Raw genomic sequence first — 72,089 nt, 5'->3', positions numbered from 1 at the left:
CTATATGATCTTAATATTTTTGTATAACTAATATCTGCTTTTAAATTTGATATGAGAATATTATATATAATTAGATAAGATTTTAAGTTAGTATTTTATTAAAAGTTGATAATTAGAAAATAAAATAAGGATAAATACATTTTTTTGAATTTTATATGTTTGATTTAAGGTAAATAAATATATTAAATTAATTAATAATTATTTAAAATATTAAAATTTAATTTATAAGTATGTAATAAATAAATATTTATAATTTTATAAATTATATTATTATAAATTATAAAATTAAATAATTTAAATTATAATTTTAAATAGAAATAAGTAGATGTTAATTATAAAAGTAAGTACATATAAATAAAGAATAACTAAATATATTATTATTATTATTATTATTATTACTATTATTATTATTATTCATAATATAAAATTATTATATATTATTATTATAATACAAATATGAGATTATATATTTGAGGATAACTTAAATGAATTAATTTGTATAAGTTATACTGACAACATACATATACATTTCGGTAGCCTACTCATCAGAACTTTACAGTTAAGCGTGCTTGACCTGGAGTAGTACATGGATGGGTGACCTTCTGGGAAGTTTCCCAAAAATTGCACAAGTAATGATAAAACATGCTAAATAGTGAAATATTGTGAAATAGAACCCTTGAGAGGCCAAATATGAGGATTGTTACATTAATAAATTTATTAAAATTAAAAAAAATTATAATTTTCGACAGGTAAAAAAGGAGTCGTAATATTAATATAGAGGCAGTTGGTGCGACAGTTCATGAAAGGGTCGCAATTTTAATATAGAGGTAGTTGGTGCGACAGTTGATGAAAGGGTCGCAATTCCAAGTTTGTGACGGTTTGTGCAACGGTTCTGATAACCGTCACAAAATTTCTTGGTGACGGACAATTCTGCGACAGTTCCCAAACCGTCGCAATGTTGTCTTTGCGGCAGTTCTAACCGTCGCAATGTAGGCCATATAACCATCGCAAAATCGTCATTTTCTTGTAGTGATTCTATGACAACAACTCAACAATTAAGTTGTCTAAGAACCCAGAGTTCTTCAAGGCAAGAGCAAGCATATTGATGTACAATTTCATTTTTTAAGAGATTTTAGTAAAGATGGTGTAATTGATCTATGTATTGTAAGTCTCAAGATCGGCTCTCTAACATTATTGTAACACCCAAATTTTTATTATTATTATTTTTGTTAATGCCATTTTCGTAATTTTAATAAAGTTATAGGGATATTTTGGGTTTCGGAACGGGCCGTTCCAAAAGTGGAACGGGCCGTTCCAAATGTTGAAAATGTGAGGTTTTTGTAGTCCCAGAACGGGCCTGGAACGGGCCGTTCTGGTATGGAGAACGGGCCGTTCCGGATGGAGAACGAGTCGTTCTGCTGAGATTAAGAACGGGCCGTTCTGGTTTTAGAACGGGCCGTTCCGATTTTGGAACGGGCCGTTCCAGTTGAGAAATTTGCACAAATTCGAAGGATCCGGAACGGGCCGTTCCGAATTCAATACGGGCCGTTCCGGGTACACCAGTTTGCCTATAAATAGGGCAGGGGGGGTGAAAATTTTTATACAGAGAAGAAGTGAAATCCTAGAGAGAGAAAGAGAAGAGAGAGAGAGAGAAAGAGAGAGAAAAGGAAAAGAAAGAGGGGATCCAGAGGAGGAGGTCCTGCCCAAGTTCCAACTCCGCCTATCCAGGTAAGGGGGGGAGTGAGAACCTCGCTCAGGGGTGTGGGGATAATTGTTGGGTAGTTGTTTGTCGGATTGGCCCCCAATCCCTTGCCGTTGTTCTGTCTGATTTTCTATTTACTCTATTTTGTTCCTTGTTGAGGATGCCGTTGTTCTGTTTGATTTTCTATTTACTTTACTTTGTTGTTTGTTGAAGGTGCCGTTGTTCTGTTTGATTTTCTATTTACTCTACTCTGTTTTTGTTAAAGGTGCCGTTGTTCTGTCCGATTTTCTATTTATTATACTTTGTTCTTTGTTGAAAGTAATAAATGAGTATGAAATTAATGTTAATAATAAATGAGTTTTAATATGAACAAGAATGCTCTCTATGAATACCTATGCGGACCTTATGAGGAGTATTGATGACATGACCATGTGAAATATGGACAAATGATATGAGACCTAAGAATGGACTATTGAGACAAACTATGATTATGATACTATGACAAATAATGATATGATGTACTAAATGAAATTATGTAATAAGTTAAATGTTGAGTCCATGAGATTATGAATGTATGACATGCATCATATGCATATATTACTCCAGGTGTGCCGCTGAGGCCGCATACCCACGACTAACAAGGTGTACTTTATGGTCACCCACAATGTAACATGCTAACAAGGTGTACCTTATGGTCACCCACGACTAACAAGGTGTACCTTAGGGTCACCCACGATGTAACATGCTAACAAGGTGTACCTTAGGGTCACCAACGATGAATTGTGAATCTTCCGTATGGCGCCACATGCATGCATTTATGAGTTGAGTCCATGACATCATAAGCATGATAAATGAGTATATATATGTGATATTGACTATTTATGTATTGTTTACATGTGACTTATATATGTTGTGTGTGTGTGTGCTATCTAGCAGTTATTTCTGCACCTGAAACTGAGTGAGATGTTTCTCACTCCCTTGTTGTTTTTGTATATGTTTTAAATTGTGTTGCAGACGATCAGCATCATGAGGATGTTGGTGATGAGGCTTAAAGGCTTCAATTGGGCATGCTCTGATAGGATGTGACATTGGGGCATAGTTATTTTTAGTTTAATATGTTATTGTTTTAATAACTTTAGTTTCTCTTCTTTGTAATTTCTAACGAAGAGATAACGTAGATAAAGTTTATAATTCAAGGAAAATATATGTTAAGAATTGTAATTTGAACGTTCTTGATAAAAGACCAGAATGAATATCTTTGTTATATTTTATTACATGATTTGGAAAATATAAATTGATTCCTAACCAGGAGGCACTGCCACCTTTACTGGAGTTAATTTATATTTCCTTTATTATTATTTGTATATATATGATTTCTTGTTTTTCACTAAATTGTATTGAAAATCTTAACTTCTTTTCTTTTATAATTCTTTTACACTGTAGTTATGATTTATGAGTTACGAATGTGAATCTTCTACCTTGTGATATTTGAAATATTTGTCAACTATGAAAGATTTTATTTACCCAAAAAGAAGAAAAGAAATATTTTATTGTTACATTTGTTGTATATTAATAATGGGGTAGAGGGTGTCACAATTATGACTAAGCCATTGAAATCAAAATTGTTTAGTAGTCTTAGAAGAAGGTTGGGAATGATTGAATTGTGTAATTAATGTTGAATTGTCATTTGCAAGTTCAATCTTAAGGGAGGATTTGTTAGAATGTTAGTTTTATGTTATTGGGAAGTCTGTTACAACTAATTCTTGTAGTCTAGCATATATAAAAGAGCATCATAAATTGAGGAATAAACAAAGGATCTTTGAAATTCATTTTTTCTTAACTCTACATTCTGTTTCTCTACACATAAAACAGTGGTCATACCACTGTAACCTGTTTGGGATTGAATGCAAGATTGATTACTTTGACCTTTATTCTCATCATATAGAGCTATGATGACCTGCCAATTTTTATTAATTTTTACTTGCTATAATTTTATTTTTATATGTAATTTGTTGTCATTTTTTAACTTGTCAAGTTGGTTTGCTTGTCTTTTGTTTATCTAGATTTCTTTAGTGTTAGTTTATTAATTAGTAACAAGGAAAATAATGAGCATGCTAGTAAATCCATTATATATATATATATATATATATATATATATATATATATATATATATATATTTAGAGTACACTTATCTTTGTCCAACTCTAAAGAGAAAAATGCGTTGTGTTATCCCAAGATAATTCAAAGAAAGATAAATGAATAGTGTGCATAATATATAATTTATTTGATTAATTGATATTTGATTATTTATGATAAGAAAAGAAAAGAAAATTTTAAATAAGAATAATATAAAAATTGAAAAGTTTTACATCACTAATTCCGTTCTTTATCTAAATGATGGAATAAAATATTTATTTTATTCTATTGTAATTTGTCCAAATAATGAAATGATATTTTTAATCCATGTCACTCCAATGTTTTCTGATCCATCCCATTCTATTATGTACGAGTAATCTAAAAATACCCTATTTTTTATTTACTTAAGTTTTTTAAAGAATTTTTCTTAACTTTTTATTCTTTCGATTTTCATTTTAATTATTATTACTAAATTAAATCTTAGTATATATATATATATATAATATTATTAATTGTTAAAATTATTTATTGTAAATCTAAAATATAATTTATATATTAAAAAAATTTATTGATCACAAACTTTAATGATAATACAATTTATATATTTAAAAATATTTACTTATTATAAATTTTAATAATATAAAATGATTATTTCTTTTCCTAATTTTCTTCCATTTTTAAAAAACTTAAACCTTTTAATAACAGAGGTTCCAGCGAAAGGGCCGTGGTGGAAGAAGTTTTGAAAATAAAAGATAATTACAAGACAATAGATATCATAAGAGATAAAATGAGTCGATGAGAATTCTAGTATTATTTTCCTGAAGAAAATATAATAATTATTAAATATAATAATTATATTATATTTAATTAATTTTTATTTATCTGTAGGATGACAATAAATAAGTCATCCTACATCATACAATATCATACTTGTACAATCTATGGATCCTTCTCATTCCGGTGTATTTCACAAGTTACAATATAATATAATACTATAATTTTTATGTAAATTAAAAAATACTAGTATTTTAGTCTGTGTATCTCATAAGTTATATTTTTATTACATATAATTAAAATTTATAATAAATTATATATAAATAAATATTACTTAAATTAATAAATTATATTTAAAATTTGTATAAATATATATATTAAATTAAAATTAATAACTAATCAAAGAATAAATAACTTCTATATATAAAACACAAATGTCTTTCTTGTGCTATAGTATCTTTAGAGAATTTTTTTTATGACTAGAATTTTTTTTATATATATTTTATAACTTTTTTATCTAATTTAATTTTTTATTTATCATAATTACTTATAAATTAATTTTATTATTTTTAAAATAAATTATTAATAAAAAATAATTACACACGTTGGTAATTACCCACGAATACATCCGTGGATAATTTTATTATTTTATATTAATGGTAAATAATTTATATTATAATACAAAATTATTTTTAACTATTGATAATCTTTTTCAAAAATAAATATAAAAACAATATATTCAAAAAGATAAGAAATTAAAAGATACTGGAATAAATATGAAAATAATATTTTAAAAAGGTAAGATCTTAGTGAATATTAAAATATATATAAAAATAGCATACAAAAGGATAATATCTGAACTATTGAAGTTAAAATAAACATTTTATTTGAATATTCACACATATATGATAAATCATTTATTTAATAATATAAATATACAAAAAGCATTTTCACATTACAAAAATAAATTTTATGCTTCGATGATCAAAGAGTATTAAGATGAAAAGAATGAATGTGAAAGAAGATAGGGAGATGAACGTTTAGCAAGAAAAAATGTTCTAATTTATATACGGAGATTTAAATTATCCACTACCAGTAGAGAAGATTCACGTTGGGGCTTGGGGGGTCATCGCCCCTGATTTAAATTTTATAATTTATAATATGTATAATATTCTATTATTAAAGTAAGTATTTTATTTGGGAGTTTAATTATATATAAAATAACATTTAAGCACCATTTATTGTATTTTCTAAAACATTTTATTGCTCTTTTATAATTTTTTCAAAGATAATAATTATTTTATTCTTTTCTTTATATTCTTTATAGTGAATATAATTATACTTTTTCCTTTTTTAACAAATTTGAATATCATTTATTTTTACTTTTTCAATGTCTTTTGTTTATTACTTTTGTTATTATTATTTTAAAAACTATAAAAGATTGCATTTCTTTATATTTAATTGATTATAATTAATTTTAAAATTAAAAATTATTTAATATTTTTTTTCAATAAAGCAAACTTGCAAACACTTTACAAGAAATTTACTTTTCTTATCACTATATTTTTTATATTTTCTTTATATTTTTCCCTTATATCATATTTGTTTTTTTAAAAAACTTTGTTTGTAAAGGTTCGCTGTATTTCTACCTTAAATGCATATGTTATTTTGTAAATTATAGAATAAAATAATTAATAATACATAATATATATTATTGCTATAAAAAAACAATACAACAAATAATTAATAATCTATTTTATATTTTGGAATATAGTTAATAATTTTTTTCAATTAAAACTGTTGTTATGGATCTCATTTTTATTATAAGCTCATACATTTATCGAACGAATTTAATTTTTTATTGTTGGCTATTATTTTTTTCCTAGGACATACGACTGAACCTGAAGCCCAAATCCGTTTGGCAAACAGTTGGAGAACTGTTCATCGTTTTGAACATATACTATAAGCAACCACCCCACTACTCTAATCTCATGCCACAACCACATTTTGAAGTGTGAAAAACTCAAAACACAATTCAATCACTACGTTCGTTTCTTTCTTTGCGCGCCAATATAATTTGATTTATTATTTATGAGGACGGACAAGATCAGTTTTGAAATTTCAATTGTAATTAGGATTAATGTGATCGATCTTTCTGATATTAATTTGAGGATCAAAGTATATATGAATTAGTTTGAACAGTTAGATAAGATAAAACGCGTCTTTATCAATTATGACTATAAAAGTATATACACAAGCATTGATTCATGGCCATCAACACTAATTTCTTTATCTCAAATTTCTTGTAGCTCTGACGTACGTGATGGGTTCTTCCTCCGGTGAAAACATGTTGGTCTTGTTTGTGACGTTGTTGACAGCAATGATCGTCCGTGGCAGCACAGAAACAGAGGCATGCAAATGCAATTCATACAGTTTTCCCAACAACGTTAAGTATGCAGCATGCAAGGACTTGGCAGTGCTTGAATCTTCACTGCATTGGAACTACCACCCATCATCAGGCACCGTTGATGTTGCATTCAATAAGGCCAACGCTAAGGACTCAAGTTGGATTGCATGGGCCATCAACCCCACATCCAAAGGAATGGTGGGCTCGCAAGCATTCGTCGCTCTTTATAACTCAGATGGGAGCATCAAAGCCTATACATCACCAATAACAAGCTATGCCACTCTCTTAAAAGAGGGTCTTCTCACCTTTCCTGTTTACACTGTTTCTGCCTCCTACGCCAATGGCCACCTCATCATCTTTGCCACTTTCCAACTTCCCTCCAACACCACTTTGCTCAATCATGCATGGCAACATGGCCTCCTTTCAGATCATGCCACTCTCTTGCCACACTCTTTTTCATCACCTAACCTTCACTCTTTTGGAACCCTAGATTTTCTATCTGGCAAGGTTGCTGAAACCGGTGGAAACATGAACTCAAGAACCACATTCAGAAACGTAAGTATATATAGATGCACGTACTTTATAATTAATATTATCTCATTTTACCAATTTGTCTTCTGTACATGTATTAATTATTAGGTCGTTTAGAGTTTTAATAATATAGAATGCATGACTAACTATTATACTAACACATAGGTTGTGATTAATTTGTTCAGGTCCATGGAACTTTGAATACCATAAGCTGGGGAATAATGATGCCGATTGTGTGACACCCTCTACCCCAACATAATTACTTAATAAGCATTAACTATATTTAAAAAGTATATTAGAGTGATATAAAATAATAAATATCATAAGGTAGAAGATGCACATTCGTAATTAACATTTATACCAAACTCAAGAAGTCATAATAAAACAAAGATTATAAATTAATCCCAGTAAAGGTGGCAGTGCCTCCTAGTTAGGAATCAATTTATAATTTTTTGTATCATACAAATATATTTAAATTTCAAAAGAAAGAAAATAAAACATTATTATCCCAGAAAGAAGCCTAGCTAAGCCCGATGTCACATCCTATCAGAGCATGCCCACTTAAGCCTCTAGACTTCATTACCAACATCCTCATGATTAAGATTACCTGCAACATAAATTTAAACATATACAAGAATAACAAGAGGAGTGAGAAACTTCTCACTTAGTTGCAGGTATAGAAATAAAAGTTAAATAGCACACACACACGCAATATAATTCACATATATAATCAATCTCACATATATGCTTATGTATAATGATTTTCTTGACTTGACTCACTAATGTATGCATGTGGCGCCATACGGAAGTTTCAGAATTTATCACTGGTGACCCAAAGGTACACCTATCACTGGTGTTCATACACCTCGTTAGCATGTTACATCACTGGTGTCCCGAAGGCACACCTATCACTGGTGATCATACACCTTGTTAGCATCACTGGTATGCGGCCTCAGCGGCACACCTGGAATAATATATGCATATGATGCATGTCATACATTCATAGACTCAACATTTAGCATATTACACATATAAGATTCATATTTCATAATTATGATTTATTTTATTAATCCAACTTTAATAGTCCAATCAGTCCAACAGTCCAATAGTCCAATCAGTCCAATAGTCCAATGGTCCAATAGTTCAACAGTTCAACGGTCCATTCATGGATCGTAGGTCACAAGTCATGAGTACATATTTCATACAGTCATATCCTCATAGGTCCGCATAGGTCTCATATATACTTCATATACTCAAGTCATAATAAGATCTTCATAAGTTCGCATAGGTATTTTTATTCTAAAACTTATTCTTTTTTTAACATCAATTACATATTTATAAATTAATAGGAGGCTTAGCTTTCCATATCTTTATTAATAAACAATTTATTCATTTTTTTTTCTTTTATAAAAATAGTATAGTTATTATTTACTACGGACAAGAAATCAAGTGATGCAAAAAGCAAAGCACATTAATAACAATATTTCATACAAACAAACAACAGGCATTAGATCGGGAGCCAATCTAACAAACAACTATTTAACGATTACTCCAACACCCCCAAGCGAGGTTTCCCACTCCCCCCCTTACCTGGATAAATAGGAATTTGGGCAGAATCTCCTCTCTTTCTCCTTAAACCGGAACCGGAACTAGAGCAGAACCTTCTCTATTCTCCTCCTCTTTTCACAACCTAGGCAGAACCTTCTCTCTTATTTTCTCTTTCTATCTCTCTAGAATTCCTTCTCTCTAAACTTTTCTTCTCTCTAGTTATGAATTTTCAAAATCCTTAGGTCCCTATTTATAGAAATTTTGAAGTTACTATGCACTATGCACTATTCATTAAAATAATATTATAAGTTACTATGCACTATGCACTATTCATTAAAATAATATTATAAGTTACTATGCACTATTCATTATTATATTCAAATTTATTAAAAAATTTGAACTCGCGTCCCTCGTGCAGCCGCCCCTTCACTATGCAATTGCATAGTGAAATACTATTCATACATACGTATACATAAATAGTAAAATACGTATATGTAAATAGTAAAATACATATACATGAATAGTAAAATACGGGAATAAAATACTTTTTCACATAATAAATAACTCTTTTCATTTGAATAAAATTTTGGGATATTACATTTCTCCCCTCCTTTAAGAAATTTCGTCCCCGAAATTTTCCTGAAATAGAAAAGGATAATCTTCACGCATCTTGCTTTCTAACTCCCAAGTAGCACTTTCTTCAAAATGTCCTCCCCAAACGACCTTAACCAAAGGAATTTCCTTTCCTCTTAGTTGTTTCACCCTCGTATCATCAATTCTTAAAGGAACTGTTTCATAGGTAAGATTATCTTTCAACTGAATGTTGTCAGACTCAATGATATGGGAAGGATCATGGACATACTTTCTGAGTTGGGAAACATGAAAGACATTATGAAGATTTGAAAGAGATGGGGGTAAGGCAATTTGATAGGCTACTTCACCAATTCTTTTAAGGATTTGATAAGGACCAATAAAACGTGGAGTAAGTTTACGGGACTTCAGTGCTCTGCCCACTCCTGTCCAAGGAGTAACTTTAAGGAATACATGATCACCTTCATTAAACTCAAGGTCCCTTCTCCTCTTATCACTGTAACTCTTCTGCCTACTCTGAGCTGCTCTCATTCTCTCCTGGATCATCTTAACTTGTTCAGTAGTTTGTTGAACTATCTCAGGTCCTAAGATAGCATTCTCTCCAGGTTCTACCCAACACAAAGGTGTTCTACATCTCCTACCATATAGAGCTTCATAAGGTGCCATCCCAATACTGGAATGGTAGCTATTGTTGTAGGTAAACTCTATCAAAGGTAGGAAACTATCCCAACTACCCCCATGTTCTAAGATGCAAGCTCTCAACAAGTCTTCCAAAGATTGAATAGTTCTTTCGGTTTGGCCATCTGTTTGGGGATGGTAGGCTGAACTCAATCTAAGCTTAGTGCCTAGAGCCTCATGTAAACTGTCCCAAAATCTAGAAGTAAACCTAGGATCTCTGTCAGAAACTATACTAGTAGGAACCCCATGTAATCTCACAATTTCACTTATGTACAACTTGGTTAGTCTCTCCAAAGAGTATCTAATGTTAATGGGAATAAAATGGGCAGACTTAGTCAATCTATCTACAATGACCCATATAGCATCTAAGTTTTTCGCAGCTTTAGGTAACCCCACTACGAAATCCATAGAGATACTATCCCATTTCCACACAGGCACATCCAAAGGTTGCAGGAAACCTGAAGGTTTTTGGTGTTCTACCTTAGCTTTCTGACATACCAGGCAGGCATACACAAATTCCTCCACTTCCTTTTTCATCTTAGGCCACCAGAACATCTTCTTAAGGTCTTGGTACATCTTAGTGGCTCCTGGATGAATACTAAGGCTACTCCTATGTCCTTCTTCAAGTATTGTTTTCTTAAGTTCAGGCACACTAGGAATACACAACCTATCTCTAAACCTCAATACTCCATCTATTCCAATTTTAAATTCACTTTCCACACCTTGATTTAACTTCTCAACTTGACTCAATAAGAAAGGATCTACCTTCTGACCTTTTCTAATTTCATCTATCAAGTTATTAGTCACCTTCAAGGTTCCCAACCTAATACTCTTAGAGGTTAGTTCACACCCTAAACTCATATCCCTAAATTCCTCAATCATGTGCAATTCCCTCATCATTAAAGAAGAAATTCTCAAGGATTTCCTACTCAAAGCGTCAGCTACCACATTAGCTTTGCCTGGGTGATAGTTCAACTGAAAGTCATAATCCTTAAGAAACTCTAACCATCTTCTCTGTCTCATATTTAATTCTTTTTGGTCAAACAAGTACTTAAGACTTTTATGATCACTAAACACCTCAAATCTAGATCCAAACAAGTAGTGTCTCCACAACTTAAGCACAAATACTATTGCAGCTAACTCAAGATCATGGGTAGGATAGTTTTGCTCATGGGTTTTAAGTTGTCTAGACGCATAGGCTACTACCCTTCTCTCCTGCATAAGTACTCCACCTAAACCTGATTTGGAAGCATCACAAAATACCTCAAAAGTCTTGCTAGGGTCAGGTAATACTAACACAGGGGCACTAGTTAGTCTTCTCTTAAGTTCTTGAAAACTCTCTTCACACTTAGAGTCCCACACAAAAGGTTGGTTTTTCCTAGTCAATTTGGTCAAAGGTAAAGCTAATTTAGAAAAACCCTCTATAAATCTCCTATAATACCCAGCTAGTCCTAGAAAACTCCTAATCTCAAAAACTGACTTAGGTGTTTTCCATTCAAGAACCGCCTCTACCTTAGAAGGATCTACAGCTATCCCATCCTTGGATATCACATGCCCTAGAAAATTTACACTCTCCAACCAAAATTCACATTTTGCCAATTTAGCATACAACTGTTTCTCCTTAAGGGTTTGAAGAACGATCCTAAGGTGCTCAGCATGCTCCTCCCTATTCTTAGAATACACTAGGATATCATCTATGAAGACCACTACAAATCTATCCAAGTAAGGGTGAAAGATCCTATTCATGTAGTCCATGAAAACACTAGGTGCATTAGTCACACCAAAAGGCATCACTAAATACTCATAGTGCCCATAACGAGTCCTAAAAGCAGTCTTTGGGATATCCTCGGATTTCACTCGGATTTGATGGTAACCTGATCTCAAATCTATCTTACTAAACACACAAGCTCCAACTAGTTGATCCATAAGATCATCTATTCTAGGCAAGGGATACTTATTCTTAATGGTCACCTTATTCAATTGTCTATAATCTACACACAATCTCATACTTCCATCTTTCTTTTTGACCAATAAAACAGGCGCTCCCCAAGGTGAAACACTAGGCCTAATGAATTGTTTCTCTTGTAGTTCCTCTATTTGTTTCTTAAGCTCAACTAACTCTTTAGGAGACATCCTATAGGGTGCTATAGATATGGGTGCGGTACCTGGCACTAAGTCTATACTGAACTCAATCTCTCTCTCGGGTGGTAAACTAGACACATCCTTAGGAAATACTTCAGGAAATTCTCTCACTAAGGGAATCTCATCTAGCTTACTCTCAGTCTCAACTGTTAATGAAGATAAGATCATGTATACCCTTTCATTTTCCTTTAAACAAGTTTTAATGTTAGAAGCACTAAGAAATTCCGTACTCTTACATTCACCAAATGAAATGGATTTATCAAAGCAATTTAAAAGAACATGGTGAGAAGATAGCCAATCCATACCAAGGATTACATCTAATTGACTAAGAGGCAGACAGATTAAGTCAACTAGAAACTGTTTTTCAGAAATTGTCAAAGGGCATTTTAAACACACTAGGGATGTAGTTACAGGACCATTAGTAGGGGTTTCAACAACTAAATCAAAATTTAACAAAGACACAGGCAATTTCAGTTTTTGGACACAAGAGATGGAAATAAAGGAATGAGTTGCACCAGAATCAAATAGTACAACAAAAGGAGTCTCAGCTATGAAAAAAGTACCTTGTATCAAATTTTCTGACCGAGCAGCTTCAACACCACTAAGAGCAAATACTCTCCCTATAGTCTTTGGTCGTTCGGTTTGCGATCCTGATCCAATGACACGTGTTCTTGGTGGTTCAGGACATTGAGTACTGATGTGTCCTTTACCATTGCAGTTGAAGCAAGTAACCTCCTTGTCACGACACTCTGATTTAATATGACCGATCCGTCCACACTTTCCACATCTTCCTGAAGAAATAGACACAGACCCTCCAACACTACCAGTAGTGTTCACAGTGGACGATTTAGTTCTATTGGCAGCAGCCATATTTCCCTAAGATCTGGTAGAAGCAGAATAAGGCTTACTCTTACCAGAAGTATTTGAATTCACTGCACGAATAGGACCTCCAACTCCCTTGTAAAAGACAGAACGTGCACGATTATCACGGTCATAGATTCTACTCTTGTTGACAAGCGTTGGGTAGTGATAAATCTCTTGATAATTAATTGCGGTTTTTATCTCAGGACGAAGGCCATTCACAAATTTAATACATTTAGCCCGTTCGCCACCCTCACCATGATAATGGGTACAATAACGGACCAAGGCATCAAATTTTTCAGCATAGTGTGCCACCGTATCATTTCCTTGCTTTAACTCGAGAAATTCAGCTTCCTTCTGGCTTCTCACATCATCCGGGAAATACTTCTCAAGAAAAACTCTTTTGAAGTTTTCCCAATTTAATTGCATTCCTCCATCTATTATCCTTTGAAGTGCTCCTTCCCACCAAAAATGGGCATCAGCAGTAAACATAAAGGTAGCCAACCTCACTTTCTGAGGAAAAGGACATTCCATAGCATTGAAGATCTTTTCGATCTCCATTAGCCAATTTATTGCAACATCTGGGTCATATCCTCCTTTAAAGGTCGGCGGGTTATTCTTCTGAAATTGCTCCAACCAGTTAGGAACAACTCCAGCCATATTGTTGTTGTTCATTGCTTGGGCTAATGCTTGGAGAGCATCAGCAATCGCACGATCATTTCTACCAGCCATAATCTGGATATATAGAACTTTTAATAAACACAGACAACTATAACATAATATATTTACAATCAATAAACATAGTAGACACATAACTCACGGCCGATAGAATCGACCTGCTCTGATACCACTAAATGTGACACCCTCTACCCCAACATAATTACTTAATAAGCATTAACTATATTTAAAAAGTATATTAGAGTGATATAAAATAATAAATATCATAAGGTAGAAGATGCACATTCGTAATTAACATTTATACCAAACTCAAGAAGTCATAATAAAACAAAGATTATAAATTAATCCCAGTAAAGGTGGCAGTGCCTCCTAGTTAGGAATCAATTTATAATTTTTTGTATCATACAAATATATTTAAATTTCAAAAGAAAGAAAATAAAACATTATTATCCCAGAAAGAAGCCTAGCTAAGCCCGATGTCACATCCTATCAGAGCATGCCCACTTAAGCCTCTAGACTTCATTACCAACATCCTCATGATTAAGATTACCTGCAACATAAATTTAAACATATACAAGAATAACAAGAGGAGTGAGAAACTTCTCACTTAGTTGCAGGTATAGAAATAAAAGTTAAATAGCACACACACACGCAATATAATTCACATATATAATCAATCTCACATATATGCTTATGTATAATGATTTTCTTGACTTGACTCACTAATGTATGCATGTGGCGCCATACGGAAGTTTCAGAATTTATCACTGGTGACCCAAAGGTACACCTATCACTGGTGTTCATACACCTCGTTAGCATGTTACATCACTGGTGTCCCGAAGGCACACCTATCACTGGTGATCATACACCTTGTTAGCATCACTGGTATGCGGCCTCAGCGGCACACCTGGAATAATATATGCATATGATGCATGTCATACATTCATAGACTCAACATTTAGCATATTACACATATAAGATTCATATTTCATAATTATGATTTATTTTATTAATCCAACTTTAATAGTCCAATCAGTCCAACAGTCCAATAGTCCAATCAGTCCAATAGTCCAATGGTCCAATAGTTCAACAGTTCAACGGTCCATTCATGGATCGTAGGTCACAAGTCATGAGTACATATTTCATACAGTCATATCCTCATAGGTCCGCATAGGTCTCATATATACTTCATATACTCAAGTCATAATAAGATCTTCATAAGTTCGCATAGGTATTTTTATTCTAAAACTTATTCTTTTTTTAACATCAATTACATATTTATAAATTAATAGGAGGCTTAGCTTTCCATATCTTTATTAATAAACAATTTATTCATTTTTTTTTTCTTTTATAAAAATAGTATAGTTATTATTTACTACGGACAAGAAATCAAGTGATGCAAAAAGCAAAGCACATTAATAACAATATTTCATACAAACAAACAACAGGCATTAGATCGGGAGCCAATCTAACAAACAACTATTTAACGATTACTCCAACACCCCCAAGCGAGGTTTCCCACTCCCCCCCTTACCTGGATAAATAGGAATTTGGGCAGAATCTCCTCTCTTTCTCCTTAAACCGGAACCGGAACTAGAGCAGAACCTTCTCTATTCTCCTCCTCTTTTCACAACCTAGGCAGAACCTTCTCTCTTATTTTCTCTTTCTATCTCTCTAGAATTCCTTCTCTCTAAACTTTTCTTCTCTCTAGTTATGAATTTTCAAAATCCTTAGGTCCCTATTTATAGAAATTTTGAAGTTACTATGCACTATGCACTATTCATTAAAATAATATTATAAGTTACTATGCACTATGCACTATTCATTAAAATAATATTATAAGTTACTATGCACTATTCATTATTATATTCAAATTTATTAAAAAATTTGAACTCGCGTCCCTCGTGCAGCCGCCCCTTCACTATGCAATTGCATAGTGAAATACTATTCATACATACGTATACATAAATAGTAAAATACGTATATGTAAATAGTAAAATACATATACATGAATAGTAAAATACGGGAATAAAATACTTTTTCACATAATAAATAACTCTTTTCATTTGAATAAAATTTTGGGATATTACAGATTGGGGTAATAATGGGTCGGTACTTGAAGGTGTTTGATGGTTTGGGAGGCACTTGGTTTCAGCTGCATAGAGCATGTCAATCACTCGCATTATTGATTGGCATTGCTGGCTTTGGAAGTGGTTTGTATATGGGAAATCATTATGGCCTTCATCACACTCCTCACCGATGCGTTGGAATAACTCTAATGTGTCTTGCATATTTGCTCAAGTTTGTGTTGCTGTGTGTTTGAGGCCTAAGAAGGATCACAAGTACAGAATGGTTTGGAATGTTTTTCACTATGTAGTGGGTTATGCAACTATTGCCCTTGCCATATGGAACGTTCTCAAAGGTTTTGACATTCTCGACGCTAATAAGATTTGGAAAAAGACCTATGTGGGCATAATCTTATCCTTAGCTGCAATTGCTATAATAATGGAGATCATTACTTGGATTTGGGTCTGCAACAAAAACAGGCTCCAGAAGTCAGAGATGCAAGTTCACACTACCCAACAACAACCATAGGCCATAGGATTCTTATTTCTACGTATTGTAAATTTTCTTCTTCTTGTTATAGTTTAAAACTGTCAAAATGCTTTCATTAATTAATGAAGTTTATAGGTTAGTGAATTCACTCCTCACTCGTCTAAAGTTTGGTTATATATTATATTCGTTTTATGTTGCATTTGAAATATTCCATTTATTTTGATATTAATATAATAATTACATCATTCTTTAATTATATTCATTGTCATGATAAACTTCATTTGTAAAACATATATAAAAATCCAACACTAAATACAATTTATAAAATTTCTATGAAATTGGAATCAAATTAACCAATCTTTTATAATTTTTTTTAATTTGATTTTGGGGATTTTAAATTTTATTATTTAAAAACAAACTAAAAAATAAAATATCATTATATTTGTTTAAGAACCTTGTGTCAAAAATAAAATTAAAAGGATAGAAATACTAAAAAATTTCAACGTATTTAGTTCTGGAATTATCTTGTTATTTTATTAAAAAAAATTATTTAATATAATTTTAGTTATCATATTAAATATTTTTTTCTTACATATATCATTCGTCACTTAAAATAAAATTATTTTAAAATATGATAAATAATTCATAATTTTTCTTTCTAAAATTCATTTTAGTAAATCATAATTTTATACAATAAATTTTAAATTAAATATATTATAATATATATTTAGGGAAAAAACCTTCTAGTAATTTATAATTTAATAATTTATAATTTTGCAAAAATAAAAATCTTTTACGTTACGTATCAATTTAATTTGTATATCTACATTATGCATTTGAAAAAAAATTAATATGAGTATATTTTGATATTAGTATAATAGATAATTATATCATTCTTTAATTGTTATAAAAATAATCAAATATTCTTCAAACTAAAAACTACGATAGAAACAACTAGCTGAATTATCAGCAAATAAAAGAATTTAAATCCTAATTAGGGAAATTCAAACATATGAACCCCATCAGTAAGGTTAAAAGTATGGTTTGTCATAGAATCAACAACTTGATTTGTTTCCTGAAGATCACTTTAGCTTCCTGTTCATATCAGCAATCTCAACAATAGAGTTGATCGGTGTTATATAGCTATAAGATACATTGCATCCTTCATTTAAGATTTTAATTGCAAGGGATGAGTCAAATTCTATAATAACAAATTTGTTGCCTATTCACATAAAAAAAAAAAAAAAAATCTTGTGGAAAGCACGGGTAAATTGACTAATTTTTATAGAAAATGAGACATAATTTAGGAAATTGACGATAAATTGATTTATTTATAAATCACATTAAACTAGGAAATTGACCACTCTTAATAAATCATGTCACAAATTCTGAATATTTTTTTATTATTTTTTTATTTCAATTAATATTTTGAAATTTTATCTTAAACTAACCTGTCTTAGTCGAGAGATAAGTGAAATTTGATCAAAAGTTATTTCTGTCAAAAATCAAATTCAACAATATGAGTTTGAATTCAACACATTAATCAATGCTGTTTAATTTTTTTGGTTATTACCGATAGATTGATGATGATAATTTTGGAAATTGATGATAGATTGATTTATTAATATTTCACAATTGATTCAAGAAAGTAATATATTTTCTTTTTGTGTATTTATGAATGATTTATATAAATTAGAAAATTATATCATATCTATTACTTTTTTTTTCGTTCCTGGAGTATCCATACATTCGAACTCTTGACCTTGCTTAAGCGTGAATCAATTCCTATCACTGAACCACACGCTTAGAGTTGTATCTATTACTATATTTGCATATATTTTAGGAAATATTATTTTGACCTTTAAGATTCTTCTAATAATACCATATCACATTCTGACAGTTAACATTTGCACAATAAATTATATCAATTTTCTTCAACGTGTTTATTATTATAAACTCATGATTGACATGGGTACATGAAAAACAGCTAACCTTGCATCAGATGAATATTTATCACAAACTTTTCACACAAATTGATTAAATCACGCGTTTGTAATTTTATATTAGATAAAAGTTAAATGAAAAAATTGTAAAAAAATTTGATGAAAATCATCCATCTATTTTTTTTCTTTCAAAATTAATAGAATAACACTATAACAAAATTTATTATTATCAATAGTTATTTAACGATAACAAATTAATTGTCTCTATTTTATTATCTAATAAAAATATTAATGTCTAATATATAATAACCACAAAAAATATATTTACATCACATCAAAATTTATTATTAGTAACAATTATTTATTAAGAAAAACTTAAGTCTCACATCGAATATAGATAAAATAATTAAAAAATATGTAAGTAACAAGTAATTCTCATCTTATAAGTCTCACATCTCATAGATAAGACTATTAAAAAAACTAGACATGGACCTGCACGTTGCGTAGTTTATTGAAAATTTATATTTTTATATAATATTTTAATATATGTAAATTAAAATTTTGTAATATAATAACTATTATTTTGAAATATAAAGATATGAAATAAGTATATGATAATTGTTATATATTATTTTTTGTTGATTATATTACAAATTTGTGTTCATACTCACTATAAGAAATTTCAAAATTATAGACAACTAAAATTCGTGGGCAATCTAAAAAATTCGTAGGTAACACTTTATTTATGACAAATTACAGACAGACAATAATCTATCGGTAAATTATTCGTCTGAAATATTTACGGAAGAATTATAATCCGTGGATAACTTTTAGACAGAATTACCCACGAATAAAATCCGTGAGTATTTTTGATAATATTTTTAAAAAATCATTTCAAAATTATATTACATAACACTTATTTAGTGCAACATCCCTCATAGCTGACCTTTCACAACTCCACTCCATGACACTTCACACAACTCCTCGTTGGTCAGAACCCTTCACGGGTAACCCTTTTTGAGATATTCGTCCACTTTTAGGATCAAAGATTGACTCTACAAACCTCACAAATCAACACAAAACTTTTCAGCGTGCCTTGTCGTTGTTAAGTCTCAATTTTACTTCTTTTTGGATGAGACTTATTGAACAATTCCACTCATCCTCTGAACCATTTCAATATAATTGTTCTCCTTTTGGTTTATTTTGTGTGCAGATATAACTAACCCAAATTCATCTAACAATACCTTAATCCACCTCATTTTTTGTGCAGGTATTGAGTGAAGAGTGGAAAGTTGAAGATCCCTTGGATTGGAAATCTAAGAAGCTAAGGAGTAGAGAAGAGTGAATGCGCTGGGCGCCACATGACCTGCGCCGGGCGTGATCAAAACAGAGTCTCACCTCTGCAAAGCCACATCTGCGTCGGGCGTAAAATGAATTGCGCCGGGCGTGTCCTAAGGCAGAGAGTATTTGGAAGACCCTGCGCTAGGCTCGAAGACTTACACGCCGGTGCGAAACCCTAATCTGATCTCCCCAAGCTCGTATTTGAAGCCATTTTCGAGGGTTTCTCCCTCATTCACGCAGGGGCGCCTCCTTGGAGCTGTAGAAGGAATTCTCAGAGCTTGGGAACGTTCGTGTGTGGATCTTTCCTTCGGTTCTTCACTTCTCCTTTCATCTCTATTTTGTATTTACCCTCATTGTTGAGTGGTTCCACCCATTTTTGTGGGGTTAGATGTAACCAACGTACTCTATTGTAATCCTTACATTTTTAATGATATATATATGTATTGTTTCATTCTTTGTTGTGTACGTTTCTATGCTTAATGCTTGCTTTGGATTGATCACCCTTTGCATGATTTAAGGTTCCATTGAGTATTGGGAAATACCATTGAAACTAGTCCTGGAACATATGCCTAGTGGAGATTGTATCTAGGGATAGAGCTTGACCCATTAGTAGTCTTAAACCCTAATCGGTAATGCGGGTGTAGGTATTGGGTACTCAAGGGATTGATATTCAATATCCGCACCTAGGCTCTTTCTCTAAGGGATTAGGTTTGAGTAAACTTATGGGTTGACTAAGCAATGTATGTAACAAGAGATTAAGGATTCATTAGTGTAACGTTTGGTGAAATCTGACCCCCACAACCTCACAAAACCATTATACCATTTCTATCCTTTTCCACTCACAATCAATTATTTTTGTAGTTTAACATTCCAATAGTCATAACCTTGAATTTGCATGACAAACTATGAAATTAGAATCATTCTTTAGTCATGAATAGTCAATAAATGCTTATTTTACCTTCTAATTCCTGTGGATACGATATTTTTACTACTTGAACGTCCGGTATACTTGCCGTGTTTGAGACCGTTGATAGAATTAAACGAATTTACAAATATTAACAAAAGTGTTTCAACGGAATCTCAACAAGTTTTTGGCGCCGTTGCCGGGGATTAGCAAGGCAATTTAGTATTTATAGCTATTTGTGACTTATGCTTTTGTTGTTATTTTTATTTTTATGTTAGCAATGAATTGTTGGAGCTAACCTGTGTACTCTAGTCCTCCGTTTTCTCTTGTATGCAAGGTACTGTGAATTAGATTGACCAATCTCTCTGAGCAGTTGTTGAGCAATCCTGAGATTGAGCACAGAGCAAGGAGGAACAATAGCAACAGGAGGAGAAGGAGAATCAGAGCAATTCAAGTTGGTCACTGTCAGGCTCGGGACAGTAAACAAGCGCTTCCTAGGAGGTAACACAGAGATCTGAACTCTAGTGCATATGTTTTTCAGTTGCTTTAGTGTTTTAACTTTTATTGTGATTGTGTTATAATTGTATGCTATACTTGTTTTTGGGACTTGTTTTGTGATTGTTTATGTTTTGTGATATGTATGTTGTATTGTATTATATGTGTTTTGTGTTAGGTATTAATTGTGTGACTCTTGCTTGAGTGGGTTAATATAGATTAGAATATGTTAGGATTGTGAGGAGTGGAAAAAAATCTAGGTGGAAGCTTCACAGAGTTAACCACGCCGGGCGCAATCTAGCCACGCCCAGCGCACCTAGAGTAAATGGGCCTCTGCCAAGAGCCACGCCGGGCGCAATTTCTATTGCGCCCGGCCCAGCCTTCATTAAAGCCCCTGGAACGACCAAGCTCGGCGCATTTATTGGGGCGCCGGGCGCATTAACTACTGGAAGGTCTGAGCCTTAAATACGCCAGGCGCGTGTTTTCCCAAGCCCGGTGCATTGAATGTTTGAACGTTGAAACCCTAGTTAAGCCTGGCGCGAAACGGCAGCGCCCGGCGCCACACCAGATGAGGGCAACTCTTGGGCTCCTACTGATATGGCACCCGGCGTGGAAAATGGCACGCCTGGCGCGACCCTTTAGAGGCCTTAACCTCTCAACTTCTTCTCCCACGTTCCCACTCTCTCAACTTCCCACTCTCCCACTCTTCACTCTAACTCTCAACTCCTCTCATCTCACAAACTCTCAAACTCTCCCACTCTCTCAAGTCTCTCTCCCACTCATTCTCACGTTCTCAACCTCATTCTCCACCTCCATTTCTTCTTCTGAAGGCCAAGATTCGCGTTTTCCTCTGCTCTTCCAAGAATGCCTCCCTCAAGTAGGTTTCGTTTTTGTTTTTGTGTATTCTCTTTCCTTTTCTTTGATTTTGGCTGTTTAGAGGGGGGAACTATGGCCCACAGTGGGGGGTTTAGGGCTCAATGGCTTTAACGGAAAGCAACCCCTGGATGCAGTCACGCCAGGCGCGAGGAATCATGCCTGACACAAACATGATTTAAAATTTCTGGTTGAATCTAAGCCGGGCGCGATGAACTACGCCCGGCGTGCCTTCTACTGAAGCTTCGAAACGGCTCGTTCAAATTCCAGAACGGCCCGTTTTGGACTTTGGAACGGTCTTTTCCATGTCCAGAATGGCTCGTTTTGTTATTTGAAACGGAATGTTCCAACTCCAGAACGTCCCATTTTGAACTTAAGAATGACCCGTTCTGATCTTGGAACAGCCCGTTCTAAGCCACTTTCAGAAAACGTTTACTTGCGCTCGGCGCAATTCATTTTTACGCTCGACGCAGTTGGTTCCAGAGAGTATTCTCTACTCTCTACGCCCGGCGCAATTATGTTTTGTGCCCGACGCATTTGCTTCCAGAGAGAGCTATATGCTCTCTCTGCCCGGCGTACAAGTTTCAAGCCCGGCGCAAATACTTCTGAACCCCTTCTTTGTGTTGTGTATTACTTTCTTTTTAGGTTCCTGTTCAGTCTAAGGCTAGTTTTCATTTTGAATTCCCTAAATTGGTGATCCTGGTCTATCTTCTTGTGCTCATCTATCTGCCTGGTATTTCTTTGGTTAATTTTTGCAGATGGCCTCCTCAAGCAAGCGCCCCCGTGCTGGCAAATCGGGCCAACCTCCCCGCAAGCCCAGTCAGCCCTATTCCAATCTCTTCCTCACCAAGCGGAATGAGACTCATTTTGAGTCTATCAGCAGCAGGAAATTTATTCTGGAGAGGCGGGTGGAGTTGGAGGAAGATGAGGCCCCAGAGTTTCAGGCTGAGTTGCGCATGGGACCAGCTTGGTTCCTATCCACTCCCGGCCAATATAGCAGTGGTTAAGGAGTTCTATGCCAATGCTCTGAGACTGGAGGAGGGCATTGCGCCATTTACTAGCTATGTTAGGGGTGTGCGAGTCCCCTATGACGCCAGGATGATTAATCAGTTTCTGGGGACTGCGCTGCGGGCTGATGAAGAGAATGAGTATGGCAACTACTCCACTGCCACGATGGACCCTGCAGACGTAGAGGCTTCCATCTGCATGCCGGGACTGGGGTTCCACAGGAACCGATCTCAGCAGCCTCTACATGTGAAACGCCAAGATCTTTTGCTAGTGGTCAGGATTTGGTCAGCATTGGTGCATGCCAACATCCTCCCGTGCTCACACGTCTCCGACCTTCACTGGACCCGGTCCATACTCATGTACTGCATTATGACACACAGGACCGTGGACCTAGGCGACATCATCTGTATGGAGATCTCTGCCTACGCCAACTCTGCACCTGGCTCCGCCCTTGGACATCCCTCGCTCATCACGTAGTTATGCCAGCTTGCAGGCGTGGATGTCCACTCGCCGCCTTTTGAGGGTCCTGGCAGGGCCATTGACAGCAGATACATCTCTGCTTATTTCCAGGACCGCGCACCACCGGCAACACCAGAGCCTATTCATGCCGCTGCGCCTCAGGAGGACATACCCATGGAGGATGCTGCTGCTCCAGGCCCTCCACTCACTCTCCATCAGCGTTTTGACGCACTGGAGGGCCGCCTGGAGACTTTTATGCAGAGGCAGGAGGATCGGATGGAGTCCCTCCACCGCGGCCAGATGTTCATTCTTTGTTGTGTACGTTTCTACGCTTAATGCTTGCTTTGGATTGATCACCCTTTGCATGATTTAAGGTTCCATTGAGTATTGGGAAATACCATTGAAACTAGTTCTGGAACATATGCCTAGTGGAGATTGTATCTAGGGATAGAGCTTGACCCATTAGTAGTCTTAAACCCTAATCGGTAATGCGGGTGTAGGTATTGGGTACTCAAGGGATTGATATTCAATATCCACACCTAGGCTCTTTCTCTAAGGGATTAGGTTTGAGTAAACTTACGAGTTGACTAAGTAATGTATGTAACAAGAGATTAAGGATTCATTAGTGTAACGTTTGGTGAAATATGACCCCCACAACCTCACAAAACCATTATACCATTTCTATCCTTTTCCACTCACAATCAATTATTTTTGTAGTTTAACATTCCAATAGTCATAACCTTGAATTCGCATGACAAACTATGAAATTGGAATCATTCTTTAGTCACGAATAGTCGATAAATGCTTATTTTACCTTCTAATTCCTGTGGATACGATATTTTTACTACTTGAACGGCCGGTATACTTGCCGTGTTTGAGACCGTTGATAGAATTAAACGAATTTACAAATATTAACAAAAGTGTTTCAACGAAAATCTCAACAGTCGTCACTCGCACATTTTTCTGGAAAACTTCCTAGAAGGTCATCCATCCCTAAATAATTACTCCATGTCAAGTATGTTTAACAGTGAAGTTCTTAAGAAATAAGCTACCAAAGAGTATAGATGCATCTCATTGGTATAGATAGTACAAATTAATTTTTTTCATCAATATGGAACAAACTAAATAAAGAAATCAAATTATTTATTCATTCCCATTACCTTAAATCTAGTTTATTCTAAATTAACATGATATATATATATATATATATATATATATATATTGAAATTTATGAAAATAAAAATACTTTAATTATCAGTTTATTACTGTTCAATTTCATTAAAATATAATTATATTCTAATAGTTCAATTGATGAAAATAACATTTTATATAAAATATTAATAATGTGAGAATAGGTGTTATAATCAATTGAAATTCAAATTATGATATATGCACATTATTATTTTCTTTGTCTGAGCAGAGGCAATGTTTAACTTTGCAAAATATGAAATTGTTAAAATATCGGTTATAGAAAATAATAAATAATATTCAATTATTATTTGTTAACATTAATGACATAGTAGGTAAAAAGAGAGGGATTTGTAGATATTATGCAGAGATAATTCAAAATGACACATCAACAATTTTGTTGACATGCTGCCATGTTAGAGATATTTTATGTTGAGATGTCAACATAATACAAAGTAGCTTGGGTTTTATATTATAAATAGATAGATAAAGAAAAATTCAAGTCCCACATCATTTATAGATAAAATAATTAAAGAGTATAATAAGTAGAGAGCAACTCTCACTTTACAAGTTCCACATCTTTTAAGAGATATGAGCCTTAGAGCTCTCGGGTTGGATGTTAGGCCGGACGCAAGCTGGCTGCGTCGAGCATAAGTATGTTTAGAAATATTGGTTGAAAATGATGCTTATACATGTTTAAAGTTGAAGTTTTGATCATGTATGTATGATATATGAGGTATGGTGGTGTATGATTCATATGTATGCTTGGTAATGATATGTATGAATGTTTAAATATGATCTAACATGTGTGTACGTTTATATGAGGATGATATTGATCATGATGGTGGATTGGCCATGGATGACATATGATGCATTATTGCATGTGATGCCTTATGGCATGTGTCTGCTTAGGACTTGAGGAGAGGAAAATATTTTCAAACTTGAAGAGCTCACATAGAGTTTCTTGAGAGTGGTGCTTGGAAATGCCACTAATATAAATGAGAGTGGTGCTTAGATAGGCCTCTGGTTTTGGATGAGAGTGGTACTTAGATAGGCCACTGATTTGGGTGAGTCTCCTCTAAGTCCTTAGCTAGTGTTGGAGTGGGGTATGAGGTCGAGGATTATTCCCTTAACCAAGTACTGGGGAAGGTGCGTGGTTCCTTGCGGATAATCAGTGGGAGAACTCCAAAAGTGACTTGGTAATGCATGTCAAGGTCGTGATAAGCCTGTATCCAACTGTGTTATACCTGACGGTGGAACTGGACTTCCAAGTGTGTAAGTTACATCATCCGAGTAAACCCGAGTAAGGATTTATATCTTGTTTAGCTATGACCGAGTAGGCGCATTGGACATGAAAACGGTTGGAATGGTGATGAGTCAGTATTTTCCCCTATTTATTTATCTTTCTGTACTTATTTTAATTGTTGATTTGGGCTTAATCGCTTATTAATTGTACAGTTTCACTGTTTGGGCTTCATTGGGCCAGTAATTCAAATTTTAATTAATTCTAATTCACTTGGTCTAATTTTTGTCTATTAATTATTTTCAGGTTAATTATGAAGCATTTTTGGGCTTGGATATTATTTTTGGACTTCAAGAGATAAATGCCACGTCAGCACCACATCAGCCCTACATCAGCATTTTGTTTTATTTTATTTTTCCTTTATTTTATCTATTTTTGGGTCAAACCTGACTTCGGGGCCCATTTTAACTCTTCTAGGGTTTTTAGGGTCCTATGGTAGGCACCATGCAAACCCCATTTGATGTGACCACGTTGGGGATACCTTCCTTCTCTTTGTTTTTACGTTTTTCTCTTTTTAGCTCTTTGTTCTTGTATCTACAGTTTACGTTTTGCTCTCCTCTCCTTTTATCTGTATTTTACGTTTTGTATCTGAACCCTTGCATTGAAGAATACAGATTATCCATTTTTGTTTTGCTCTCCTCTCCTTGCATTTTCGTTTCTGTATCTGCTTTTGTTTTAATAAAAGGCTAAAATCCATGGGGTTGGCTTCTTGTTATGGATTGTAATCTCTGTTTGAGGTTGGGTATGTTTGTATATCTCTGTTCTACTTGGTCATTTTTCATTTAACCTTTGTATCAATGTGTCCATGCTTAATGGGTTGTCCTCAATGCCACAGTTGCTTAATCTGTGAAGAGGTTGATGTTGTATACATTTGCTTAATTCGTGTAGGGAAATCTTAAGTTAATCTTCGCTTAGTTGGTTAACTTGGATGGAACAAGGATTAAGTGGTTGACAGAGTAATCTCATTGTGAACCAAGGATAAGAGAGTTTGATAGCAAAACTAGGAGAAGTGAAGGTAGTTCTTCTCCACGGATTTGCTTAGGCTGGATCTTCTTCAAAGGAGGATGAATTCTTCAACTCAAGAACACTTGCAAGCTATGAACTCACGGATGAACTCAACCTAGAACTAGGAGGGAAGCATCCAAGCTCAAGCATCAATGGAGAGCACACTTCAAAGAGGAGGATTCTAGGTGAATTCCTAAGGCTTTTGAAGATGAACTCAAGGAGACTTTGAGAGGAAACTCGGCACTATGGCTCACAAATTTCATTAAGGTTCAAAGTGAGTACAAAATATGAGAGGAGGGAAACATATAGCATCCGAATTGGAGGAGCACACTTGGCGCCACATGATTGGTCACATGTTGGCGCCAAGATTTGAATTCAAATTCAAATTTGAATTCAAACCTTGTGTCACATGCTCATGACCGGTCATGTAGTGCTAAATGATAGATTAGGTTGAATTTAGAGTGAATTTAGGGTTGCATTTCGGTGTCACACTTGTGCAACCAAGGTGGTGCCAAAAGTGTGACCTAAATGCAACTTAAATTCATCCTAAATTTGACCTAATTTGTCCTAATTCAAATGAACTATTAAACCTCCTTAAACCCTAAACTAATGACCAAAATACAATGGTCTAATGAATACAATCAATAGGAAATATTACAAGGAAAATAATGAGCCCAATATTGGGTACCAAAAGCCCAAAGGCCCATGAAGCCCAAAACTAGGCCCAACTAGCCTAAACCCTAATCTATGGTCAAAATACAAGACCAACATGAAAATAGATTCCTAAACTAAGAAAGTACAATTAAACATGGTGTATATTCAATTAAGCCCAAGTAAGAAGCACCCTAGGCCCACCAAGCCCATTGGGCCCACTAAGCTCTGAAGCAGTCAAATCTTCAAGTAACCTCCTGGCCATAGCTCTAGTGGTTGGGCCTTTAGCCCATGCTCTTCCATCATTCCCTCCCTCTTGAGAAGGATTCGTCCTCGAATCTGAAGACTCTTCCTCATCATCACTAGCACCTACAAAAGGTTTAAGATCACTGACATTAAAAGTGGTGCTGACTCCATATTCAGAGGGTAAATCAAGTCTATAGGCGTTATCATTGATACGCTGTAAGACCTGAAAGGGACCATCTCCTCTAGGACTGAGTTTAGACTTCCTTTGATTTGGAAAACGTTCTTTTCTTAAATGAAGCCAAACCCAATCACCTTCCTCGAAGATCATAGACTTCTTGCCTTTACTTCCTTGTTTTGCATATTTCTCATTTTGATTTTGAATATGAAATTTAATCCTTTCATGAAGTTTCTTAACAAAATCAGCCCTTGAAGCCCCTTCTTTATGAATGAAATGTTCAACATTAGGAAGAGGTATCAAGTCCAAAGGAGTTAAAGGATTAAACCCATAAACAACCTCAAAAGGAGAAATATTGGTAGTTTTATGAACTACCCTATTGTAGGCAAATTCAATATGAGGTAAAAACTCATCCCAAGATTTGTGATTACCCTTTAGGACTGCCCTAAGCATAGTAGACAGAGATCTATTCACTACCTCAGTTTGGCCATCTGTTTGAGGATGACAAGTAGTTGAAAAGAGGAGTTTAGTTCCTAGTCTTGACCATAAGACACGCCAAAAATGGCTTAGAAACTTTGTATCTCTATCTGAAACTATAGTTTTAGGAAGCCCATGAAGTTTAACCACATCTCTAAAGAAGAGTTTTGCAATGTTGCTTGCATCATCTACTTTGTGGCATGGAATAAAATGAGCCATTTTACTAAAACGGTCCACTACCACAAAAATAGAATCCATTCCCCTTTGGGTTCTAGGTAAACCTAGCACAAAATCCATGCTAATATCCACCCAAGGAGAAGAAGCAACAGGCAAAGGTGTGTATGTTCCATGAGGCATTACTTTAGACTTAGCTTGTAAACAAGCTAAACATCTAAAACAATGCCTTTGGACATCTTTTCGCATATGGGCCCAATAAAATTTTTCTTTTAGCAAACTAAGGGTTTTATCAACACCAAAGTGCCCCATAAGCCCACCTTCATGACTCTCTTTAATTAATAGTTTCCTAATGGATCCTTGGGGTATACACAATCTTCCTTCTTTGTATAAATACCCCTCAGCCATATAGAAACCATCAAAAGCTTTTTGTTGACATTTTTTATAATTAACACCAAATTCAAGATCTTCTTCATACAATTCCCTAATATTATCAAATCCAAGAATTTGAGTTCCTAGGGACACAAGCAAGGTATGTCTCCTAGATAAAGCATCAGCTACAACATTGGATTTTCCTTTCTTGAATTTAATAATATATGGAAATTGTTCAAGAAACTCTAACCATTTGGCATGTCTCTTATTTAATTTACCTTGACCTCTTAAATATTTAAGTGACTCATGGTCACTATGGATGACAAACTCTTTGGACACAAGATAGTGCTCCCAAGTTTGTAAAGCTCTAACCAAGGCATACAACTCCTTATCATAGGTAGGGTAATTGAGGGAGGCACCTTTTAGTTTTTCACTAAAATATGCAATGGGGTGTCCTCCTTGCAATAACACAGCTCCTATGTCAACTCCTGATGCATCACATTCTAGCTCAAAAGTCTTTTCAAAATTAGGTAGAGCTAAAATGGGTGCATTAGTAAGTTGATCTTTAAGTAATTGAAATGCTTGATCATGCTTGGAAGTCCATTCAAATAAAATATCTTTTTTGACAAGCTCATTCAAGGGTGAAGCAATGCTAGAGAAGTTAGGTACAAATCTTCTGTAAAAACTTGCTAAACCATGAAAACTCCTAACTTCACTAACATTTTTAGGCTTTGGCCACTCTTGAATGGCTTTAATTTTCTCGGGATCCACTTGAACCCCATTTTTGCTTACAATGAACCCTAGGAAAACCACATGATCCACACAAAAAGTACATTTTTCAAGATTTGCAAATAATTGGTTTTCCCTAAGGATCATCATAACTTCTCTAAGATGTCCTAAATGATCATCTTGAGACCTACTATAGATTAATATATCATCAAAATAAACAACCACAAATTTTCCTATACATTCTCTCAAGACATGATTCATAAGCCTCATGAATGTACTTGGTGCATTAGTTAAACCAAAAGGCATAACTAACCACTCATATAATCCAAATTTGGTTTTAAAAGCAGTTTTCCACTCATCACCCTTTTTAATTCTTATTTGGTGATAACCACTTTTAAGATCAATTTTAGAAAATATGGAAGCACCATGTAACTCATCAAGCATATCATCAAGTCTAGGGATTGGGTGCCTGTACTTGATTGTGATATTGTTAATGGCCCTACAATCACAACACATTCTCCATTTTCCATCTTTCTTGGGCACTAACAATACAGGCACAGCACAGGGACTCAAACTCTTTTGTACCCAACCCTTATTCAATAATTCATGGACTTGATTCTCGATCTCCTTAGTTTCTTGAGGATTTGTCCTATAGGCTGGTCTATTGGGTAGACTAACCCCAGGCACAAAATCAATTTGATGTTCTATACCCCTAAAAGGAGGAAGGCCTTGTGGACCTTCACTAGGGAATATATCATCAAATTCTTTTAATAAATGAGAAACTTGAGGAGATAAAGAACTAAGTTCAATACTTAAATTATGACACTGAAGCATACCTTTACAAAGAAGAATGTAAGAAGGTTTTTCAACAATCAAAGTTTTTTTTTTTAAAGGTTCTTGTTGAATTCCTTCTTTTGGAAAAGATTTTTCTTCATCCTTCTTTGAAAACTTATGCTTCTTTTCCTTCTTTTTTTTCTTATTCAAGTTTTTTTTTTCTTCTTCTCTTTTCTTTTTCATTTGTACTTGATCCTCTATCACTTGTGAAGGAGACAAAGGATGAAGTACAAATTTCTTTTCTTTATGAGTGAAAGTAATTTCATTGGTAAGGCCATTATGCATGGTTTTCTTGTCAAATTGCCATGGCCTTCCCAACAAAATATGACAAGCTTCCATTGGAACTATGTCACAAACCACTTGGTCTTCATAGTTACCAATAGAGAACTTGACTTTCACTTGTTGATTAACATTAATATCCCCATCTTCATTAATCCAATGAAGTTGATATGGTTTCGGATGAGGAATAATAGTAAGACCAAGCTTCTCCACCAACCTTGTGCTACAACAGTTGCAACAAGACCCACTATCTACAATGAGAGAACAAGCATTGTCTAAAACTTTACACCTTGTGTGAAAAATGTTCTCCCTTTGTGAAAGATGGGACTCATTAGGTTGGCTTCCTAGAAGCCTTCTAATCATGAGAAGTTGACCATCACAAGGATATGCACTTTCAATGGAATGGTCTTCCTCACTTGATTCACTATCACTTGAAGTAGTGGAACTAGATTCATCAACACTACTATAAATGTCTTGCCCCTTCAAAATCATCACCTTTTTAGTTGGGCATTGAGAGGCTATGTGTCCTCTCCCAAGACACTTAAAGCATTTGATATCACTAGTTTTGCTACTAGAAGTGACAATATTTTTATTTTTATCACTTTCTTTTTCTTTTTCTTTTTCTTTGCCAAATTTCTTAGAGGAATCAAAGTGACCCTCCCTCTTGTAGTCTTTCTTAACATAAGAGCTAGATTGAGTTTTACCTTTAAAAGAGGATTTTCTCAAATTTTGTTGTTCCACCCTTGTACAAAGTTGGACCAAATCATCAAGGTCCCTATAAGGGAGTAACTCAACTCTATCTCTTATGTCAAAATTAAGACCACTTAGAAATCTAGCAATGGTCAATCTTTCTTCTTCCCTTATCCCAGCCCTCATGAGATATAACTCCATCTTTTGCCTATACTCCTCAACACTCATACCCTTTTGTTGGAGTCTTTGGAGCTTATCCATAAGCTCCCTACTATAATAGGAAGGTATATGCCTTCTTCTCATAGCACTCCTTAACTCATTCCAATAAGTGATGGGAGGATCATTATGAAGTCTTCTCTCTCTTTCCAAGGATGTCCACCAATACATGGCTTGTCCTTGAAAAGCTAGGGTGGCTAAAGGAACTTTTCTTTCCTCACCTACTTTATGACAAGTGAAAATTTGTTCCACTTTCATCTCCCAATCTAAGTAGGTGTCCACATTATCTTTTCCATGAAAGTAAGGGAGATCAACCCTTGATTCCCTCACTTTGTGTTCTTTAATGACTCTCCTAGGTGTTGGTTGATAGTAAGCATCCATATGCATACTACCATCATTATCTTGGCTTTGAGAATCATTGGAGCTCTTGGTTGAGCTCCTAGAAGAACCTTTTGGACTTTTATTTTTATTTAAACTTTTTAAAAGTTTTTCTTCTCTTTGCTTAATCTTTTGGATTTCTTGTTCCAAAGCCATGATTTGTACTTCTTTTTCAAGTTTCTCTTTTTGTTTTTGAAGCATCTCATCATTTTTCCAAAGTTTTAGTGCTTCAACCTCCTTGACAATTCTTTCAAAACTTTTAGGAGTATCAAAGTCACTACTACCTTGAGAATGATGACTCATGGTTAAGCAAAAAGATTTTGTATGCTATGCAAAAAGTTATAAAATGTTTTTGGTCTTTTCTAGGAATGAAAATAGCACTTGGAAGTCTAAGTGTACAAGTTGCACTATCAAGGGAGGTGAGCTACAAAGAGCCACTTAATAACCAAGCCTTTTCAAGTGGAAATCACTAAACTCCTTTGTGGTATTTCCAATTCCTCAAAACTTTTCACAACAATTTTTGTATGCTTTTTCACAATTTGTTTGTTTTTGACACTTAACTAAACGTGAGCAAATAAAACTACACAATTCTAGACGTTTATAGGCAACAAAGTAAAGCAATTAAGTACAAGAAAACTTAAAAGAAGCAAGTTAAGCAACTAGTCGGATATCCTAAGTGGAAGCTTGAAACATATGAAATTTCCAAGCCACTTCCACTAGTACTACACGTGAGAGTCTATCAAGGATGTAGATATACCTGACCAGCTTCTTAATACTCCCTCCAAGCTTTACAAATTGGTTTAAAAATACAAGAGAATTGACAAAAATTAAACTAGTCTAAAAAGCAATAAAGTGGCGGCTTTGGTGACCAATTAGTGGCGGTTTTGTGTTCAACTTTTCTAACACTTAACCAAGTGTTTAATCCGCCACTAATCCTTCAATATGCTGCTCCTGGACCTGCAAAAGAAACACAACAAAGAGGTTAAGGTGGCTGCCTCACAAGGTGAAGGAATTGGTCACTCAAGTGAAGGAGATTTAGGAGGATTTTGGTCACTAAATTAGGTCAAATTTGGTGATTATAGTGTCCAAAATTTTTCCTACTCTTTGTTGAGCAATGCTTGATCCTTGAGCAAGGATTTAAGGCCACTTCCAGCACAGGAAATTATTGAAAGAAAACTAGACAAGCAATAAAGCACAATTTGGAAAGCTTATACCAAAAGTTAAGAGTAATATGTGTATATGACAAGACTCAAAGAAGTTCAACAAGTAAAACTGAAAATTAAAACTCCAAATAAAAGCTAGCACTCAGAGAGAAGAGTTCCTAGATAGGTACTAGAATAGATGAACAAAACAAAAAAAATTTGAAGACAATTGGACAAGTATAGCAAAAGTAGTAGCCAAAACAATAACAAGGAATCAAGTAGGTTTTTCAACTTGTATACCTCTCGGCTTTTTCCTTTTAATTTTCTTTCTCTATTTTTTTTTTAATTCTTTCTTTTTCCAGTATCAAATTAAGAGTCCAGAGAGTATATTTGCCTTTTGTTTCAAAATTTTTAAAGATTCCAAGCTATAGAAACCGAGAATACAAATCAGCCAAAAATTAGGTCAAATTTCAAGTAACTTGAATAACTAGTGCACTAGTCTTTAGGTTTTTTTTGGTTTGGATTCCTTTGAACTCTTTTCTTTTTGATCTTTTGAACACTTTAGGCTCTGTTTTATCTCTGTTTTCAGCCTCTAATTTTTTAAAAATTTGAATCCACAAGAAGAGTGCACTAGAAGTAGGTTTACACTTGAAAAAAATTTTTTTGAGTCACAAAATTTTTTATAAGTTTTTCAATGGAATGTGATTTGAAAACTTAAGAACATAATAGAAACCTAACTCTAAAGAAACTTACTAGAACTAATAGCAAGTTATGAACACAATAAGGCAAAAGAAAAAGCACATATAGGAGGCAAGAACAATAGGTAAACCGAAAGCAATATATGGACACAAAACTCAAAATAAAACTAGGTTAAACATGCTATTCAAGGAATTTGCAACAAGTAAGGACTAATCACAAACTTCTAAGACAAAACAAAGATTTAAAAACAAAATCTAAATGCAATTCATGAGGTCCAATCACGGACACATACAAGGAATGGAGAGACTCAAAATAAACTCAAAATTAGCACAAAGCAAATAGTTCCTAAACAAGTTGATTGAGGAAGAAATTCAAAGACAATCAACCAATGGATCTATGGAACAAAAAGTGAGACAAAGCATATAGATCCGAATTGAAACTCTAACAAAACAATAAGAACAGCAAGAACAACACAAAAACACAAGAAGAAGACGGACACAAGAAGAAGAACTTATCTCCTTGAAGACCTTGCTCTTGATACCAAAAAATGATAGCAAAACTAGGAGAAGTGAAGGTAGTTCTTCTCCACGGATTTGCTTAGGCCGGATCTTCTTCAAAGGAGGATGAATTCTTCAACTCAAGAACACTTGCAAGCTATGAACTCACGGATGAACTCAACCTAGAACTAGGAGGGAAGCATCCAAGCTCAAGCATCAATGGAGAGCACACTTCAAAGAGGAGGATTCTAGGTGAATTCCTAAGGCTTTTGAAGATGAACTCAAGGAGACTTTGAGAGGAAACTCGGCACTATGGCTCACAAATTTCATTAAGGTTCAAAGTGAGTACAAAATATGAGAGGAGGGAAACATATAGCATCCGAATTGGAGGAGCACACTTGGCGCCACATGATTGGTCACATGTTGGCGCCAAGATTTGAATTCAAATTCAAATTTGAATTCAAACCTTGTGTCACATGCTCATGACCGGTCATGTAGTGCTAAATGATAGATTAGGTTGAATTTAGAGTGAATTTAGGGTTGCATTTCGGTGTCACACTTGTGCAACCAAGGTGGTGCCAAAAGTGTGACCTAAATGCAACTTAAATTCATCCTAAATTTGACCTAATTTGTCCTAATTCAAATGAACTATTAAACCTCCTTAAACCCTAAACTAATGACCAAAATACAATGGTCTAATGAATACAATCAATAGGAAATATTACAAGGAAAATAATGAGCCCAATATTGGGTACCAAAAGCCCAAAGGCCCATGAAGCCCAAAACTAGGCCCAACTAGCCTAAACCCTAATCTATGGTCAAAATACAAGACCAACATGAAAATAGATTCCTAAACTAAGAAAGTACAATTAAACATGGTGTATATTCAATTAAGCCCAAGTAAGAAGCACCCTAGGCCCACCAAGCCCATTGGGCCCACTAAGCTCTGAAGCAGTCAAATCTTCAAGTAACCTCCTGGCCATAGCTCTAGTGGTTGGGCCTTTAGCCCATGCTCTTCCATCAGAGTTACAATCCGAACAAGGAGCCAATCTATTTTACTTGTTGTGTTATCTGCGTTTTATTGTGTTATCTGCGTTTTATTGTGTTATAAACTAAAAAATCTGAACCAAACCCTCTCACTTCGTGTTTAAGCCTTTGACAGAGAAAAATGGTTCTTGGGAGACGACCTAGGACAACTTCCTAGTACTGCATTTAATTATTTTATTTAACCAGATACGGCTTCGATCAGGTGGTTTCGGTAGGATTGAGATGTCACTTATACTGCTCTGCTGTTAGGGAGATCTCCTAGGTGAATGCATGACGACGCATTAGATGATTGATATGCATAGATATCTGTCATGAGTTGCATTTTATTGTATGATTGCTATTATGATGAAGTGTATGGTGTTTGACTTCATGATTGATAGTTGGATGATTGAGTACTATAGATTATTTTTCTAGACTTGTATGGTTGTTTATTGAACTTTAGCTTACCCTTTTGTTTCCATGTGGATGGATTGCAATGATCATACATTGTATGGGAGCAGATTAGGGCTAGCTTGGAGCTAAGGTGACCGCTGCGAGACGTGGAGTTTTATCCTCGTATTAAAGTTACCATTTTAGGTGACTGTTTTGTCTATGCTTGACCGACACTATGGTGATATTATTTTTGGGATGACTGTACATATATGAGGTTATGTTTTGTTCATAGAAACTTAGTTATTATATATATATATATATATATATATATATATATATATATACCTGTATGTATAAGTTATCCAGTTTTAATATCTTTTCTTAGTTCATTAATTTATTAGTGTAATTTCACTAAGTGTAGAAACCACGACGGGTCATTACAAATATCGCTGCATATAATGGCTAATATGAAAATGTAGGTAAAAGATTTTGTAGCAATTTTTATTGTCATTAAAAATCATATTAAATATTACTAGAAGTTCATTTTATTGTATTTACACTCTCAATAAAGTAAATATTTTATTAAATAAATCGTCAATGATATATTTAAACTGCCGGTAGAAGTGCACCTAATTGGTCCGATTTATATCATTTATACACCATATTATAATTTTTGTGTGTTCAATTTATACCACAGATTATGAAGTATTTTCACAAAAAGTATTTAACAGAATGTATCGCTAACAAAATTTAAAACTTTATGTCATGAGAGAAAGAAACATTAATAACACATTCATATAAAATTTCAAATTTGATTAAGGATGAGAAATTAGGTTGAATTGAATTTGTGTATTTTTTTAATCCAATTTATCTTAACTCAATCATGAACAAGTTAGATTGGGATAAGTCAATCAAATCAATATAACTAAATTTATTTATTTATTAATAAAAATTTAAATATTTTATAATAGATACAAATCATTTGATATTTTATTACAAATATAATATCATCAATCAATAAATAAACTAAATTTTAAAATAAATTTATTAATTTGTTATATTGTTATATTGTTATCAACTCAAATAATTAACATTAATACAAAATAAAATTTGTTACATTGAAATCAACTCAAACAACCAACATTAATACAAAATAAAATTTGTTACACTGTTATCAATTTAAACAATCAATATTAATACAAAATAAAATTTAAAATAAATATATCGTATTATTAAATTGCTACTAATCCTAAAATATGATACCCATTACTAAACCAGAGTGACAAAGAATATTATTCAAAATAAAAACAATTTTGTTAATTTTCAGAATAAAAATTTAATTTAATATTATAAAAATACTATATTAATTAAATATGAATTTATTCATAATAAAAAAAATAAAATATAATAAAATGTATTTACTTTTCCAACATAACTACAAAGTTTAATATTTTAACAGTCATTCATTAATAAAAATGAAAAATAGTTTTACATTCTCAATTAATTAAATATTACTGTTGATAAATCAATCATAGATATACAAGTTACATCAATCGTGAGATAAATCAATCACTAACTTCCTAAATTATATTTAAATATTTTTTGGAAATTTATTAAGAGCGAAGAATTCATGTATATTTTTCTATAAAATGCACTACTCATTAGCATTAGCAGTGTATCATAATGTCTCCTTTTATCTCTTATTTCACCCACATGTCTTCCACCAAGAGAAAATCTTGCATTGAAGCACCCACTAGTGAAAGGAAGAGGTCTCGCATGGTGAAAAAGAAGAAAGAAGAAGAGAGACATTGGGGCTACTCAACAAATTTGATGATTTATGATGACCCATGGAAGATTAAAAAGGAGCTCACAAAGAGTGATCTTGGAAACTTAAGCAGACTCTTGCTCTCCAAAGAGTTGATTGAAGAATTGGTGTTGCCTGTGTTGACCCTTGAATCCCAAAGAGAGGCTATGAATGAAAAAGGAACCAAAATAAGCATCTGGGATGTGGACACCCAATCCATGCATTATCTTGTCTTCAAGTTTTGGTCCTCTTCAAGAAGCTATGTTTTCATTGACAATTGGACTAAGGATTTTGTGCTGGGAAGGGGTTTGAAGATAGGAGATGAAATTGGATTTCATTGGGATCCCTACAAGAATAGGTTTGATTTTTCTATTCTTGTTCGTGCTTAGTTGAATTATAGTATTTGGATTTTGTTGAAATCCATGCAAGAAACGGTCTGATTCTTTTATTATATATTGTTCGTGATGTATTATAAATTTGTAATATGTTTTAATAAAATTGTCTTTCTTCACGTATTTTTATTTTTTTCTTGTATGAATTTATTCAATTGTCTCCCATAAACAATACTGCATGGTTTATAAAAAAGAAAATGTATGATCTATGCATATATAACAGTTTTGTTGGAATCCTTTTAACGTGTGTCGAAAACACCCGAGTGTATATCGTGTATGTTTTGAGACCTAAAACTTCTTCGTACTGTAATTTTTAATTTTTAATTTTTAATTTAACGAGCCTCAATCATATACGTTTAAAAGTTTTTGTTGACGTCTCGATCATATTCTTGATCACGACATTTGCTTTGATACTGAAGGTAAGATTTTATGTATTCATGGTCATATTGTTAAGATATATTATAAGAAGTTATAAACTAACGTGACTGGTTATAATTATGGTTGCGAATTAAGGTGTAGTTATAAACAATTAATAACAATAATTTTATTTTATCAAAAGAAATTCAATGTATGAATTATTATACGTTGTTGAATTCATTTAATGGTTAAATTCTTAAAATTTTATATAAGTAGATCTAGGAATGATGCTTTTTAGTAGTTGTGATAAGATAAGTTAGAGATGACAAACAAATATTTTTTTGTAAAATTTTTTATGGAAAACAAATTTTGATTACGTGATAGTCTGGACGGTTAATCTAATTCACTTACATCCTATAACGACCTGCTATGATCGTTATACCGTAAAACAATACAATACACTACTGGAATATATACTAAAATAGTATAATAAGAATATTTATAATACAAGTTGCTAAGCAAGCAACCCAAAATAAAAAATTCAATTATGTATATAACAGAATATGTTACTATAAGGTAGCCTACAAAAGGAACATTCACTCCAAGGATCTCCTGTGGTTTCTAGTAGTTATCTCTCAACCTATCCTTGTTCTGGTCTCATACATCGTATGATCATCGCAGTCCAAACCACATAGAAACATGCAAGGATAAGCTATAGAGAAAAATAAACAACTCATAATAATTAAATATATATGCAACACAACAATTATATAATCATCTTCACATTCAACACAATTAACAAACAATACATATATATTATACATCTTAACATCATTTCAACTTAATTCAACACATTAACATTGATCAACACAGTATCAACACCTCAACACAAACTACTATACACCTCATCATAATAGTTACCATATTCAACACAACCACAAACAACATATGTATTACACACTGCTCAACTTAACACATTTAAAAGCAACTTACAACACAGGTAATCTAGCAACACTATTATCATCATTAACTTGTTCAGCATACAATGTACAACATTATCGAAAGAAATTCAATGTATGAATTATTATACGTTGTTGAATTCATTTAGTGGTTAAATTCTTAAAATTCTATATAAGCAGATCTAGGGATGATGCTTTGTAGTAGTTATGTTAATAGGTTAGAGATGACAAATAAATATTTTTTTCTAAAAATATTTTTATGGAAAATGAATTTTGATTACGTGATAGTCTAGACTATTTATCTAATCTACTTACATCCCATCAATTTAATCCATTGAGAACTCACTTAATCGTTTATTTATTTATTTATTATTATTATTATTATTATTTTAATAAGATATTATTTTTTAAAATAAAAATAAAGTTGATATTAAATAATAAAAATTATTATATATCTATCTATTTAAATTTCCAATCAAATTTAATATTGATGGATAATTTGAAAGATTTTTTTATTATTATTTAAAGGTGTACATTATTTAAAGATGTTATCCTTGGTTGCAATTGCTATAATAATTGAGATTATTACTTGGATTTAGATCTGCAACAAAAACAGGCTCCAGAAGAGAAGGAAGTCCACACTACCCAACAACAGCCATAGGCCATGTGGATTCTTGATTACTATAGTCTATAGGCCATACTATTTTTTTATTGGTTAATTATCATCAATTATAAAGTTTATATGCCTTTTGCCTGGTCTCCATTGAAAAAAATTATCTTACTGTAAATACTTTTCTATACAATTTGTATAATATCCTTCTTTCCCCATCTATATTATTAACATTGTTATTACAAACATTTTTTTCTTGTCATTCAATCATTGGTTATTAAGGTTGATAAAATTGATAATGTTGATAATAATCGTTTTAAAAATATATTTAAAGTAATATTTAATTAGTTAATAGCAAAATATAAAATAAAAAATTGTTTACCAAATAAACTAAGATGAGATATACGATTTATTACCTTGATTTAAATGAGAAGTTGTATTTTTGAGAATAAAATACATTTTGCAATTGTTGACTTAAAAAAAATCAAAAGGTGATAATGGTGATAAAATCAAACAGATAAATAATAGGCTAAACTTAATTTCATTCTAAAAAGTTGATTATCGAATTGATAATTATTATATTTTCTTAGAAAATCAACTAATTAAAAGTATAGAAAGATTCAACATATAAATCATCTTCCTTAGATAAAATAAAATTAACTTATTTTTATGATGTGGTTATATATATATATATATATATATATATATATATATATATATATATATATATATATGTTTCTGTTTTAGGATACACACTTTGCTTGTCTTGGTTATTGTGGGCCTGATTCTAGGTCTAGGTCTTCTCGTTCCTTTCCGGGTAGTCTGAAGTGAGAGGGGGGTGCCTGCAAAGACACTCCAACGCTCAAGTCAGTGCTCGGCGTAATAAATGCGGTAGTTCAAAGTTAGTTACGTACCTCACTAGGGTCCTATTTATAGTGATTCTTGTTGGGCCGTGATTAGGGACTGGGCCCCAGAAAATTAGGGGACTAAACTGGCACATTACGTAAATTAACCTCTCCTTAATTGTCCTGGCATAAGTTCGTGACTTGGTTGAGCACACCGACATGTTCGGCTCAGGTACGAGGTGGTCGGCGTCCTCGACAGAGTCGTTTTGGGTCGGCCAGGTCGGGTATTCGGGTATTCGGCCTAGTCGGCTACTATCCGGTATACAACCCCCGTAGTGTCAAGGATCGGAAGGACGAAGACGGTGAGAATTGTGTAGGGCTTCAGTTATGGGAGTGTTTTGTAGTAACTTCTGCTCTTTGGCAAGTGCAAGGCGAGAACAGGGAAAGTAAATAATACGCGTGATAGGGAAATGTACGTACTATGTAGCTCTATGCATGTATGATCGTCGGCAACCATGCCTTGCCGACTACTCGAGTCGATAATAAGGTCAGTGTTGAGCTCGGGGTGAATAGCTTGGCCGACCCCTCCAGACAAGATTTGGGGTCGATATAAGACTTGGTTACCATGGCCGATCCCTCGAGACAAGTATGGGGATCGGTGTTGCGCAAAACTTGGTTGGCCTGGCCGACCCGTCGAGAAGAGATTGGCTGGGGTTAGGCAAGGCATAGTTAACCTGGCCAACCCCTCGAACTAGATTAGGGTCGGCACTACGTAAAGCTTGGTTAGCCTGGCCAACCTCTCGAGATGATATTGGGGGTTGGTGTTACGCACGGCCTGAATGACCTTGCCGACCCCTTAGGCTAGACCGGGGTCGACAATTCAAATGGTGGTTGAATTCAACTACCTTGCCGACCCCTTAGGCTGGGCTGAGGTCGGCATTTCGAATAATGGTTAAGTTCAACAGTCTTGAGATCTGGGTCGTCCAAATGTTTAGATCTGACGGCTAGGAATGCAAGACGTCTTTTCACCTCCCCTGTTTTACCCTGCCTATAAATAGGAGGGGAGGTGCGTGAATTTTACACGCTGTAAAACCTCCGAGAACCTTCAACCTTCAAGATTTGTCCGAGATAACCGAGAAAGGTAAAAATTTGTATTGTTTAGTTTCTAATATTAAATGGAGAGAGGTTACTCCTCGGCTAGGAGCTAGACATCGTCCTAGGCGTCGGGTGCTTCGTCAGGGAAAAAGGGGTCAGAATCAAGCGAAGTGTCCAGGTTGCCTTCTTTGCAATGTGAGGTTGTGTTCCCCTCGGATTTTGTCGAGCAAGAAGACAGTGGGGACAAAGTGGTGGAGGTGTCGCCGCCCGTGACGTTAGTCGTGGCTTCGACACGTGTCAACGAGATGACCCCCCAAGCCGAAACTAGTGGTGCTGGCACGGATCGGCTTGGTGATGCTCAAGGCGAGCCAGTAGGTCGTACGAGTGCTCAGGTGAAAATTGATTATGGGTCGGTTGAAATAGCCAGGTATGAGTGGGTGGACGGGGAGGTCGGCATCTACTTCTCGTCATTCTTCGACCAAGGGCTGCTAGATAAGTTTATGACATTGGAAAAATGTTTCGGGAGTGGGGAAGAGGAGTTACCCTTGGTCGCCGAGGCATGCAACGAAGACAAGCCAGATATTGACTTTGTCTTCTTGGAGCCGGGGTCGGAAGAGGACGACTAATTCTACGCCTACATGTGCTGGTTCCAAGATCTCGGCATAAAGCTGCCCTTCGACGATTTCCAAATGGGGGTGCTCCAAGTCCTGAAAATGGCACCGACCCAACTGTATCTGAATGCTTGGGCCGCCATGTAGGCTTTCCGGAACCTATTTCTTTGCTTAGGCCTTACTCCCCAACCACTCGCCTTCTTCTATTATTATATTTTCCGTCCGAGCAAGCCGGTGAAATGGGTTTCCTTAGCTCGGGTGCCGAAGCGTGGATTCCTAAGGACGTTCACGTCATCGTATAAGGGTTTTAAGAGTGGCTTTTTTAAGGTCCGTTGGGGGTCGGACATGAACAACTACTTCTATGATCGAGAGGGGTCTAAGTTATTCCCCTTCTACTGGACGAAGCATCTGATGCGTTTCGAGGCGATGGCCGAGTCTAAGCTCTCCCTGCCAAGGACCGTGAAATCGTGGACCTTCTTAACCAATTGCCGAAGGGGTTGCCTGTACGAGGCCTCCTTAACATATTCGAAACTCCAAATTTTGAGTTAACTCTATTAGGTATGTTTCTTAGCTTCGGTAATGTAGCAGTGTTTTAAATTGATGTTAAGATTTGTTTTGTTGTAGGATTAATGGCCGGCCACGATTTGGATGTGACTGCTATGCTCGCGAACCGAGCAAAAGTTGCGAGGGCAAGTGGGAAGGTGGCGCCGGCGAGGTAGGCCCTGAAGCTTCAATGGGAGAAGCCTCTGAATTTTCTTGTCCCTTTGGTCGATCCTAAGAAGAAAATCAGCTCTGCTCAGGTGCATCCGGCCGAGCAGAACATAGAATTGGACCACCCAGGCTTGTCAACAAAGCACCAGAAGCAACCGACCTTGGAGCAGTCGGGGTGTGGAGCTTTCACTGTTCCGGCGGTCATGGTCGGGTCTAACTTCCTCGTGCCAAACACCCAGACCGAGAACTTGGTCGATCTGGACCTAACCTCCAGTGGCAGACTTCAGTACTTGAAGGGGATGTCTTTAGAGGCCGAGTACAAGCTATTCTGTGAGCTTGATGCTCGGACCTCCCTAGTGGCCAAACATATTATGGTGAGGTCGACCATAGGGGAGGAGCGGCTTCAAGGTCGGCTCAAGGAGGCTGAGAAGAACTTGCAAGAGGCGTTGAATGCGAACGCCAAGGCCACTGAGTCGGCAGATGAGCTAAAGAGAGCCGCCGACGCCCATAGGAGGGAGGCCGATGACTTGAAGTTGACGGTCCAAAAACTTAAGGCCGAGGCCGCTGCTGCGGTCGGCGAGATTGCGCGGCTAAACGAGGCCTCCGCCAAGTTCAAGGCCGACGCCACCGAGAAGATTCTCGACCAGCATGATGTCGGCTTCCAACATGCTGTCCGACAGGCCTTCTATTTTTGTGAGGTTCCCTCCGACTTCTCGTTCGATGTCAGTCGGGACTTCTACGGTGGGAAATTTATAAGTTATGCCGAGTTCCCCCGTGGAGCTCAGCCTGACGAAGAGGCTCCCCCCCGAGGGATCTCGACCAATACGGAGGTGCTGGTTGCCCGGGAAGAAGAACCCGAGATTGATGTGGTCGGCGACGGGGAGGCGGGTGGCTCGGCTGCTGCGTAAGGATCAGCATAGAATAGGGGTAGGTTAGGGTTTAAGCTTTGTAACCGGGCCATTAGTGCCTTTTGTAATTTGGTCATTGGCGCCGGTAAGACTTTATTGATTTTTTTATGTAATTAGCCGTTCATGGTCGGCCAAACTTTAATGACATTTGATTTTGCCTAACTTTATCTTGTAATGTTTATTAACGCCTAGCTGTATGGACACGTAACCGAATCATATGCACAACCAAGGGATTAGTTTTCATGATAATATATTTGCCGCAATTTAATGCTCGGTGTGTGGTGTCGGGATGAGGGTGCTCGGCCCAGAGGTGATTCAGGTAGGGACTCGGGGTGTCTCTTCCTAGGAGTGTTCGTCTATGAGTGCCCGGTATTTGTATTTATTGGTATACTAGGAGCTGCATTTCGTTTGTATTTTTGTTTGTGCGTGTTTTGGCCGAAGTAAGGTGTCACGGTGTTCGGCCCAGGTGTGTCTGCCTAAGAATGTGTTCGGAAGGGTTTGGGTGGGATTGTTCGGCCTAGGTACATCCTTATCCGAGGAGGGTACTCAAGAGGGAGACCTGTGGGGCTCAGGTACACGTTTGAGTGGTCGGCCGAGGACTCTGCTCGGTATTGGTGTGAGTTCCAAGATTGGGCGTCATAGTGCTCGGCCTAGGTACATCCTTAGCCAAGGAGAGGACTCGGGAGGGAACATAACGGGCTCGAGTGCGCATTTGACGGAGTGTTTGATGGAGTGTTCGACCGAGGATTCTGCTCGGCATCGGTGTGCAAGTTTGCGTTAGAGTGCTCGGCCTAGGTGCATCCTTAGCCGAGGAGGGTACTCGGGAAGGAAACCTGTCGGGCTCAAGTGCCCGTTTGACGGAGTGTTCGACCGAGGATTCTGCTCTGCATCAGTGTGCAAGTTTAAGATTATGCGTTAGAGTGATCGGCCTAGGTACATCCTTAGCCGAGGAGGGTACTCGGGAGGGAAACCTAAAGGCTCGAGTGCACGTTTTGACGGATTGTTCGGCCAAGGATTCTACTCGGCATCGGCGTGCTTGGCCTAGGTACATCCTTAGCCGAGGAGGGTGCTCGGGAGGGAAACCTGTCGGGCTCGAGTGCACGTTTTTGATTAAATGCTCGATCTAGTTCGTGCTTAGACCGGAGGTGGACCTGTGAGCGCGATTAACATATTCGTGTATGAAAATGTTAGCAATATCATCATAGATATAAATTGAAATCGGATTTATATATTCGTTTGGTGTCTCGTTAAAAACCTTGCCGAACCAAAACCCTCCTTAGGGAAAAAAAAGTCGATCAAGGAAAAGAGTGCACGGTTGTACATCAGCCATAATACATCTTTAAATGAGTAGAGTTCCAAGTCCTAGGAATTGGTTCCTGACAAGTATTCAAGCTTGTATGCTCCGTTGTTCAAGTTGTGTCTTATGTGAAAGGGTCTGTCCCAGTTTGGGGCGAGTTTTCCATGCCTCGGGTCCTTTCTTGCTTCGCCTGTGACTCTCCAAATGAGGTCGCCTTCCCTGAATTCTCTTGGTCGTACCTTGGTTTCAAATTTCCTCTTGTAGCGTTGCCTGCATGCTTCAGCTACCACTAGTGCTCGGTCTCGGATCTCTTCTACCATGTCCAGGTTTGCTCGGAGCTCCTTTTCATTGCTCGGTTCATCGAAGTTAGCTCGGTGGAAGGACGGCTCCCCAATTTCCACTGGGAGCATCGCATCGAATCCATACACTAAGCAGAAAGGGGTTTCTTGCGTGGTTGATTGGGGCGTACATCTGTAAGCCCACAGCACCTCGGGTAACTGCTCGGCCCATGCCCTCTTTGCTTCTCCTAACCGCTTCTTCAACTCCGTAAGGATGACTTTGTTAGCTGACTCGACTTGACCGTTAGTTTGTGGGTGCTCGACCGAGGTGACCTTGTGTTGTATTCCTAGGCCGCTAGGAACTCGTTCAGCTTTCGATCCGTGAATTGAAGGCCGTTGTCGGTGACCAGGGTTGACGGGATGCCGAACCGTGTGATGACATTCTTCCACAGAAATTTTTAAACTTGATGGGCCGAAATTCTTGCCAGGGGCTCGGCTTCGATCCATTTTGTGAACAAGTCCACGACTACGATGAGGAATTTACACTGTCTTTTGGCCACCGGAAAAGGTCCAAGTATGTCGGCCCCCTATGTGGCGAACGACCATGCCGGAGGAATACAATGTAATTGCTCAGGAGGTTGGTGAGTCAAGTTGTCGTATCTTTGACATGGTTGACACTTCTTCACAAAGTTTGAACAATCGATGTTCATGGTCGGCCAATAGTACCTGGCATGTAAGAGTTTTGGCGACGGTCGTTCGTGCTCCGGAATGCATTCCACAAATGCCCTCATGCACTTCGCGCATCACATAATCCGCTTCTGTGGGGTCTAGGCACTTGAGTAGCGGGGTGGAGAAGTTGCGTCTGTACAACTAGTCAGCAATGATGACGTATCTACTGGCCTGCTTTCTTAGTTGTTTGGCCTCTGTCGGGTCGTTCAGCGTGACCCCATTGGTGATGAATGCTTTGATTTTACCTCGCTAGTCTTGGGAGTCATTGGGGTCGGTATGATCGGAGCCGATACTTCCTACCATCTCTGCTTCAACACTAGGGTGGTTAATTTCTTGCTGAATGATAGTTCTCAATTGGCCCGGTTCTTGGTCGCGGCCACCTTGCCAACTGATCGGCTTGGGTGTTATCCTCGCGTGGAATGTGCTCGACCAATACCTCCTGAAAATCCACCTTCATCTTTTGGTAGGCGTGGTAGTACTTCATCATGTTGTGGTCTTTCACTTGGAAATTACCACCCACCTGTTCGGCTACCACCTTGGAGTCGGTCAGGCATTTAATTCTCGATGCACCCATGTCCTCGGCTAGCCTTAATCCGGCCAACAGGGCTTCATATTCAGCTTGGTTGTTCGAAGCCTTGGACCGGAACTGCAAGGATTGTTCTAAGTTTATCCCCTTGGGTCCCTCTAGAATTACTCCTGCCCCGCTCCCCTGGTGTTGAGAGTTCCGTTGAAACACTTTTGTTAATATTTGTAAATTCGTTTAATTCTATCAACGGTCTCAAACACGGCAAGTATACCGGCCGTTCAAGTAGTAAAAATATCGTATCCACAGGGATTAGAAGGTAATATAAGCATTTATTGACTATTCGTGACTAAAGAATAATTCCAATTTCATAGTTTGTGCAGTGAATTCAAAGTTGTGACTATTGGAATGAAAGCTGTAAATAAATATTGTTTTGTGAGTGGAAAAGGTAAGGAATGGTATTGTGGTATTGTGAGGTTGTGGGGGTCAGATTTCACCAAACGTAACACTAATGTATCCTTAATCTCTTGTTGAATTCATTGCTTAGTCAACCCATAAGTTTACTCAAACCTAATCCCTTAGAGAAAGAGCCTAGATGCGGATATTGAATATCAATCTCTTGAGTACCCAATATCTACACCCGCATTACGGGCTAGGGTTTAAGACTACTAATGGGTCAAGCTCTATCCCTAGATACAATCACCACTAGGCATATGTTTCAGAACTAGTTTCAAAGGTTATTTTCCAATACCCATGGAACCTTAAATCATGCAAAGGGTGATCAATCCAAAGCAAGCATTAAGAATAGAAACAAACACAACAACGAATAAAACAACATGTATATATATCATTAAAACCGTAAAGATTACAATAGAGTACGTTGGTTACATCTAACCCCACAAAATGGGTGAAACCACTCAACAAAGAGGGCAAATACAAAATAGAGATGGAAGAGGAAGTGAAGAACCGAAGGAAAGATCCGCACACGGACGATCCCAAGCCCTGGGAATCCCTTCCGCAGCTCCTGGAGGCGCCCAATGTGAGAATGGGGGGAAAGAACCCCGAAAATGGCTTCAAATACGAGCCTGGGAGATCAGATTAGGGTTCCGCGCCCGGCGCACAATTCTTCGCGCCCGGCGCAAGTTCTTCCAGAGAAGTCAAGCACTCTCTGTCTCAACACAAGCCCGGCGCAATTCCTTTTGCGCCCGGCTTAATTCCTTTTGCGCCCGGCTTAATTCCTTTTGCGCCCGGCTTAATTCCTGGCAGAGATGAAATACTCTGTTTTTGTCACGCCCAGCGCAGGTTATATTGAGCCCGGCGCAGAGCCTCTTCTCTGCTCCTTAGCTTCTTAGGTTTCCAATCCTAAGAGTCTTCAACTTTCCACTCTTCCTCAATACCTGCACAAAAAAATGAGGTGGATTAAGGTATTGTTAGATGAATTTGGGTTAGTTATATCTGCACACAAAATGAACCAAAAAGAGAACAATTATATTGCAATGGTTCAAAGGATGAGTGGAATTTGTTCAATAAGTCTCATCCAAAAAGAGGTAAAATTGAGACTTAACACCTGGCAGTTTGAGGAGCCGTCCACGTGGAGGATCCACCAATGCTCTTCGAACTGGCCGTGTGGGTGAAGTTCATTCACAAAGTCAGCTAGGCATTGGGCTTTGATCGGTCCCCTCGCCTTGAAGACGATGTCAAATTGAGACAACTCAACTAACCAAGCCATCATTCTTCTGGCTAGTTCAGGCTTGCCCAAGACCTTAGAAATTGGGCAATCAGTGTGTACAATCACTTGGTGACTCTAAAAATAATGCCTTAGGCGTCGAGAAGTATGTACTAAGCCAAGCGCCACCTTTTCTATCAACTGGTATCGGGTCTCAGTGTCCTGTAGTAGTCAGCTGACAAAGTATATAGGGGTCTGGGTGCCTTCTTTTTCTTGTACCAAAATCGAGCTGATCGCCTCCTCGGATACAGCCAAGTATAACTGAAGTGGGCTTAAAGGTTCGGGCCTCGTGAGGATCAGCGGCGTCACCAAAGTTGTCTTCAACGCTGCAAAAGCTTCTTCACAGGCCTCGTTCCACAAGAAAGCCGAACTCTTTCGCAAGAGCTTCGTCATCGAGTTGATTTTGTCAACCAGACGAGGAAAGAATCTGGATAAGGCGACCAACCTCCCAGATAGTCGTTGCAATTCCTTGAGGTTGCTCGGGCTTTGCATATCTAAGACAGCCTGACACTTGTCTCGATTCGCCTCTATTCCTCTAGCTGATAACATGAATCCCAGAAATTTGCCTCCCTTGACCCCGAAGGTGCACTTCTCGGGGTTGAGCCTCATGTTATGCTTGTATAGTTCACCGAAGATTTTTCCTAGGTCTGTTATGTGGTCGGCCAAAGAATTGGACTTGACCACCATGTCGTCCACATAAATTTCGATGTTCCTCCTGATCTACCCTTGAAACACCTTATCCATTAACCTCTGGTAGGTCACTCTGACATTCTTTAGTCCGAAAGGCATGGCTTTGTAACAAAAGTTGGGGCTCTCGGTGATGAACGTCGTCTTCTCCTCATCGGTCGGGTGCATCTTTATTTGGTTGTAACCAGAATACGCGTCTAGGAAACTAAAGATGGCGTGCCCGGACGCACTGTCAATGAGCCAGTCGATGCAAGGGAGTGGATAAGCATCCTTGGGGCAGGCTTTGTTGAGGTTGGTGTAGTCGGTGCACATTCTCCACTTTCCATTCGCCTTTTTGACCAACACCACATTAGCCAACCAGGTGGTGTAGGTGACCTCTCTTATGAACTTAGCTTGCAACAGTTTTTGCACCTCGGTGTTTGCAGCCTTTCTCTTCTCGTCTCCCATTTTTCTCTTCTTTTCTGCGACCGGTCGTGCGTCCCGGCATACGGCCAGTCGGTGACACAGGAACTTGGGATCTATTCCTGACATGTCTGACACCATCCATGCGAACAGGTCTTTGTTATCTCAGACCGCGCGTTTCACCCGGTTTGAGTCGACTTCGCTTAGTTGGGATCCCATGTGTGTGACCTACTCGAGTGATCGATCGAGTTGAAAAGGAATAAGGTCCTCGGCTGGCTCAATTCGCTCTTCCTCGCCTAACCGAGGGTCGAGGTCAATGCCCTCCGTCATCTCCTGCCTTACCACATTCACACCTTTCATCGTCGAGGGGTCGGCAATGGGCCACACCTTCAGGCTAGAAAGGTAACACTCCCTTGTTGTCTTCTGGTCAGCGTGCACGATTATCACTTGCCCATCTCTCGACGGAAACTTCATGCATAGGTGGGGGGTTGAGACAATGGCCCCAGTGCATTAATAGAAGGTCGGCCTAGTAGGATGTTGTACGACGTGTTAGCATGCACCACAATGTAACGGATTTTGATCTCTCGGAAAGACTTTTGATCGAAGCCAAAACGAGTGATAGGTCAATGCACCCTCTCATCATCACTTTTTCGCCTGAGAACCCTACCAGCGGCTCGTGGTACAGTTCTAGACTCTCTTCCGGGATTCCCAGCTGCACGAAGGTGTTCCAATATAAGATGTCGGCCGAGATCCCTTGGTCGACCAGAGTTTTCTTCACAATGCAGTTGTGCATCTCAACCGAAATCACCATGGGGTCGTCTTGAACGGGATCGAAGCCACGGAAATCTCGATGAGAGAAAGTTATTGGTGGCATCCTCGGCGTCTTCGGCTGATTCACACTGTTCACTGATCGCACAGCCCGGAGGTGTCTCTTCCGTGCCAAAGAGGTGGAACCTCCCCCGGCGAAGCCTCCAGCTATGGTGTTTATCACCTTCCTTGGTCGGCCATTGTCTTCCCTGGAATGTCGAGAATGGTCCCTCCTCTCGGCTGAACGGGATCGGTGGCATCGGTCTCTCGGCTGTGGGACTTCGCGAGAATGATGGTCTCTCCCTCTTGCCTGGTGGTCTTGGAGGGTGACGAAGCTCTTGAGGTGACCTTGCTTGATAAGGTCCTCGAGCTTGTCTTTCAGTGTTAAGCATTCTTCAGTCGAGTGTCCCCTGTTTCGGTGGAATCGGCATGTCTTGGCCTTGTCTGCTCCAGGGGGAGTGTTCGCCCTCTTCGGCATCACAAGGATCTTCGAAGCGAGGGCCTGCTCCATTACCTTGGCCCTACTTGCGTTGAGGGGAGTATACACTGTGTAGCGTGGTCCTCTCGGGGGGCGAGCATTTGAGGGCTCGACGTTCGTCTTTCTCATCGGCTCTTGACCGGACTCTTTTCGACTGTACCCCTCTTCGGCCCTAGCTTGATTTCTGGTCTCCACCAACTCCTTCATTTGTATGTACTTCTCAGCTCGGCGTCGGGGATCGTTCATATCACCAGGCGGTTTCTTACACAAGCTATTTACAAACGGCCCCGGCCTCAGGGCGGTGCTCAGCCGGTCCATCGCCACGGCCGGGTTGAGATCGCTGATTTCCATGGCGATCTTGTTGAATCGGTCCATGAAGCTTCTCAAACTTTCTTTCTTCTCTTGACGAACCCCCACCAATGCTAGCGAGGTCATCTTGTACGGTTTGCTCGTGGAAAACTGAAGAGTGAATTGGGACGACAACTCACTAAACGAATCGATGGAAGAGCTCGGCAATTGCGTGAACCAGCTCAAAGCCCTTCCTTTCAACGACGTGGGGAATATCTGGCACAAGGCGGAATCGTCTTGAGTAGAGAGGGTTGATTGTGTCAGGAAAACGTTCAAGTGTTCCTTGGGGTCAGTAGACCCATCATACTTCTTGATCGGCATGCTCTTCCAATGGTCCAACAAGGTTGCCTCCATTATCCTTCGGGAGAAAGGGTGTCTTAAGAGTGGGTGGTAGTGTCGGCCTTGCCACCAATCAAAGAGGTAACTGGTGTTCGGGTAGCCTGGTCGGTTGGGGCGTGATAGGCTGACTCCTCTAGGAGCGTGGGAGTGGACGACACGTAGGTTTGGTTCAGACTTCAAAGCTATCGGCATTTTTCTGACGTAGTTCGGCCAACTCCCTAGCATCGGCTTCTCTCTGTTTACGTATGGCTGCCATTTCCTCGCGTAATGCGCGCAAGTCATCGTGGAGGTCGGGCTGGGCTCCGTCGACGTTCGATCGGACCTATTGTATTACAGGCTCCGGTTGTGTTTGAGGTATTCCGTACAGGTATCGTTCTTGGCCGGTCATGACGGGATTGATCTCGGGGTTAGGGATCGGTTGAGTCGATGTTGATGGTCCTTTGCGTGTAACTACCATGTCTCAGTCTCAGTCAGATAGAGTTCAAAGGGGCTGAAAACGTCTCTTCGGCCCAACGGTAAGCGCCAAATGTTCCTATATTAGGATACACACTTTGCTTGTCTTGGTTATTGCGGGTCTGATCCTGGGTCTAGGTCTTCTCGTTCCTTTCCGGGTAGTCTGAAGTGAGAGAGGGGGGTGCCTACAAAGACACTCCAACGCTCGAGTCAGTGCTCGGCGTAATAAATGCGGTAGTTCAAAGTTAGTTACATACCTCACTAGGGTCCTATTTATAGTGATTCTTGTTGGGCCGTGATTAAGGACTGAGGCCCGAAAAATTAGGAGATTAAACCGACACATTACGTAAATTAACCTCTTCTTAGTTGTCCTGGCATAAGTCCGTGACTTGGCTGAGCACACCGACATGTACGACTTAGGTTCGAGGTGGTCGGCATCCTCGACAGAATCGTCTTGGGTCGACCAGGTCAGGTGTTCGAGTATTCAGCCTAGTCAGCTACTATCCGGTATAATATATATTACCGACATGCCATATGCATTGAAGTATGAACAAAAAAGATAAGTATGAACAGAGAAGATGGATAAGAACAATAAGAATATGAGAAAAACATAAGAGTAAAATTCACATTTAATATTATTAAATAAAATTAATTTAAAAATTTAAAAGATAGGTATCAATTATTTATATATCAAACAATACTTTTTTCTTCTCCACTAATAAATCATATAAAAATTACACTTTATTTTATTAGTTCTCATAAGCTAAATACTACCCGTCACCATCTTAGATTTTGCCTCAACTTTTTTTTTTTTCTTTTCTCGTATAAAATTGTTTTTATTTTTATATCTCGATCATTCATCAATAGAATTGAATAAATTATACGTCATTTTATGCATGTCATTCATTATCTCGTATTTGAGGCCCTGTTCCCGAGAAGGGACCATGAAGCACACACATTACACGATTATGTATGAAGCTTCAACATGTATCTTAGGTTAAAGTTAAAAAAAAAAAAAGTAAAAATAAAAAAGAAGTCCACACATTACACGTTGTATGAAGCTTCAACATGTATCTTAGGTTAAAGTTTAAAAAATAAAATAAAAAAGAAGTCCACACATTACACGTTGTATGAAGCTTCAACATGTATCTTAGGCTAAAGTTAAAAAATAAAAAATGTGCAATATGTATATTAGGCTAAAGTTAAAAAGTAAAAAATTAAAAAGCACCCAAGAAACAACCACTTTCATTCGCTTGCTCGGGAAGTAAGAAGAGATTACATAAAAAGGAAAATGCAAAATAAATGGTCCCATCCCGTTCGAATTCATTATATTTTATTTTATCATAAATTAGTATTTTAATTTTTTTAATTCATCAAAATTATAATAACAACAAAAATTTTGTGTATATTATTTCAAATCTTTCATTATTAGACTGACACTAGTAGTTGAATTAATATTTTAGTCTTTTGATTACATACATGATAGATATTTTTATATAATTAAAATTTTAATAAATAATTTTTTAACTATTTAATTATATTATGATTAAAATTTATAATAAATGAGTATATTTAGTTAAAATATAAAAATGACATTTATAGTGATTTATAATGAGATATATTTTTAGTTACTTATAATTTAAAAATATTAAAATTCAATTTAACGATATAGATAAATAATAATAAATTGAAAAATAAATGATTAAGAATATCAACTATATAAATAAAGATAAAAAGATAATCGTTTGAAATGAATGAGAAAAAAGTTTCTGGAGAGTAGTGAAAAATACAATTTCTTTCAAAGGAAAGAAAAAAGACAAAATTTAGAATATCTAATAAGAAGATTAATCACTCTCTAAATCAGGGTATTCTAATATATAAGATATATATAGTAGTAAATTATATTCATATAAATTATTTTAATAATTAATGGAGAAAAGAGAATGAGTAAAAGAGTAAAATATAAAATAAGATTATTAGTATAATAAAAAAGAGAAATAATAATATTATATAAAACAGTTTAACTTTATTATATAACTAGTGTAATGACTTCAAACTATATATCAATGAAATAAAAATAGTCTTGAATGTATTATATTTAAGGTAACCAATATTTGATCATATTAAATATGAATTTTAATACAATAAATTTGATTTTGATATATTATCAATATATAAATATTATTGTTAATTGAAATTAACCTTTCAAATAATCGAGTTTCAAAATAATTATTTTAAATATTAAAAATTGTTTTAAATAAATGTTGAAGAGTTTGATTTTTCTAAAATACAACCTCAAGTTAAATTTTAAATATATTTTTTTAAAAATTAATTCCTAATCGACTTCGAATATACGTGGTATTTAAAAACCTAAACATATATACACATAATCTCGCTTTAAATAATTTTTTGTCCTTCTAAAATTTTAAACTTCTAATTTTTTTATAGTTTTTTCAACTCCTTATTTTTTTTTTCGTTTATACCTATATATAAAGGGATTTTTCTGTTTTCATATATACTTTATTTTAAACAATTTTAACATTTTAAATAAAAATAAAAAATTATTAAATAAAGACTATGAAAGATTACAATTTTTTTTAATTGTATAATAACTACACACTATTTTATTAACACGAATAATTAAATAAAAACATAAAATACCTTTTTTTCTTCTCACTAGTTAATATTAAATAATGTAAGTTTAAATTTTTGTTCTTTTGTTACTTATTTTTAGTTTTCCCATAAAACTTGCATTGATAAATAAAAAATAAAAAAAACAAATACTAAAATAAAAATTTTGACAATTTAAAGGGATGAAATACTTATTTAATCCCATAAGATTTCTTATATGCCACTTCCATGTATCCATTTTTTATAATATTTTTTCTTTCATTTCCAACCACTTTATCATGTGTCATATATTTATTAATTTTTACCGAGTTGGTTTGAGCTACATTAACTTCAAATTTTTAAATAAAATCTTAAATTTAAATCTTATATTGAAAAATTGATTAACTAAAAAAATCACACTAAAAATAATCAAAATTTCAATAAAAAAATTAATACTTACAGAATTCCATAAATATTCTACATCAATAATATCATCACTTAAAATATTTATCAATTTCTCATACACACAAAATATCATTACTGCTTTAAAAAAGCGAAGCATGTTTCTTTATGGATCATTCTCTTCTTTATCACTTTTTTCCATATACCTTCCAATTCACTGAAATACACAAACAAGCATCTGATTTAGAGGTTTGGTATATAAAAGGGGACACCCAATTGGGTTGGGAACATATAAGCAAATTATCACTTACCATCTCACGCACCGATCAAATATCAGTTTCAACCTTGCATGCACAACCAGTAACATGAAAAATTTCGAAGAGAAACAATATGATGAAGACCAAATGTCCACGATAGAAGGTAATGTGAATAGTAATCCTGAGCTTTATTTCCTTCATATTTATGCAGTGCACTATCAAAACCGAAAAAGTAGAACAACTAGCTTGCAAAATTATTATACGCACCAACATATTACATGGATGATCAATATATGTTACATGTATATTCTGTCTGTTGTGTATATATTTCCTCTTGCTGTGAAGGTGATTGTCTTCTCAAAATGAGAGATCAGTACAAAGGCATTGTGCGATCCAAATTAGTATATATATATATATATATATATATATATATATATATATATATATATATATATATATATATATATATATATATATATATATATATATATATATATATATATATATATATATATATATATATATATATATATATATATATATATATATATATATATATATATATATATATATATATATATATATATATATATAGAGGAGGGTTCAAACGACACCGGTGTAACTTTAACTAAGTGTTACACCGCTCAATAACTTTATATTAAATGTGAATTTTGTAAATCCAACTGTTAGATTGAAAGTTCATATCTCTTAGATCATATATATAAAATTTTATATTAATCTAAGATGATTTAATACTTCATTCTCATAAAACAAAATTGACGTAATATATACATTTCAAAATATACTAAAATATGAACACTTTGATTACCTTCAAGTTGTTATTCAATTTTAACAAAATTTGACATATATGATCTAAGAGATATGAACTTTCTATCTAACGGTTGGATTTACAAAATTCACATTTAATATAAAGTTATTGAGCGGTGTAACACTCAGTAAAAGTTACACCGGTGTCATTTGAACCCTCCTTATATATATATATATATATATATATATATATATATAATTACTAAGGAAGAAACTTCTTTTAAGTGTCAAATTAATACCATGGATAGGTGTCAAATCTCTAAATAAGTGATTTATATTGACTGTATTTATCTATCATATTTGATCATGAAGAATTTTTTTTTCGAAATCTAGTATGACGTAACATGTTTGGACCATTGAATTACTACTTATGAGTCTCTTTTTGATATTTTTTCTAAAAATATTTTGTTTTATTCTATAATTTTATTAATTTTATCATGTAATTACTAAAGTTAAAATTTATAAAACTATGTGGATATGTCATGTTACATTTGTATTTAAACTTTTTATTTCTTTTCTTATTCTTTTTGTGTTATATATATAAAGGAAGATTTATTTATTTTAAGAGTAAATCAATTTAAATTTATTTTGTCTACTAATATTGCTGAATTAAAAAAATTTAATGTATAAATTAAGTTTATAAATTTTTAAAAAATTAAAAATTATTTAATATTTTATTTTATTAATTTAAATTAATGGATAATAATATTTTATTATTTTATTATTTAAGAAGAAGAAGAAAAAAAGGAGGAAGAAGAAGTAGAACCGATTGTAGGGGACAAGTTTAGCGAGTTAACAATGAAAGGAAACTGGGATGTAGTGATTGGCATGTTGGAAGAAAACAAGGCATTGTGCAGGATGAATATCAACGAAAGCAGAGGCACCGTACTCCACGTGGCAGTGAACGAGGGGAAGGAAGAAGTGGTGAAGAGTGTGGTGAAAGCAATCACAGAGCACGACATGAGCAAGGCCTTTGAATCGAGGAACGAGAGAGGGGACACTCCTCTTCATCTTGCAGCAACGAGGGGGTTCCAGAATATCTGCGAGTTGATCATAGGAGAGAAAAAAGAGAGGAAGCATTTGGTTAAGATTCACAACAAAGAGGGAGAGACACCACTGTTCCATGCTGCATTGTCGTGGCAGAAAGCAACGTTTGTGTATCTTTGTTCCTTGATGCCCCAAGGTGATAACTATTGCAAACATCTCGTACGGAACAATGGGGATAATATTCTTCACTGTGCCATTCGGAGAGAATTCTTTGGTAACCTTTTCACTTTGCATATTGCATGCTTTGCTTCTCCCTCACTCATTTAAAACAATATTTCTTGCATGCAAAGCAACATACATGTTTTTCACACTTCTTTCCATAAAATAACACTTTTTACATTCTCAAATAAGTCGAAATTCTTCACTGTACCTCACGTTTCTCTTTGTTTAATGTGCTCATGATTTTCGGTGCTGTTTTCGCATGATGCAACAGATTTGGCACTTATAATAATGCACAAGTATCCCGAACTTAACGACGTTCAGAATAGAGAGGGATTCAGTCCTCTCAAACTTCTTGCCACTAGGCCCTCAGCCTTCAAAAGTGGAAGCAATCTGCGATGGTGGAAGACTATCCTGTACCATTGTAAGTCCCAGAAGTTCTTACACTACAGTACACATGGTTATCTACCACTCTAACATTAACATTTTTAGTTTGTTTAAGCATTTCAATCCTTCATCAATTTGAAACGATTTAAGTTTTATAAATGAAGAAAATTTAGGTACAACACTATTATTCACATCAATATTATACATAAATGTATATTAACGATATTTGTCTTAATTATTGCAAATATATGTTATCAAAGAAAAATTTTAATTCTAATTGGAGAAAGTATCAATAATATTATTATAGTAAGTTATCTTCTTTATAAAATCAATCCTCTCATGCATGTTGAATTTAAACATGACAAAGTCATGATTAAGTTTTGTGGTTATACTATATATAATTAATTTCTTCCCTAATATCAATCAAAATATATGCTACATATTACCATTTTTTGAATTCATTGTATTTCTCGTTAGCGTTGTTTTGAATGTATTTTGATTTATATTATTTTCTTCCTGAAGGTATACATGCAGAAACTCTAAACGTGCAAAAAGCAGAGAAAATATACGAAAAAGAGGATGAACCTGATCAAAACAATCAATTTCCAGGGAACTACGACACATGTTATCAACTCTGTTATCTATTTCTACAGTTGATTAAATTTGTTATTCTTCAACTGCGAAATCTTGCTGAAGTAATGAATTCTCTTTTAAATAAACTTGGTATGTGATTTGCATCCCATGTTATCTTTCTTATTGGTATAGATTTTTCTCCTTATTTGCTTCTTATTATTTGCTTAGATAAGAAAAACATATAGGTGGACTGGGAAACTCTTATTTTTTTTATAAGCCAAATGAAATTGGAGAAATTCTATGTTAATTTTATAATTTAAGGGCTTTAATGATATTGTTATTGACAAAATTCTCTCATTTGGTGTGTTCAAACCATGCACCTATTTACCAAGTATCATTCTAAGGGTAACACAACAACTCATGAAATTATTATAAGATGAATAAAGCTAATGATATATATGTATATAAGATATGATAAGGGTTGACTAAAATGGTTTAACCTTAAATATAAAATTTGTTTAGATACAAGTTTAGAAGAACTTTTAAGAGTTTCTTTTATTTTGATATGCTTAAAAGTCTTACATTATTTAAGAATTGAAATTAAGAATAATTTATATATAAATATCTTCTCTTTTCAAATTTTTCAAAACGTCTTTTCAAGAATAAAATTATAATGATTTAATAAATGTCAAAACAGATAATATCTAAGATACAATAATCCTAACGAGTTGATCTTAAAGATATCAATAGACTTACGATTGAAAAATCTCTATTCTGATAGAGAAATTCTCATAATCACTTCTAACTTAAATCAAAATATACTTTAATCAAAATTTATAAATGTGTAAGAATTTTAATGTTTGGGATATAGTTTATCATTCCATATTCATTGTTTTATGCACCATATATAGATTTTAATTTGATGCTTAATACTATATAAGAAATCTATTTGAGATACCGCTGTTTGTTTCTTACCAATGAAAGCAAACTGCCTTTGAGACCTCTAATTACTACATCAGGAAACAAGAAAGTGGAACGAGAAGGTCAACAGAAACATCAACAATGTCAAATACCGATGCCAGAAGATTCAGTTCTTGAGGTTGTTCCACCAAATTGTGTTACTTGTCTTCAGTTTGTGAGACTTGCATACATTTCTACTCTTGGCCTTTCGGGAGTAGGTATTCACGTCTGTCTCTCCTCTAAGTTGATTTCTTGATCTGTTAATTCTACTGCAAAATAATATTACATCTTAACAGAAAAAAATTTAGTCATGAAAATTAATTAAGTTTTCACAATGAGTATAAATAATTGGGTTTGATAGAAATTAAATTGTTAATATTAGACATTGTTTGTATATATCATCGATATATTTTATAATTTATATTATAATGTATCAAAAGATATATATATATATATATATATATATATATATTAGACAATTATATTTATATATAAGATATTATCACCACCGTGTTAGTGCAATGTATTATTATATTATTAGTGTTTTTTTGAATCCACATGAATCAAATTTGATAGAGTATTTGATTAAAGAGTCTACAACTATTCACATATTAACTGAATTAAACCCTCTTGGTAAACACATGTTTATGCTCACAGTTTAGTTTTTGCTTAACAAAATGTATAACATTTTATTATTAGAATATAACAATTTTCCTTTTGCAATATCTTAAAATAGTATATTTGAGCCTATTGGGCTTAGATTTTTTTTAATACACCCCTGATGTTCAACACTATTAGGTTTGGTACGTGGATAAATGATAGGTGGTCCTATTAAATGATTTATGATAAATGACCCTTTTTAAGGATGTAGGATAGATATGCTACCATCTTAGAATAGTGGGTTTGAGTTCAACTCAATCCTACAAAATCGACTTTTAAGGTGAGGATTATACTCTACTTATATATTATTTAATTGTCTTATCTTTAATCAATGTGAGATTTAAATTTTTTTCAATACAATGTTGGCTTGCCTTTGTTACATGATTCAAACTTTGTAATAGTTTTCTTTTTCATATTATTTTTGTTTGTTTGTTAAGGGGTTGAAGACATTAAGAACATGAAGCAAAAGCACATATGGAGTAATCAACTTCTAAAAGAATTTATGAAAAACCCTTATGAGATGTATATGGGAAGTGGAGGTCCACCACCATCGGACGTGAGTACTTTTGAACCAGATTTCATTTCTTTGTTGAAAGGTACGTATTCAGTTATTGATTTTGTTTGGATAATCTTTTTATTAAATACTTAAAGAAAAAGAAAAAAATTACATGCAAAATGAATTAATAGCCTATTTGCTTTTTTGATCATCAAATATATTGTATGTCTACATTATTGATATATTTTATAACTTATATTAATGTATCAAATATATATATATATATATATATAGAGGATGATTATAATAACACTGATGTAACTTTTACTGAGTATTATACCGCTTAATAACTTTATATTAAATGTGAATTTTGTAAATCCAACTGTTAGATTGAAAGTTCATATCTCTTAGATCATATATACAAAATTTTATATTAATCTAAGATGATTTGATACTTCATTTTTATAAAATAAAATTAGCGTAATATATTTATTTCAAAATATACTAAAATATGAACATTTTAATTACTTTCAAGTTATTGTCTAATTTTAAAAAAATTTGATATACACACATAAAGTGATATGAACTTTCAATAACAGTTGGATTTACAAAATTCACAATTAATATAAAGTTATTAAGCAGTGTAATACTTAGTAAAAGTTACACTGGTATTATTATAATCATCCTCATATATATATATATATATATATATATATATATATATATATATATATATATGACAATTATGTTTGTATAGGATATTTAAAATGATTTTTACCAACATTTTCACATTAGTCATTATATGCAGTGTCGCTAAAACATTTAAGACTTTTGTAATGGTCAAGAAAAGTATATAACTCAAGTTTAACACTATTGAGTTAGGTAATGATGAATAATCTGATATCAACTTAAAATAGTAAATTATAGGTCTAATTCAACCCTACAAAACAAATTTAAAAGGTGAGAGTTATCATCTACTTATATACTCTTTTATTATTTTATATATCTTTAGTTAATGTGAGATTTTTGAAATAGATTTCATTTCTTTCAACAAAGGTACGTATTCAATTATTGATTTTATTTGTATAATCTTTTTATGAAATACTTAAAAAAGAAGAAGAAAAATTACAGGCAAAATGAATTAATAGCCTATGCCTTTTTGATCATCATATATGATTGACGCAAATTCTACTGAAGCAAATTATAGTGTTATAATAGATTTCGCCTCAATTTTGTGAATTGGACATAAATATATGCATGAAGATAAGTTAGTATCATACGGGTATCTTATGCTTAAGCAATAATATATATATATATATATATATATATATATATAGGGGAATGCTAATGTACTCCCACCTATTTTTTAGTGGGAGGATCACTATTAGAATTTCTCTTATTACATGCGATTTTTTCTACGAATTTTTCATAAAAATTTGCAGGAAACGTTGTTCCTACAAATTTTTCTGTGAAATTTTATTTGCATGTAATACCTTCGTGGATAATATATTTTTGCGAATTTTAAAATTCGCAGGAAAAATTCCTGCGAAATTTCTTGCGAAAAAAATTCGTAGGAAAGTTTCTTGCAAAAAAAAATTTGCAGGAAATTTTCCTTGAAAAAAAATCCGTAGGAAAATTCGCAGGAAAGTTTATTGCAAAAAAAAAATTTCCTGCAAAAAAAATTCGCAGGAAACTTTCCTGCGAATTCTTTTGCAAGAAATTCTGCAGGAATATTTTTTACGAAAAAATTAAAAAAAATACTATAAATTATATATTTTAAGAATTCATAATCTTTTATTTTCATGCCTCATACATTTTAAATTCTAAGATTGTAGATTATAAGTCTAACACTCAACCATACAATTCAACTTGTAAGGTAAGTGTTGCCCCAACTTATATACTCTTTAATTGTTTTATTTTCAATCGATGTGGGACTAGAGATTTTTTAAAATATTAAACTTATGAATTTAAATATTTTTTTTTATTTTTCCTGCAAATTTTCCGCAAGAAAAATTACCTGCAAAATTTTTCTACCATTTAGTAAACATTACTTGCGAATTTATTTTTGCAAGAAAATCTGCAAGAAACAAAATAAAATTCTTACAATATTTTCTGCAAATTTTTACCATGAAATTTTTTTTCCCATGATTATTAAAATTGTAGCAAAATTTGTAAGAAATATCTGTAAATTATTTTTTGCAGGAAAATTGGCAAAAAATTTCTGTGAATATTTTTTTGTAGGAAAATTCGTAAAAAATTTCTGCGAATATTTTTTTGCAGGAAATTTTGCAAAAACTTTCTACGAATATTTTTTTGCAGGAAAATTTACAAAAAAAATGACACTTTTCTAATAGTGTATGTTAGCAACCTACACCAATTTTTTAGAACAAAAAAACCACTCATTTATTTTGATTTGATTAATTCGTACAAAGAATATTATAGTAATTTGATTTAATTTTAAAGGATATTATAACTGCTGAAATCTTCTTATAAGTGCTAGTTAGTTTAATTATTTCGTCTTGCGTTTTCGATTTACTATTTTTCTCTTTCAGGAATTTATTTTGAAAAAAAAAATTCAAACAAACTCTTGGTCTCAATATTTATAGTTGAATAATGACCTTATAATTTCCTTACAACATAATTTGTTGGAAAATCTAAAAATGCAACTTGCAGAAGATACTGATCTCAAAGACAGGATAGTGACTTCGAATATTGACACAAAGGAGACAGCGATTTTGGTGGCAGCGAAAAATGGCATAACTGAAATGGTGAATGAGCTTATAGATAAATTACCAAGTACCATACATGAAACTAACTCAAATAAGAAAAATGTGTTGCATGTAGCAGTGGAGAACAGGCAAACCCATGTTGTTGAGGCATTAAGAAAAAAGTTTGGAGAGAAGAAAACAAAGTTATGGGATAACCTAATTATTGGTGTGGATGACCAAGAAAACACTGTGTTACACATGGCAGCGTCCCCAACCGATAAGGATTGGATGATATCTGGTGCTGCCTGCTTGCAAATGATTTGCCATATCAAATGGTTTCAGGTACTTATATTTATGATAACAGTAACTCCAACTTTACCTTATGCGACTTAGTATGTAATGCAAGAAGAATATATGCTAACAACACCCTGGTTGAGATTTTTCTTGAGAGCTTAATTTCTATGTATTTTCACCATAGAAATTTTTACGTTGTGAACTTATCTAAATTTATGATATATCTAATTATTATAAAAAGTTAACAAACTTATTATATATAAAAATTGTGATTGAATGATGGTGTAAAAACCTTTTACATTATTAGTGTACATATTATATTGAGATTGATTGGATAAATTTTTTCAGACTTACTTCTATAAATTAAATAGGGATCAAAATCAAAATAAATTTTTCTATAAATTAAAATTAATTTATATATATAAGTAAAAAATAAAAAGGATTTTCTTCTAAAGCTATTAGGAGAAATCTTGTACGAATTAGCTTATACATAAACTAATTTTAATTTATATGAAAGCTCATTTTAATTTTTCTTCTTATTTATCTCTCTTGTAATAAGTATAGTTAAAATTTACTGAAAAGATTCTTACTCTTTTGCAAAATTTCATTATATTATAAATTATCATATATGATAAATTTATTAACTTTGATAATAATCGTCCTAAAAGTCACACTAAAATTAATTTTTAACTGTTAGTTGTGTATAAGAATTTTATTAAATGAGGGGAGTCTTTATCTTCAAATGCTATTGTCTGTTCTAAAGATTTCAGACAGATTATTGTTGGTGCGATTTGCTCGTCTCTTTTTGCCATTCACTCGTCTGTTTTCCTTATCATAGGCACACACTATCCAGTAATTGATTAGTTAACTAATCTGATATGGTTTTCAACAACATAAACATATGTTCACCCTTTGATTATGACATGAAGCAGTACATAAAAGTGCTAGCGCCGAAGCATTTCACAATTAGAACCAACAAAAAGGGAAAAACCGCAGATGAAATCTTCAAAGAATCACATAAAGTACTCGTGAAAGATGCTAGTAAGTGGCTCAACGACGCATCACAATCTTGCTCAGTTGTGGCAGCAGTCCTTGCTGGAGTTTCCTTTGATATATCCAGTACTGTCCCTGGTGGTGTCAACACTGACACAGGTGAACCTGCATTACAAGGAAAGCCTGCATTCAAGGCATTTGCACTGTTCTCATTGATGAGGCTATGCTTCTCCGTCACTGCCCTCATAATATTCCTGTCTATACTCACTTCTAGAAAAGAAATCAAAGACTTCAGAACAAATTTGCCATTTAAAGTGCTTCTCGGCTTAAGTTCACTTTTCTTATCCATTGCCGCATTGTTTGCAACTTTCTGCTCGGGCCATTTCTTTGTGATTAATGACAATTACAAAGAGATTTTATTCCTCATTTATGCAGTCACTTGCATCCGAGCACAGTTTCCACTTTATATTGATTTTGTGAGAGCCACTACAACGAAAGTGCCACTTCTGGAAGGCGATAAGATTGCTGATGATTTATAGAAATGGTTCGTTTGTTCTATTATTATGAGTATAGAAAATTGAGAGTGTGACTAATTCAAGTTTATATTATAACAAATTTTGTCAATTGTTAGAACAGATTATTTGTGCATGTTTAACCTTCATATTATAATTTTTCTTTGGTTCCTCCTGTTTAATTGACAACTAGCCACCATAAAAATGTAAAAGAATTTTTGTAAAAAATATTGACATATATGTACACAACAAAGATCACGATCATCTAAAAAAAAAGATACCAATATAGTGAGATATGAGGACTAGAACTAATGGGAAAAGCCTATGTGTGCAACTATTGGCCTAGCCATATGGAATGTTGTCAAAGGTTTTGACATTCTCGACGCTAATAAGATATGGAAAGAGACCTTTATGGCATAATCTTATCGTTGGCTGCAACTTCTATAATAATGGAGATCATTACTTGGATTTGGGTATGCAACAAAAACAGGATTCAGAAATCAGAGAAGCAAGTTCACACTACCCTACAACAGTCATAGGCCATATGGATTCTCAATTTCTATGTATTGTAAATTTTCTTCTTGTTATAGTTTAAAACATTGTCAAAATGCTTTTATTAATTAATGAAGTTTATACGTTATTGAATTCAGACCTCACTCGTCTAAGTTTGGTTATACATTATATTCCTTTTATGTTACATTTGAAATATTCCATTTATTTTGATATTAATATAATTATTACATCATTCTTTAATTATATTCATTGTCATGATCTTCATTTGCAAAAACTTATATAGAAACACAACACTAAATATAATTCAATTTAAAGTTTCATGAAATTGGAATCAAACCGATCTTTTAGTTTTGTTTGATTTTGTGGATTTTAAAATTTATTATTTAAAAATAAACTAAAAATTAAAATATCATAATATTTGTTTAAGAGCTGTGAGTCAAAAATAAAATTAAAAGTACAGAAATACTAAAACATTTCAACACAATGTATTTAGTTTTGGAATTATCTTATTATTTTATTAAAAATATTTATTTAATATAATTTTAGTTATCATATTAAATATTTTTTCTTACATATATCATTTGTCACTTAAAATAAAATTATTTTGAAATATTATAAATAATTCATAATTTTTTTATTATAAAATTCATTTTAGTAAATTATAATTTTATACAATACATTTCAAATCAAATATATTAACATATATTTAGGGAAAAAATCTTCTAGTAATTTATAATTTAATAACTTACAATTTTATAAAATAAAAAAAAAAACTTTTACATTACGTATCAATTTAATTTGTATACCTACATTATGCATTTGGAAAAAAAAATTAATATGAATATATTTTGATAGTAGTATAATAGATAATTATATCATTCTTTAATTGTTATAAAAATAATCAAATATTCTTTTTTATAGAAAGATGGGACTAATTAAGAGCTCAAACTAAAAAGTACTATAGAAACAACTAGCTGAATTATCAGCAAATAAAAGAATGTAAATCCTAGTTAGGGACATTCAAACATGTGAACCCCATCAGGAAGGTTAAAAGTATGATTTGTCATAGAATCAACAATTTGATTTGTTTATCTGAAGATCACTTTAGCTCCTGTTCATATCAGCAATCTCAACAATAGAGTTGACTAGTGTTATATAGCTATAAGATACATTGCATCCTTCATTTAGGAATTTAACTTCAAGGGATGAGTCAGATTCTATAATAACAAATTTGTTCCAAACTCGTGGAAAGCTCGGGTAAATTGACTAATTTTATAGAAAATGAGACATAATTTAGGAAATCGATGATAAATTGATTTATTTATAAATCACATTAAGCTAGAAATTAACCACTCTTAATAAATTGTGTAACAAATTCTGAATTTTTTTTAATATTTTTTTTTATTTTACATCAATATTTTGAAGTTTTACCTTAAACTAATCAACCTTAGTTCAGAGATAAGTGAAATTTGATAAAAGTTATTTATGTCAAAAATCAAATTTAACTATGAGTTTGAATTTAGTACATTAATCAATAGTGTTTAATTGTTTGGTTATACCACATATTATGAAGTATTTTTACAAAAAGTATTTAACCAAGTGTATCGCTAACAAAATTTAAAACTTTATTTCAAAGAGAAAAAGAAATGATAACACATTCATATAAAATTTTAAATTTGATTAAGGATGAGAAATTACCCCTATTTTATATAGGGGTGAAGTGGGTATTAAGTAGGTTGAATTTGAATGAGTTTGTAATTATTATCTGACTTGATAAAAACTTAATAGATTAGGTTGAATCGAGTTTGTGTATTTTTTTTTAATTCAACTTATCTTAACTCGTTCATGAATGAGTTTGATTGGATCGGTTCAATTAGATTAATATAACTAAATTTATTTATTTTTATAAAATTTTAAATATTTTATAATAGATGCAAATCATTTAATATCTTATTACAAATATAAGGTCATCAATCAATAAAAGAAATAATAATATAAACAATTTAAAATAATTTTCTTGATTTGTTATATTGTTATCAACTCAAACAACTAACATTAATACAAAATAAAATTTTTTACATTGTAATTAATTCAAACAACAAACATTAGTACAAAATAAAATTTGTTATATTGTTATCAATTCAAACAATCAAGATTAATAAAAAAAATAAAATTTAAAATAAATATGTTGTATTATTAAATTGCTAATAACCCCAAAATATGATACCCATTAACTAAACAAGAGTGACAGAGAATATTATTCTGAACAAAATAAATTTGTAAATTTTTAGAATAAAAATTTAATTTACTATTATAAATGTAACATAGTAATTTAATTGTTTAGAGTTTAGTTAATGCTAGAGAGAAGTATATTCCTTGAAAATGGAGTCTCATAAACTCATTCTCAAAGAAATTTTAGAGAGAAGGGCTCTAGGTCCATGAGTTCCTTTCTCTCCCAAATCTTTCTATTTGATTCTTCTTATTCTCTAGATCACTAATCTCTTCTATCTCTTTTTTGAATTCATGCTAGAAAGCTTGATTTTGGTGGATTGAAGTCTGTGGGTCAACTGTTCAAAAAAATTTCTTTTTCTTCCTCTTCTTGGTTGTTCTGAGCCAACTTTCAGGTAAGGGAAGCTAGGATTGTGATAGATTGGTTGCATGTGAGTTTAAAAACTCAATTGATGCATGAATTGGAGATTGATTTGTTGATTTGAGGGGGTTTACCCATTTTCGAGATTTTTAGGCTAAAACAGGGTTTTGGTTGATTTTGATGCATTAAATGAGTGCATGTTGTTTCTAGGACTTGGATTGAACTATTTTTGGTGTATGAATGTTATCTCTTCCATTGCATGTGGAAATTTTCTAAGTTTCAAGTGTGGAGGTCCAAAAACGATAAAGAACATGATGCTCTCTGTTATCAAATGGCTGAGCCGTTTTAAAAGGTTGATTCCTTTAGGGGTCATGTGATAGAGGGGGATTTATGGAACCAAAAGGTTGAGCCGTTTTAAAGGGCTAAGCCCTTTAAGGGCTGCATGACAGGGGAAAATCCTTGGAAGAAAAGCGCTGAGCGCTTTGGGAGGCGCTGAGCGGTTTGATGCTTTCCGTCTTAGACTTTGATGTCTTCATAAAAGTTGTAGCCTTGGATGTTATCTTTTCAATAGTGTTGGAATCACCTAAAAATGAGGTCTAGAACTCCAGTTATGGTTGTTTTAGTGAACAAGGGTTAAGCTATCAGCATTGATTATATCTGTTGTGGTTTTTGACATTTTTAGCTATGTAGATGATTTGTTTAGAATTTCATGTATTCATAAGAGTTGTAAATTACCCTCTTATATTTCTTTTGAGATAGGTTTATCCTTATTTGGATGATTATAACTCTCTATGTATTGTTTTCTTTAACAATTGTTGAAGGTAGATGCATGTTGTTTTGATATTCTATGGTGTTATCATGTGGATTAAAAAGTTGTATGATACTATGTTGTATAGTTGGTTCATATATGTATGATATACGATGTAAATTGGTTCTTGATTCATATGTATGGTTGGTAATGTTTAAACATGATATGATATGTATGTATGTTTATATGAGAATGATATTGATCATAATGGTGGATTGACCATGTATGATGTATGATGTATTATTTGCATGTGATGTCTTGTGGCATGTAACTAGCCTAGGACTTGAGGAGAGGGAAAATTGTTTTTGAACTAGAAGAGCTCGCATAAAGTCTCTTGAGAGTGGTGCTTGGATAGTCCCCTAGGTTGGATAAGAGTGGTGCTTGGATAGGTCACTGATTTTGGGTGAAAGTGGTACTTGGATAGGCCATTGGTTTGGGTGAGTTTCTTCTAAGTTCTTAGCTAGTGTTGGAGCAAGGTATGAGGTCGAGGGTTATTCCCTTAATCAAGTACTAGGGATGTTTGCGTGGTTCCTAATGGATAGGTGGTGAGTGAAATCCATAAGTGACTTGGTAATGCACATCAAGGTCGTGATAAGCCTATACCCAGCTATACTGTTTCAAACGGTGGAATCGGACTTTCAAGTGTGTAAGTGACATCATCCGAGTAAACCTGAGTGTGAATTAATATCTCGGTTTGTTGTGACCGAGTGGGCGCATTAGACGTGAAAACGGTTGGGGTGATTTCGGTAGGATGAGATGTCCCTTATACTGCTCTGTTGTTAAGAAGATCTCCTAGGTGGATACGTCATGACGCATTAGATGATAGATATGCATTGATATCTTTCATGTATTGCTTAATTGCATGATTGTTGTTATGATGAAGCATATGGTGTCTGACTTCATGATTTGGTGACTCAATGATTGAGTAGCATGGATGTTTATTTTTATGCATGTATTATTGTTTATTGAACTCTAGCTAGCTTACCTTTCTGTTTCTATGTAGATGGACTACGATGATCATATTATGTATGAGAGTAGGTCACGGTTAGGTTGGAATTGATGCATCCTTTGTTGAGATGTTGTATGTTTTATCCTAGTGTCGGAGTTACTGTTGTAGTAACTAGCTAATTAGGTGTGCTTGATCGGCACTAGGGTAGTATTACTTTGAATGAATGTATATACATAGTACTACAATTTGTATATAAACATTTAATTTCTTTGTTTTTATCATTTCCTATATATATATATATATATATATATATATATATATATATATATATATATATATATATATATATATATATTCTATTATCCAACTTAATATTTTATCTTAGATGACTAGTGTAGTTAACATGATTTCTTTGAGTATAGGGATTATGGTGGGTCGTTACAATAAAAAATACTATAATAATTAAATATGAATTTATTCATAATATATATATATATATATAATTAAATGTATTTACTTTTTTAAAGTATCTATTTAAAGTTCAAGATTTGAAGGGTAACAATCAATATATATATATAATTAAATGTATTTACTTTTCTCTTGTTGCTAATGTTTTCAAATTTTCATATTTTTGATAATCTAATTCTATAATAAATATAAGAAATATTGGGTAACAAATTAACAATCAATATAAAAAATGGCGTATTATAAGAAACTTTCCCTTAATCTTTCCTTAATATACATAAAAGGGGTTTATCACGTGCATTGATATTAGTAACTATTTCTTTTGTCAATATTGCTATTCTTAAAATATTAATAACTTAGGATATATAAATTAATTGTGAATTTATCATGTCAAACCTATGTCACATAATTTGAAGACTAATTATATATAATATGTCATACAATTAGAAGAAAAATTAATTAAAAAAAATGTACCAATGTTAGCATGTAATATGGTATTACCGGAGGAAACTAAATGTCAAAAAAATTTCTAAAATATATACGAATATACTAATAGATACGATATAATTTCCTAATCTCTAAATCATTCATAGATATATAAATTAAATTAATCGTGAGATAAACCAATCACTTACTTCTTAAATTATATTTAAAAAAAAAATTGGAAATTTATTAAGAGCGAAGAATTCATGTCTATTTTTCTATAAAATACACTAGTCAGTGCATTAGCAATGTATCATAATATCTCCTTTTATCTCTCATTTTACACACATGCCTTCCACCAAGAGAAAATCTTGCATCGAAGCACCCACTAATGAAAGGAAGAGGTCTCGCATGGTGAAAAAGAAGAAAGAAGAAGGGAGACATTGGGGCTACTCAACAAATTTGATGATTTATGATGACCCATGGAAGATTAAAAAGGAGCTCACAAAGAGTGATCTTGGAAACTTAAGCAGACTCTTGCTCTCCAAAGAGTTGATTGAAGAATTGGTGTTGCCTGTGTTGACCCTTGAATCCCAAAGAGAGGCTATGAATGAAAAAGGAACCAAAATAAGCATTTGGGATGTGGACACCCAATCCATGCATTATCTTGTCTTCAAGTTTTGGTCCTCTTCAAGAAGCTATGTTTTCATTGACAATTGGACTAAGGATTTTGTGCTGAGAAGGGGTTTGAAGATAGGAGATGAAATTGGATTTCATTGGGATCCCTACAAGAATAGGTTTGATTTTTCTATTCTTGTTCGTGCTTAATTAGTTGAACTATAGTATTTGGGTTTTGTTGAAATCCATGCAAGAAACGGTCTGATTCTTTTATTATATATTGTTCGTGCTTATTACATGCATTATAAATTTGTAATATGTTTTAATAAAATTGTCTTTCTTCACGTATTTTTATTTCTTCTTTGTATGAATTTAT

The 72,089-nt window shown here is 34.3% G+C and overlaps 6 protein-coding genes across 8 annotated transcripts; 4 read left to right on the top strand and 2 right to left on the bottom strand.

The window, feature by feature from the left end:
- Positions 1-5,776: 5,776 nt before the first annotated feature.
- On the top strand, positions 5,777-7,820 carry LOC109788147 (cytochrome b561 and DOMON domain-containing protein At3g59070). Its single transcript, XM_020346812.2, has 2 exons — positions 5,777-7,575; positions 7,737-7,820. Exons 1-2 carry the CDS (start codon positions 6,937-6,939, stop codon positions 7,788-7,790), a joined length of 693 nt encoding a protein of 230 aa, XP_020202401.2. The 5' UTR covers positions 5,777-6,936; the 3' UTR covers positions 7,791-7,820.
- A 5,566-nt stretch (positions 7,821-13,386) lies between these two features.
- On the bottom strand, positions 13,387-14,103 carry LOC145955097 (uncharacterized). Its single transcript, XM_083069796.1, has one exon. The coding sequence runs from the start codon at positions 14,101-14,103 to the stop codon at positions 13,387-13,389; it is 717 nt and encodes a 238-aa protein (XP_082925922.1).
- A 23,682-nt stretch (positions 14,104-37,785) lies between these two features.
- LOC109788146 (B3 domain-containing protein At2g33720) lies at positions 37,786-38,295 on the top strand. Its single transcript, XM_020346811.2, has one exon. The coding sequence runs from the start codon at positions 37,786-37,788 to the stop codon at positions 38,293-38,295; it is 510 nt and encodes a 169-aa protein (XP_020202400.2).
- Positions 38,296-50,562: 12,267 nt separating this feature from the next.
- LOC109788145 (uncharacterized) lies at positions 50,563-52,023 on the bottom strand. The gene has a single exon (XM_020346810.2). The coding sequence runs from the start codon at positions 52,021-52,023 to the stop codon at positions 50,563-50,565; it is 1,461 nt and encodes a 486-aa protein (XP_020202399.2).
- A 3,589-nt stretch (positions 52,024-55,612) lies between these two features.
- LOC109788144 (uncharacterized) lies at positions 55,613-65,518 on the top strand. 3 transcript variants are annotated; one of them, XM_083068565.1, is made up of 8 exons: positions 55,613-55,893; positions 57,292-57,819; positions 58,039-58,188; positions 58,674-58,874; positions 59,744-59,902; positions 60,782-60,940; positions 63,514-63,890; positions 64,772-65,518. In XM_083068565.1, the coding sequence occupies exons 1-8, from the start codon at positions 55,839-55,841 to the stop codon at positions 65,372-65,374; spliced, it is 2,232 nt and encodes a 743-aa protein (XP_082924691.1). In that variant the 5' UTR covers positions 55,613-55,838; the 3' UTR covers positions 65,375-65,518. The 3 variants fall into 3 exon arrangements, with proteins under 3 accessions (XP_082924691.1, XP_082924690.1, XP_020202398.1); XM_083068564.1 differs by having other exon boundaries at positions 55,616-55,893; positions 57,289-57,819; XM_020346809.3 differs by having other exon boundaries at positions 55,646-55,893; positions 57,289-57,819; positions 64,775-65,518.
- A 5,925-nt stretch (positions 65,519-71,443) lies between these two features.
- Positions 71,444-71,923, top strand: LOC109788143 (B3 domain-containing protein At2g33720). Its single transcript, XM_020346808.1, has one exon. It carries the CDS (start codon positions 71,444-71,446, stop codon positions 71,921-71,923), a length of 480 nt encoding a protein of 159 aa, XP_020202397.1.
- Positions 71,924-72,089: the final 166 nt, after the last annotated feature.

The sequence above is a fragment of the Cajanus cajan genome, chromosome 2 (assembly GCF_000230855.2).
Source record: "Cajanus cajan strain Asha chromosome 2, NIPB_CcT2T_4, whole genome shotgun sequence".
NCBI classification, from domain to species: domain Eukaryota; kingdom Viridiplantae; phylum Streptophyta; class Magnoliopsida; order Fabales; family Fabaceae; genus Cajanus; species Cajanus cajan.
Note: the sequence above shows the minus strand (reverse complement) of the source record. Positions and strands in the feature narration are given on the sequence as shown.

Coding starts and splice junctions, on each gene's coding strand:
- LOC109788147 (XM_020346812.2), top strand. CDS start 6,937: ATGGGTTCTTCCTCCGGTGAAAACATGTTGGTCTTGTTTGTGACGTTG. Junction 7,576..7,736: donor CAAGAACCACATTCAGAAAC/GTAAGTATATAT, acceptor TAATTTGTTCAG/GTCCATGGAACTTTGAATAC.
- LOC145955097 (XM_083069796.1), bottom strand. CDS start 14,103: ATGGCTGGTAGAAATGATCGTGCGATTGCTGATGCTCTCCAAGCATTA.
- LOC109788146 (XM_020346811.2), top strand. CDS start 37,786: ATGTCTCCTTTTATCTCTTATTTCACCCACATGTCTTCCACCAAGAGA.
- LOC109788145 (XM_020346810.2), bottom strand. CDS start 52,023: ATGGAGGCAACCTTGTTGGACCATTGGAAGAGCATGCCGATCAAGAAG.
- LOC109788144 (XM_083068564.1), top strand. CDS start 55,839: ATGAAAAATTTCGAAGAGAAACAATATGATGAAGACCAAATGTCCACG. Junction 57,820..58,038: donor CATTCGGAGAGAATTCTTTG/GTAACCTTTTCA, acceptor ATGATGCAACAG/ATTTGGCACTTATAATAATG. Junction 58,189..58,673: donor GAAGACTATCCTGTACCATT/GTAAGTCCCAGA, acceptor TTCTTCCTGAAG/GTATACATGCAGAAACTCTA.
- LOC109788143 (XM_020346808.1), top strand. CDS start 71,444: ATGCCTTCCACCAAGAGAAAATCTTGCATCGAAGCACCCACTAATGAA.